Raw genomic sequence first — 60,948 nt, forward strand, 5'->3', positions numbered from 1 at the left:
ATGGTTATTTACACCTTGTTTGTGATCCTCGGCATCCCAGTCACAAATAGTAGGGCATAATCGAGATTAAACATGCCATTGAAAAGTTCAATGAATCTCAAAAGATCTAGGAGTTTCAATTCATTTAAAACTTAAACTTCCTTTCGTTTTTCATGGTGGAAATTGGTAAATCGTCATTTACCTACCTTCAGATATTCTGCAACTAGATTACGGCATCCCTCTTCTAGGTTGTAGAGTATTGTGTTGGATCCTAGCTTGATGTTTCATTTGGGTGTTACATCAAGAATTCTAATCAACTTAACTTGAATTTTCTCCCGTTTTGTAGATGTCTGAATCTTACAATGGTCTTCCCAAATCCTTTGGAACAAGCTTTCCAAATGAAGATGACGTTCCGAGATACGATCAAGGAAATGAGAGTCATGCTTCACTTCCTCCACCTCCTCCAATTATTCTCCCTGACCCACAAGTTCAAAGGCTTGAAAAGTTCAAGCTCACTCAAGCCCTTTTTGGCAAGTAAACACGAAGATGGGAAACCTGTGTGTGCACACGTCTTAGAGATGAAGTCATACATTGATAGGTTAAACATGTTGGGTGTCGAGATTTCAAGTGAGTTGGCTGTTGACTGGGTTCTTCAGTCACTTCCTGAATCATATAGTGAGTTCGTTAGAGAGTACTATATGATGGACCACGACGTGACCCTAATTGATCTCACCTATTTGCTTATAGCTGCTGAATCAGCAATGATTTGGCGTGCTGGTCAAGCAAATTTGTCTAGTGAATCAAACTCCCAAACTTTAATGGACACTGGCAACATTGGAAGTCCAGAAAGAACTAAGTCTGTGATTGTCCGATGTGTTGTGCCAAAGGAGTCTATTTGCTTTTATTGCCAAGAGAAGGGGCATTGGAGACGAAGCTGCCCTAATTACCTGAGAGATCTAAGAGATGGGAGAGTCAAGACGTATGGCTCTGCTTCAGGTAAAATCCATTAACTAACTCTTTTAAGTTCCTATTCTAGATTCTTAATACATGATGTGATAAGATTACATTTTGATGTTTTGAAGGATCGAGGAAAAGAGAGGAAGCTTGAGAAAAGAAGTGAGCTGAATCTAATCATGAAGAAATGGATGTCGATCGCATTACTTGAAGAATGGATTCTTGAGCTACTACTTGGAGTTAGAATAGATTGTTAAGAAAATGTAATAACATAGTTTTTCAATTGAATTACATTGTAAGGACAAATTTTTCCGCAATAAAATAAATTTTGATTTTGTCTTATTTATTTATCCTTACAATGAAATATATGAAAAATTGATGTTCATGTACTTCTATTATTAGCAAAATGGATTTGATTCTTAATTATGGAAATGTCAAAAGTGTACCAAATAGGGAGACTTTCTCATCGCCCAAGTTTTAATTGGACAGAAACTTGGAATCATGCAATGTGTATTGTATGATGAATGGAAAACTTTCACATTTGGGAAACTTAGACTAATTCTTTGGCAAAGTGTCAATTAAAGGACAAGGAGATCAAGTACACAAGGTTGTGTGTTGATCAAGTCCACCACGAGAGTGACAAAGATATTCGTCATGATTTACTAAAGCTTAGTAAATATGATTATACTTATAAGATTAAGTATAATTCTGAGTTGATTGAAAAGGTTTCAATGAATAGTAGAACGAATAAAGAAGAATCAAGTAGGCAGAAAGATAAAAGTTTCTCTATTCTAAGAAGAAGGGAGAGTACCTTTTATTGTGTTTTATGATAAGTCTTAATGATTAAGAACCATATCTCAATTGATCCTCTAAGTGAGTCTTAGTGCATTTGCATGTCTAAGAAGAGGTATCAAGTATTGTAGAAATGGATATATCAATAAGTCAATCATACTTCGTTCCAATATCAAGTCTTAGAGTCAAGATTGTGACATTGAGTGAAAAGTATTAAGTAGGTTTATAACACTCATCAAATGTGGAATTTGTAAAAGTTTTCTTATTCTTGCACATTTGAAATTGGTAAGTTGTGCTGTCTTGGATAAGACAAAGACCAACTAGGACCAATTGTGTGAAGTGTTTTGTCTTGATAAATGCTTCACTAACTCTTGAATATTTGTTTGTCAAGAAATGTTTCTTGACAAGAGAATCTTATATGTCAAGAAGTTAGTGGGAGTCTTAATGGTCTTAAAAAGTTTCAAGAACAAATCAAGAATAAACCTTATCGATCATCACCAGCACACGACTTGAGGTTTACAACCTATCGTGCTGACATTGTTTTGTTTTTGTGCCATTCCAATTGAGTTAATTGTGTATATGATTTCTATGAGTTCTCATTTGAATACACACTAAAGCCTTAGTCGATGGAAAGTAAATTGATATGTAAGGACAAGTTACTAAACTACTTGGAAGGCATGGTGGGCACTCGTGTTACCATAGGGCAAGAAATCAAGATTAAGAAAGTTCAGTCCATATGAGTTTAGATTTGTCGCAAACCTTGGTTTTGGAAAATTCACATGGATAGGAACTCATACACCATAAAATCTAAGTGTCATAAGATTCCCTCCTTCATGAAAATGACTGTGAGGAAATGCTTTCACTAAGAGAGATTTTAAGAAGATAGCAATTGTGAAAATTGCATTCTCAAATTCGATTATGGTTACGGCATCCCTTTCCATAGTTCGAATTGTGAGATTTGGCAATTAGTTTCAACATTTGGAACTTAGTAACATAAGTTATGAATTGTTTAAACACACATATGAGCTATCTAAGGCAAAGGTGTATAAGGTTAAGAAGCTTAGATAAAGGCTTATCGAAGCATCTGGTAGTAGAAATATGAATTTCAGAAGTTCAATAGGCATTGTTTTCTGGAAGTTCATTTGTTTTCTGAATACATGTCAAAGCTAGTGGGAGCATAAATGTTATGCTTATATGATAATCATCATGATAGTGGGAGCATAAGTGTTATGCTTGTATGATTGTTATGGCGAGTATTGCAAGTTAGCAATATTAATTATAGAAAAACAAAGATTCCATTTGCAAAGTTGCATGGGTTGAAAAGTTGTTTTGCTATAATTAAGGGAGAGAATATTATACTCCGTTTCAAAATCTAAAGCTTAGATTAAGAAATTTTAATATTTTCAGTCAAAGGATACATTGTGTGTTCTTAAAATTCGATTATGATTACGACATCCCTCTTCATAGTTTAAATTGTGAGAACATGACACATAAAATATTATGGCAAAAGATTGGTAAAGTATCATATCTTTATGTAAGACATTATGCATCGTGTCCCATACGCTTCGGGTATAGGATCGATTGTAAATGCTATAGTATTTTACCATTCTAAAATTTTCCAAATGTCTAGCGCATTAAGAGGGAAAAAGGAATAGAATTGGTTTTGACTGAAAGAATTTAACAACTATCAAAGGATGATCCAAAGTTCGTTGAGGATTGATCGCTTGTAAGTAGTTGGAAGTATGGTATTGGATGGACCATATCGACATTATTATGAATAGATAACATTCTATTAAGAATGAGTTGTCATATGGCAAATGTGGAAATGTTTCCATGTTGGGAGTTGGATATTGAGAGTCTATGCCTAGATTAGAAACTTTTATGCAAGAAGGATGTTCAAAGGAATGTACTTTGAATGTGAGACTTCACATCTATGGAATTGTCTTGTAACAATTTCTAAGAAAGTACTTTGTAATTTCATTAGCTACGTCTTGGTGACTTTTGTGCTATGATTTTGCAAAGGGATCGTTGCATAAAATGTTAGAATCTAGCATATTCTAGTAGTGGCAAGAACCTTGTGTTCTTACACTAATAATTAGGATTAAGGAATTGTGAAATGAGCATCATTGGAAAAGTTTTTAGGTGATCTATTTCACAAAGCATGGACCATAGGAAACAAAGTGTGCATGTTTAGAGCATGGGACAATTGTTGGTATAATTCAAGTAATGAGTTGATTATCCGAAACATTAAATGATAAATAATGAGTAATCAATATGGTGGATAAATAGAAGGGTTTTATTTACTCTCACAAGTTTGGGGCCATATAGGATTAAGTATTGTTGTTATGTTTCACTTTGCATGTTTTGACTTCCAGAATAACTAGGTTATTCAAACATCCACAGTCGGTTATACGTTGGGAGTAGGTATGAAGAAAGACTGTCATGAATGTGTCTGTAGATTGTCTGAAGTGTTTAGACATGGCACAAGTTTGCTGCAGAGTTCATGAGTGCTTTGATAAGATTAGAGTATTGGATTAAACCCATGCTCACTTGGATCACTTCATGGTTTTATCACGAGTGATTAGTGAGACGATAATATTGTATATTCTTGAAACCAAGACATGTGAGTTGTTATTTGTTGGTCAGTTGCACATTGATAATAAGTAAACGCACCAGTAACTTGGTGTTATAAAACTTATTGTTGTGTGTGATTCGATCAGTAAATGCAAGCGAGCATTTGAGTCGAAGTTTATCCATTCCTTTTACCCAAAGTGGGATAAAAGCGATATACGTGGGCCTCTCGATGATTTAGTGATGACACCTAAGCGCTTGGCCAAGCCGGGACTAAGTTGATGTGTTCAATTGTAGTCTGTTATCAGTCGTCATAAATCGGAAGTTGAGAAATAGTATAGAGAGAATGATTGAAATTCATGTCTTTTGTCTATACGATATCTTGAGAATGGAGGAATATATAATCTCTTATCTAGAGGACACGCTATCTGATAAGATCAGAGTTGACAGCGGCTTTTGAAAGCTACGATTGCTGATCAGGTTCTGAAGTCATACGGAAAATAGTTATTAGACTTATCCAAGTGGGAGACTGTTGGATTAGTGTCTAAGTCCATAACTGTTTTGGTATGTACTTAACCCGATTATGAGCATGGTCCTTTTGGGTTGCCTTCACCATAGCAATATATAGGATGATTTAAGAAGAGAAAGGTTTAAATATGATTTATTAATATATTATGAGAATAATATATTAAAGGAGAAATCATATTGTTTAATTAATATTGGTCAAGAATTAATTAAGAATTAATTTTGTGGCTAAAAGAGATTAATTAAACTTAGGGGACTGAAGTTGTAATTATAAGATAATTATAATTGGGCTATGGATCACCTAATAATATATAGGTTGAACGAATTCTATGGGAAGCCCATTAGAAATCGTCCAAGGGATATGTTTAAGGAGTCCATGGGCTGATTAGGGCCTAAGCAGTCAGATTAGGGTTTCCTAGTTGTAAACCCTAATAGCCTACATGTATAAAAGGGACCCTTAAGCCCCAAAAACGAGGACAACACTTCCATTAGGGTTTCCAGCTGTTTTTGGTGCCTCCTTTTCTTCTCCTCTTCATCCAAGTTGCATATGGTGTTTGTGACTCCATTAGAGGTACTACACTTGTGGTACTTGCTTTCAAGAGCTAAGGAAATTCAAGGAACTAGTTGTTATTGCTATATATGTATTCTAGTTTTATATATGAATTTCGAAAATTATAGTAGCATGCCAGGTTTCTTTTTGTGTTCATAAAGTTGTATAACTAATAGTGAAAACATAGATCCAATACTAGGGTTGCATGCACACATAGGATTGTTTGTATAAAACCCATCAATTAAAGCGTTGGTTATTGTAACATCCCGAAATTTAGGTCAAAGACTGTGAATAATCAAGTTCAAAGTAAATCTCTTTGTCATTTGACTCATTGAGTTTTAATGCATATTTTTTACAATAAATGAGTTCATTTCAACTTATATAAGATATCAGATTGTTTCTTACTTCCACATGTGTAAACTCGACAAACAAATCAAATAACTCAAACTGCAATCCAAGTAATGCGTCTGAAAAACTGAAAGTTTGTATTAGGCAGTAGTGAGCAAAGCAAATATTCTAGTCTCGTAGTACATGTTTCCATGTTTCCGAAAATATAAAAAACGTCCAAAACAGAGGACATATGCAAAGGAAACGACTATTGGAAGAATCCAAACTAGCATAATACTGTTTTTTTCTTAAAACTGCTAAAATCATTTCCATTCATTGAGGACTTGCACACCTCAGTTGGAAATTCCGAAAATGCTTTTGGACTCAGGTCATAGTCTAATATTTATTTTTATAATCAAAATATTTTTAATAAAATTATTTGCAAAAGTAAAAAAAAAAATCGGACATTCCGGCTCCAATTAAATGCGAATGTTAAACACGATTTTCCGGAGTTCTACATTTCAAAAAATTAATCCGTCTTGAGTTTTTGGAATCATTTTAACCGAGACCATTATTCTTCATTTTCAAAAAAAAAATAGTTGATATCAAGATCACACAAATCAAGAAAGTTAGAAAATATTCATAAAAGTACGAAAGAATTTGTTTCCTAAATGGTTTGAGACCTATATATGTTTGTATACATAACCTATTCAGGAAATCCCAAATAATAATAGTCAATTATGTAATCACAATGTATATAGGTTATGTAATTAAAATTATATAACAACACTAAATTTATACATATTTATATATTAGTCATATATCATTTCAAATACCAATTACTAGTATATATGATAATTTTGACACTTATTACATATAAATCTCTAATTCTTCGTATATCTAACAAACATACATAATAAACTTTTAATATGAGAGTGTATAAATATTGTGTATGCATTATTACCTTAAAATGTCTCAAACAAATACATACATACAATATTATTAAACCTAAAAGTGTATATTAAATCTATTAGAAATATACATCAATACACAGAAGTTAGATAGATATTGAACCAATACCATTTCTCAATAATATATTCACACAAATACAAAAATAATTAAATCAATACATTACACAAATATATGAACAATTAAACCAAATCACTTCTTGCAAGTCTACACAAAACATTGCTTGCAATTCTCCTTAGTTGGCTGACAAATTGAAGATTTCTTGCACTCCTTCTTCAACCAAACAACACTACAATGATAAAAATCAACACCCAAACACCTCCAATTTTCTTTTTCTGCCTGCTTCTTCGTTATCAGCCAAGAACAAACATCACAAACAAAATAAAATGTTGTTTCTTCTCTTCTTCTCCTTCTATTGCTGCCAAGAACAATCAAGAGGTCAACAGCCTCTCCCTCTTCCCTATATCTTTTTCCTGACACAAAAAAAAAAAAAAAAAAAAAAAAAAAAAAAAAAATCGAACAACCACCCTTTTAATGTATTTTTTCTGCCTGTTTCATCATACTTCGAATTGGCTGCCAAATCTCAAAGAAGAGGGTGCAAGGAGATTACCGGAGACCCTTTTCCTTCCTTCCTATCGACCCTCGCTGCGAAACCACCCTCACCGGAGCTGCTGTCGCTGATTGTTTCTCCCATCGCACCCCACACCTTCTCCGGTCAAGCAAAACCCACCGAAACCCCACCTGCGACGATGTTGCTGCTTATCGGACCTCTTTTGGCCTCACCCCTCGCTGTCTCTCTCTCTCACTGTCTCTCTCTCTCCTATCGAACAACGACCTCCGAAGGTCTCATCTTCGCTGATGTTGCTGCTCATGACGCGTGCCCGGACCAATTCTCCTCCTCCCTTCGCACCTCACAGTTGGACGAGAATGAGAGAAATCCCGCTGCTTCTTCCCTTCGTTTCTTCGGACGCGTTGACCCCGGAGACGCCTCCTGCTCGCGACCGATCTACCAAATCGTCGGATTAGCCGCCTGCGTCGAGCTCCTTCCTACCGCCTTCGTTTATCTGCCGACGCGTTCTATCTGCTTTCGTTCGTTCCTTGATCCCTCAAAACAGAAGACGGTACATAAAAAGCCCTAATTTCTATTAAGCTTTATGAAATGACCAAACTACCCCCTTATTAAAACATTTATTAGAAATCAGTCCCAAACCACCAAACATTGAATCCATTTTTCAAAATAGCCCCTCCTTTGGTTATTTTTAACAGAATAAATCCCAATCTTCAAACTTTTAATAAAAATAAGGTTTCCAACCCCTTCATCGGAAATTCTTAACCAAATCAGCCCAAATTTTCAAAAATTAATTCCATTTGAACCATTTCAGTCCCTTTCTTGATTTATTTTAACCAAATCAGTCCTACCTTTGTTAATTAAATTACCAAACATCACATATAGTTTAGTGAAGTTACAAAACAATCCCTATAGTGTAAATTCGTTTAAAAGCGATCTTGAAAGCACTTCAAAGTTCAAGAATCGTGGATTTGCGGTTTCTCACGTCAAGCACTTCAAACTTCAAATAACTAGAAAGCATATTAACGCTTATGATGCACCATATGTTAATTTTTACTATTTTAATGGTTAGTTTTTATAGTTTGTTATGATTAATTTCTAGGAATCGTTTGTTATTTCTTATATTGGTTAATTTATTTACCGTGTAATCATAAAATATTAAAATATTAAAATATCGGGTTGGCAAACTGGGAAGGGATAGGTTCTGAAATCTAATGAACCGATATAACAGATTGGCTCCTAATTCTACATATTAAAAATAACATCCTACTTTTACAAAAACTTAAAAATACAATTCTACTTTTAGCAATCATGTTTTATGCACACTTTTATTTAAAGACATCTCAATTTGTTCTAACTTATATTCAACACTTTTTCTCATAAAGTTTCATTGATCTGAATATACTTCCAAAAAAATCATTATAAACAATTCACAAATTGAGACGTACATACAAATCTCATCATGTAATGACTGTAGAATTTCATATTTTTTTGAAAACACAATTTGTGTGATGTTTCTCATTTTTATTTTAACTAGTTTAGTGAGACTATAGTTTGGTATTAGATTTTTCGTTTCAATTCCATTTAAGTACATCTTAATCTTAAATTACAATTTTGCTTTTTTTTCTTAAGTCATTATCCTTGGGATTTAATAGATTACAAGATGGCTATAAAGAATCTTGGACCAAAATTGTCTACTAAGCTCAAACAGGAAGATCTTGATGAACCTAAAAAAGAATTAAATTCATAATCGGACTCTAAGAGAGGGAATATGATTATGTTTTTGCAATATTAGGGTTCTGATTTGGATTACCTCAATGTTTCTTACTGAAATATTTTTGAGTTTTTTCTGAGTTAAGTGCTAGATCTAAACAAAGTATGCTGCTATTTTTTGAGTTCAATACAAGAAATGTTCAAATTGTGTTGCATTTTTGGAAAAGACTAATCCCCATATAATTAGTTGTTTTGTGAAAGTTTAGCATGGATTCTACTACATACACATGTTGATACAAATTCCAGGGGTATCTGTGACATCCCCATTTTCACGGCCAGAAAAGACCGATTTTGTTTATACTTTATAAAAATCAGAGTACATCTTTTAATAAAAATGTTGCGGAATTTGTTCTCAGTAAAACATGATAAATACATTATCAAAGCATCTATGAAGAAAAGTATTTTTATTCATTTTAAAACATTTGGGATGTCATCGTCAATATAGAAACATAAGCATAAATAGAACTTACATTCAGTATCACTAGTGATCTACATCTCGTTAATCTCTCAGTGTAATGTAACTTCATATCAACACCTGTGATATAAATAAACTGAGTGGGTTAGGTTGGGAAACCTGGTGAGTACATAGGGTTTTAACCGCACAATAATATAATTATTATGTTTAAACATCAAACAATCAACCCAATTACCCATCCCCATTATCTTCTTTACTCTTAAAGATCTACCCTAACATTCATCTATCCTGCATTTGTTCACTTCAAATTCCCTTGTTTCCAGGGTTTATAGGCAGGCACTAATTCAATAGCTGCCAATGCACTAAATCCATAGTTGTTAAAGTTCATTCATCAGGTACTAAATCCATAGCTACCAGTGTAGGTACTAAGTCCATAGCTACCAATGTTTATCTAACAGGCACTAAGTCCATAGCTACCAGGTACTAAGTCCATAGCTACCAACACCTAACCGGTACTAAGTCCATGGCTACCAGTGTTTGTCCAATAGGCACTAAGTCCATAGCTGTCGATGTTATTTATTAGGCACTAAGTCTATAACTGCCAATGTTTACTCACATCATCTTTTATCTCTCATTATTCATCTACCCATTTCATACGTGACATATTTGTAGATATAAAATACATATACAGTTTAAATCATTTTAGAACATGTATAAAATCATTCATCCAGCATAGACAACAAGTATTCAGATAATATGTACACATAGCACATAATTTATATAAAGTACTTCATATTTATGTGTAAGATGAAAGTAACTATGCACTCTCCTGAGAAGGTGGTGACTCAGCACTCGGACAGCACTTCGTTACTCTTAACACAATTTTCCTCAGACAAAACCTAATATCATTACCACTAGAGTTTAGTTTAATATTCACCTAGGCTAATTAATAGTCTAGCTATATTACTATTATATAAGCGTTAAACGATACTTATATAACCCATAATAATATCCCAAGTACTTATCATAAGGTCCTAATAATATTACTATATTGAAACATAAGCTATACTAAAGATAGGGTAGGCGTAGCTCACTTACAATGGGTTCCCTAGAAAACCGAGCTTCACTGGAGCACTGTTCCTGAGCCGAAAGGCTCTTTTCTTGGGACTCTGGGAGCCTCGAGGCTTCCTTCAGGTACTAGGGAGGTTCCCTAGGCTTTTTGGGGGGTTTGGGGCTTTACAGAGAGAAACTAGAGAGAGAAAGAAGGGTTTGAAGGTGTGAGGAAGTTGGGATGCCCGACACCTCTATGTATAGTGAAAATATTTGATGGACTCGCCGAGTCTTGACTCAGACTGGCCATGTTGGTGCATCTGGCAACCTTCTGGTGGTGCCACGTCACCCAATATCGCGTATCAGCCTTCAAACTTATAAAAATCATAACTCTCGCATACGAGCTCTATTTTCGATGTTCTTTTTTTCAATACGTAGGTAAAATCAAGATCTACAACTTTCATTTAGACTCCATCAGCTAATTTTCGACCAATCTCAAATTTAACAGTAGGAGACGTTTAGACTGTTAAATGACCGCGAAGAATTCAGAACTCCTTCATACGGACTCCGTTTCCGTCTAACTTTTTACCTTTGAGTTCCTATTACTGAGATCTTTAACCCTCATTTTGGTAGCGTAAGCCAAAAACCGCTCGAACTAAAATTCGAGTTTCGGGTCGTGTACTGCTAAGCCGAATCTTAGAAAAATCATAACTTCCTCATACGAAATCAGATTTGGGTGTTCTTTTTATGGATGTTCTCGGTTTAACATATACTACAGCTTTGGTTTAGATAAATAAGGCTAAAAAGTCCTCTATCGTAAATTCACTATCTACGTCTCATGGTGTTGTGCCGGTTTTGCCGTAAAACTTCGGCGGGCCATGATAAGTCTATTTTATGAATGTACTAAATTGTCACAAATCTGTTGAATTGATGTATAATTATCCAAGAATGACACTACTTTTATGAGTTGTTGGAATTCATATGTAGGTCAATATATTATACTAAAAGTGTGCGGAACCCGCAAGAAAAACAAGCAAACTAAAGTTAACAAGCGTGGGAGACGAATTGCTAAAGGAATGAAGAAAAATGGTGCTAAGAAATTTGACCACTCTTCAATGTTTTGATCATATCTCAAGATCTGGAGCTCCAATTGACATGAATGAAGAACTTCTGGAAACTAGACAAAATTTCCTACAACTTTCATGTTTTGCGTTTTTACTGATTCTACGTTTTTCATCACCAAAAAGGAGCGACAAAGATAAGGGACGTCCTAGAACGCATCTAAGACACCCCCTAGGACGCCTACCCATTTTAGGCTATTTTCAAGTGCAAATCAAGGACTTCAGAATGCATGTAAAACACCCTGAAGGATGCCTGGACGTCCTATGTGATGTCTAAGACGCCTACTAGGATGCCGACGCGGAAAACAGCTCCAAAAATCAGTTTTTCAACACCTATTTAAAGGAGATTTAACCCTAATCGACTTTGGACTCCTCCCCTGCTATTTTCACCGGTTTTGGAGGGTTCCAAACACTTCCAAACATTCTCCAAATGCATTTTTGATCATCAATTTCCGAATCCGATGCTACAAATCACCAAGTTATCATCATTCAACAATTGAACTCGTTCAACCGGTGGATCTTCATCAAACTCCAGATTTGGTTACTTCTTCTCCAATATTTCATCGTTTAATGATTGATTGATCATTAGATTTTATTAGTTTTATGATTTCAAGTTTGTTTATGAATTTTATTATGAATTACATTGTTTTTATTCAAGTTTTGTGTTTTGTGAATTCTATGGAAGGCTATCTAACTAGGTTACTTTCGGGGATGTTTAGGATGATTTAATGAATGTGTTTTGATTATTACTTCTATTCCAATCAACTTTGGTTATTATATGTTCTTAAATTTATGATTTCTATTAATGATAATTGAAGTTGAGTGTTATTCATGTGTTTGATTTTACAATTAAGATAGTTTATTGTCAAATCACTAATCGTGCCGAATTCATATAGTTTAGGAACTAAGACGATCGGTTAAATCAACATATACTATTCCAAACTTGTGATTTTAAATGCTAAACATTGTAATTGGTAATCATAAGACATAATATTGTCAAGCCACTCATTGTTACTAATCCATTTAGACATAGGGAGTAAGACAATTAGTAGGAATAACATATTGTGTGCCCAAAGTTATTTGTTGCATGTTAATTGACCTTAATTATGTCTAGGTAATTAAATTGGAATTTAAGGGAAGATAAACACGTGAGTCTTAATCATCCGACATTGAACCTGAAGTATCCTTGTTTTTCTCATTGGTAATCGTTTGCAATATAAAGTTTCTAGTTTTTTATTTAAATCTTAATTTAAATATTTTTCGTGACAACTGCAAATATTAGTTCTTTTTCATTGATTACTATAGCACAAAGTTTGACCACAAACTCCTCGTGGATTCGACCCTTACTTACCCTAGCTATCTAGTGGTTTTGAGGTTATTTTTGATTGAGACAACGACCTCGATCAAAATTTGGTGCCGTCGCCGGGGAGATGGTGCGCTTAAACTATTGTGTTGAAGTAGTCTTTAAGTCTTATTTTATTTTGTTTTATTTTTAGTTTAGAATCTTCACTATTTTATTTTGTTTTATTTTTAGTTTAGAATCTTCATATGATTGGTTCATTTGGAACACCCTGATATTATGTTACTTTTGAAACAATGAGTATTTTTGTAAACAATGGTGGTTCATGGTTGGTTTCAAAAAGATTTAAATTCCTTTGATTCTTGGAGTGTTACAGATGTGATCATCACATTTTGATGATACTAAAGGAGCTAAGAGAAAGAAGGAAGCTTGAGCAAGGTGAGCTAAATCTGATCATGAGAAATGGACTTTGGTCACATGGTTCGTAGATTAGAATTCGGAGCTACTACTAAGGAGTTAGGATAATTTAATAGACTGCTATTCTCTTAGGAGATTCCTAGAAACATAGTTTTTCATTTTATGCGTTTTAAGGACAAGTGCCAATTTTTTGTTTATTTTCAATAAAAATGAAATTTTGGTTTATCTGGTTTCTTTATTTTATATCTCCTGGCAATGACATTTATTAAAGCATTGGTTATTGTAACATCCCGAAATTTAGATCAAACACTGTGAATAATCAAGTTCAAAGTAAATCTCTTTGTCATTTGACTCATTGAGTTTTAATGCATATTTTTTACAATAAATGAGTTCATTTCAACTTATATAAACTATCAAATTGTTTCTTACTTCCACATGTGTAAACTCGACAAACAAATCAAATAACTCAAACTGCAATCCAAGTAATGCGTCTGAAAAACTGAAAGTTTGTATTAGGCAGTAGTGAGCAAAGCAAATATTCTAGTGTCGTAGTCCATGTTTACATGTTTCCGAAAATATAAAAAACGTCCAAAACAGAGGACATATGCAAAGGAAACGACTATTGGAAGAATCCAAACTAGCATAATACTGTTTTTTTCTTAAAACTGCTAAAATCATTTCCATTCATTGAGGACTTGCACACCTCAGTTGGAAATTCCGAAAATGCTTTTGGACTCAGGTCATAGTCTAATATTTATTTTTATAATCAAAATATTTTTAATAAAATTATTTGCAAAAGTCAAAAAAAATCGGACATTCCGGCTCCAATTAAATGCGAATATTAAACACGATTTTCCGGAGTTCTACATTTCAAAAAATTAATCCGTCTTGAGTTTTTGGAATCATTTTAACCGAGACCATTATTCTTCATTTTCAAAAAAAAAAATAGTTGATATCAAGATCACACAAATCGAGAAAGTTAGAAAATATTCATAAAAGTACGAAAGAATTTGTTTCCTAAATGGTTTGAGACCTATATATGTTTGTATACATAACCTATTCAGGAAATCCCAAATAATAATAGTCAATTATGTAATCACAATGTATATAGGTTATGTAATTAAAATTATATAACAACACTAAATTTATACATATTTATATATTAGTCATATATCATTTCAAATACCAATTACTAGTATATATGATAATTTTGACACTTATTACATATAAATCTCTAATTCTTGGTATATCTAACAAACATACATAATAAACTTTTAATATGAGAGTGTATAAATATTGTGTATGCATTATTACCTTAAAATGTCTCAAACAAATACATACATACAATATTATTAAACCTAAAAGTGTATATTAAATCAATATACATCAATACACAGAAGTTAGATAGATATTGAACCAATACCATTTTTCAATAATATATTCACACAAATACAAAAATAATTAAATCAATACATTACACAAATATATGAACAATTAAACCAAATCACTTCTTGCAAGTCTACACAAAACATTGCTTGCAATTCTCCTTAGTTGGCTGACAAATTGAAGATTTCTTGCACTCCTTCTTCAACCAAACAACACTACAATGATAAAAATCAACACCCAAACACCTCCAATTTTCTTTTTCTGCCTGCTTCTTCGTTATCAGCCAAGAACAAACATCACAAACAAAATAAAATGTTGTTTCTTCTCTTCTTCTCCTTCTATTGCTGCCAAGAACAATCAAGAGGTCAACAGCCTCTCCCTCTTCCCTATATCTTTTTCCTGACACAAAAAAAAAAAAAAAAAAAAAAAAAAAAAAAAAAAAAAAATCGAACAACCACCCATTTAATGTATTTTTTCTGCCTGTTTCATCATACTTCGAATTGGCTGCCAAATCACAAAGAAGAGGGTGCAAGGAGATTACCGGAGACCCTTTTCCTTCCTTCCTATCGACCCTCGCTGCGAAACCACCCTCACCGGAGCTGCTGTCGCTGATTGTTTCTCCCATCGCACCCCACACCTTCTCCGGTCAAGCAAAACCCACCGAAACCCCACCTGCGACGATGTTGCTGCTTATCGGACCTCTTTTGGCCTCACCCCTCGCTGTCTCTCTCTCTCCTATCGAACAACGACCTCCGAAGGTATCGTCTTCGCTGATGTTGCTGCTCATGACGCGTCCCCGGACCAATTCTCCTCCTCCCTTCGCACCTCACAGTTGGACGAGAATGAGAGAAATCCCGCTGCTTCTTCCCTTCGTTTCTTCGGCCGCGTTGACCCCGGAGACGCCTCCTGCTCGCGACCGATCTACCAAATCGTCGGATTAGCCGCTGCGTCGAGCTCCTTCCTACCGCCTTCGTTTATCTGCCGACGCGTTCTATCTGCTTTCGTTCGTTCCTTGATCCCTCAAAACAGAAGACGGTACATAAAAAGCCCTAATTTCTATTAAGCTTTATGAAATGACCAAACTACCCCCTTATTAAAACATTTATTAGAAATCAGTCCCAAACCACCAAACATTGAATCCATTTTTCAAAATAGCCCCTCCTTTGGTTATTTTTAACAGAATAAATCCCAATCTTCAAACTTTTAATAAAAATAAGGTTTCCAACCCCTTCATTGGAAATTCTTAACCAAATCAGCCCAAATTTTCAAAAATTAATTCCATTTGAACAATTTCAGCCCCTTTCTTGATTTATTTTAACCAAATCAGTCCTACTTTTGTTAATTAAATTACCAAACAGCACATATAGTTTAGTAAAGTTACAAAACAATCCCTATAGTGTAAATTCGTTTAAAAGCGATCTTGAAAGCACTTCAAAGTTCAAGAATCGTGGATTTGCGGTTTCTCACGTCAAGCACTTCAAACTTCAAATAACTAGAAAGCATATTAACGCTTATGATGCACCATATGTTAATTTTTACTATTTTAATGGTTAGTTTTTATAGTTTGTTATGATTAATTTCTAGGAATCGTTTGTTATTTCTTATATTGGTTAATTTATTTACCGTGTAATCATAAAATATTAAAATATTAAAATATCGGGTTGGCAAACTGGGAAGGGATAGGTTCTGAAATCTAATGAACCGATATAACAGATTGGCTCCTAATTCTACATATTAAAAATAACATCCTACTTTTACAAAAACTTAAAATACAATTCTACTTTTAGCAATCATGTTTTATGCACACTTTTATTTAAAGACATCTCAATTTGTTCTAACTTATATTCAATACTTTTTCTCATAAAGTTTCATTGATCTGAATATACTTCCAAAAAAAATCATTATACACAATTCACAAATTGAGACGTACATACAAATCTCATCATGTAATGACTGTAGAATTTCATATTTTTTTGAAAACACAATTTGTGTGATGTTTCTCATTTTTATTTTAACTAGTTTAGTGTGACTATAGTTTGGTATTAGATTTTTCGTTTCAATTCCATTTAAGTACATCTTAATCTTAAATTACAATTTTGCTTTTTTTTTCTTAAGTCATTATCCTTGGGATTTAATAGATTACAAGATGGCTATAAAGAATCTTGGACCAAAATTGTCTACTAAGCTCAAATAGGAAGATCTTGATGAACCTAAAAAAGAATTAAATTCATAATCGGACTCTAAGAGAGGGAATATGATTATGTTTTTGCAATATTAGGGTTCTGATTTGGATTACCTCAATGTTTCTTACTGAAATATTTTTGAGTTTTTTCTGAGTTAAGTGCTAGATCTAAACAAAGTATGCTGCTATTTTTTGAGTTCAATACAAGAAATGTTCAAATTGTGTTGCATTTTTGGAAAATACTAATCCCCATATAATTAGTTGTTTTGTGAAATTTTAGCATGGATTCTACTACATACACATGTTGATACAAATTCCAGGGGTATCTGTGACATCCCCATTTTCACGGCCAGAAAAGACTGATTTTGTTTATGCTTTATAAAAATCAGAGTACCTCTTTTAATAAAAATGTTGCGGAATTTGTTCTCAGTAAAACATGATAAATACGTTATCAAAGCATTTATGAAGAAAAGTATTTTTATTCATTTTAAAACATTTGGGATGTCATCGTCAATATAGAAACATAAGCATAAATAGAACTTACATTCAGTATCACTAGTGATCTACATCTCGTTAATCTCTCAGTGTAATGTAACTTCATATCAACACCTGTGATATAAATAAACTGAGTGGGTCAGGTTGGGAAACCTGGTGAGTACATAGGGTTTTAACCGCACAATAATATAATTATTATGTTTAAACATCAAACAATCAACCCAATTACCCATCCCCATTATCTTCTTTACTCTTAAGGATCTACCCTAAGATTCATCTATCCTGCATTTGTTCACTTCAAAGTCCCTTGTTTCCAAGGTTTATAGACAGGCACTAATTCCATAGCTGCCAATGCACTAAATCCATAGTTGTTAAAGTTCATTCATCAGGTACTAAATCCATAGCTACCAGTGTAGGTACTAAGTCCATAGCTACCAATGTTTATCTAACAGGCACTAAGTCCATAGCTACCAGGTACTAAGTCCATAGCTACCAACACCTAACCGGTACTAAGTCCATGGCTACCAGTGTTTGTCCAATAGGCACTAAGTCCATAGTTGTCGATGTTATTTATTAGGCACTAAGTCTATAACTGCCAATGTTTACTCACATCATCTTTTATCTCTCATTATTCATCTACCCATTTCATACGTGACATATTTGTAGATATAAAATACATATACAGTTTAAATCATTTTAGAACATGTATAAAATCATTCATCCAGCATAGACAACAAGTATTCAGATAATATGTACACATAGCACATAATTTATATAAAGTACTTCATATTTATGTGTAAGATGAAAGTAACTATGCACTCTCCTGAGAAGGTGGTGACTCGGCACTCGAACAGCACTTCGTTACTCTTAACACAATTTTCCTCAGATAAAACCTAGTATCATTACCACTAGAGTTTAGTTTAATATTCACCGAGGCTAATTAATAGTATAGCTATATTACTATTATATAAGCATTAAACGATACTTATATAACCCATAATAATAGCCCAAGTACTTATCATAAGGTCCTAATAATATTACTATATTGAAACATAAGCTATACTAAAGATAGGGTAGGCGTAGCTCACTTACAATAGGTTTCCTAGAAAACCGAGCTTCGCTGGAGTAGCGTTCCTGAGCCGAAAGGCTCTTTTGTCGGGACTCCGGGAGCCTCGAGGCTTCCTTCGGGTACTAGGGAGGTTCCCTAGGCTTTTTGGGGGGTTTGGGGCTTAGAGAGAGAAACTAGAGAGAGAAAGAAGGGTTTGAAGATGTGAGGAAGTTGGGATGCCCGACACCTCTATTTATAGTGAAAATATCTGATGGAATCGCCGAGTCTTGTCTCAAATTGGCCATGTTGGTGCATGTGGCAACCTTCTGGTGGTGCCACGTCACCCAATATCGCATATCAGCCTTCAAACTTATAAAAATCACAACTCTCGCATACGAGCTCTGTTTTCGATGTACTTTTTTTCCACACGTAGGTAAAATCAAGATCTACAACTTTCATTTAGACTCCGTCGGCTAATTCTCGACCAATCTCAAATTTAATAGTAGGAGGCGTTTAGACTGCTAAATGACCGCGAAGAATTCGTAACTCCTTCATACGGACTCCGTTTCCGTCTAGCTTTTTACCTTTGAGTTCCTATTAATGATATCTTCAACCCTCATTTTGGTCGCGTAAGCCAAAAACCGCTCGAACTAAAATTCGAGTTTCGGGTCGTGCACTGCTAAGCCGAATCTTAGAAAAATCATAACTTCCTCATACGAAATCAGATTTGGCTGTTCTTTTTATGGATGTTCTCGGTTTAACATATACTACAGCTTTGGTTTAGATAACTAAGGCTAAAAAGTCCTCTATCGTAAATTCACTATCTACGTCTCATGGTGTCGTGCCGGTTTTGCCGTAAAACTTCGGCGGGCCATGATAAGTCTATTTTATGAATGTATTAAATTGTCACAAATCTGTTGAATTTATGTATAATTATCCAAGAATGACACTACTTTTATGAGTTGTTGGAATTCATATGTAGGTCAATATATTATACTAAAAGTGTGCGGAACCCGCAAGAAAAACAAGCAAACTAAAGTTAACAAGCGTGGGAGACGAATTGCTAAAGGAATGAAGAAAAATGGTGCTAAGAAATTTGACCACTCTTCAATGTTTTGATCATATCTCAAGATCTGGAGCTCCAATTGACATGAATGAAGAACTTCTGGAAACTAGACAAAATTTCCTACAACTTTCATGTTTTGCGTTTTTACTGATTCTACGTTTTTCATCACCAAAAAGGAGCGACAAAGATAAGGGACGTCCTAGAACGCATCTAAGACACCCCCTAGGACGCCTACCCATTTTAGGCTATTTTCAAGTGCAAATCAAGGACTTCAGAATGCATGTAAAACACCCTGAAGGATGCCTGGACGTCCTATGTGATGTCTAAGACGCCTACTAGGATGCCGACGCAGAAAACAGCTCCAAAAATCAGTTTTTCAACACCTATTTAAAGGAGATTTAACCCTAATCGACTTTGGACTCCTCCCCTGCGATTTTCACCGGTTTTGGAGGGTTCCAAACACTTCCAAACATTCTCCAAATGCATTTTTGATCATCAATTTCCGAATCCGATGCTACAAATCACCAAGTTATCATCATTCAACAATTGAACTCGTTCAACCGGTGGATCTTCATCAAACTCCAGATTTGGTTACTTCTTCTCCAATATTTCATCGTTTAATGATTGATTGATCATTAGATTTTATTAGTTTTATGATTTCAAGTTTGTTTATGAATTTTATTATGAATTACATTGTTTTTATTCAAGTTTTGTGTTTTGTGAATTCTATGGAAGGCTATCTAACTAGGTTACTTTCGGGGATGTTTAGGATGATTTAATGAATGTGTTTTGATTATTACTTCTATTCCAATCAACTTTGGTTATTATATGTTCTTAAATTTATGATTTCTATTAATGATAATTGAAGTTGAGTGTTATTCATGTGTTTGATTTTACAATTAAGATAGTTTATTGTCAAATCACTAATCGTGCCGAATTCATATAGTTTAGGAACTAAGACGATCGGTTAAATCAACATATACTATTCCAAACTTGTGATTTTAAATGCTAAACATTGTAATTGGTAATCATAAGACATAATATTGTCAAGCCACTCATTGTTACTAATCCATTTAGACATAGGGAGTAAGACAATTAGTAGGAATAACATATTGTGTGCCCAAAGTTATTTGTTGCATGTTAATTGACCTTAATTATGTCTAGGTAATTAAATTGGAATTTAAGGGAAGATAAACACGTGAGTCTTAATCATCCGACATTGAACCTGAAGTATCCTTGTTTTTCTCATTGGTAATCGTTTGCAATATAAAGTTTCTAGTTTTTTATTTAAATCTTAATTTAAATATTTTTCGTGACAACTGCAAATATTAGTTCTTTTTCATTGATTACTATAGCACAAAGTTTGACCACAAACTCCTCGTGGATTCGACCCTTACTTACCCTAGCTATCTAGTGGTTTTGAGGTTATTTTTGATTGAGACAACGACCTCGATCAAAATTTGGTGCCGTCGCCGGGGAGATGGTGCGCTTAAACTATTGTGTTGAAGTAGTCTTTAAGTCTTATTTTATTTTGTTTTATTTTTAGTTTAGAATCTTCACTATTTTATTTTGTTTTATTTTTAGTTTAGAATCTTCATATGATTGGTTCATTTGGAACACCCTGATATTATGTTACTTTTGAAACAATGAGTATTTTTGTAAACAATGGTGGTTCATGGTTGGTTTCAAAAAGATTTAAATTCCTTTGATTCTTGGAGTGTTACAGATGTGATCATCACATTTTGATGATACTAAAGGAGCTAAGAGAAAGAAGGAAGCTTGAGCAAGGTGAGCTAAATCTGATCATGTGAAATGGACTTTGGTCACATGGTTCGTAGATTAGAATTCGGAGCTACTACTAAGGAGTTAGGATAATTTAATAGACTGCTATTCTCTTAGGAGATTCCTAGAAACATAGTTTTTCATTTTATGCGTTTTAAGGACAAGTGCCAATTTTTTGTTTATTTTCAATAAAAATGAAATTTTGGTTTATCTGGTTTCTTTATTTTATATCTCCTTGCAATGACATTTATTAAAGCGTTGGTTATTGTAACATCCCGAAATTTAGGTCAAAGACTGTGAATAATCAAGTTCAAAGTAAATCTCTTTGTCACTTGACTCATTGAGTTTTAATGCATATTTTTTACAATAAATGAGTTCATTTCAACTTATACAAGATATCAGATTGTTTCTTACTTCCACATGTGTAAACTCGACAAACAAATCAAATAACTCAAACTGCAATCCAAGTAATGCGTCTGAAAAACTGAAAGTTTGTATTAGGCAGTAGTGAGCAAAGCAAATATTCTAGTCTCGTAGTACATGTTTCCATGTTTCCGAAAATATAAAAAACGTCCAAAACAGAGGACATATGCAAAGGAAACGACTATTGGAAGAATCCAAACTAGCATAATACTGTTTTTTCTTAAAACTGCTAAAATCATTTCCATTCATTGAGGACTTGCACACCTCAGTTGGAAATTCCGAAAATGCTTTTGGACTCAGGTCATAGTCTAATATTTATTTTTATAATCAAAATATTTTTAATAAAATTATTTGAAAAAGTCAAAAAAAAATCGGACATTCCAGCCCCAATTAAATGCGAATATTAAACACGATTTTCCGGAGTTCTACAATTCAAAAAATTAATCCGTCTTGAGTTTTTGGAATCATTTTAACCGAGACCATTATTCTTCATTTTCAAAAAAAAAATAGTTGATATCAAGATCACACAAATCGAGAAAGTTAGAAAATATTCATAAAAGTACGAAAGAATTTGTTTCGTAAATGGTTTGAGACCTATATATGTTTGTATACATAACCTATTCAGGAAATCCCAAATAATAATAGTCAATTATGTAATCACAATGTATATAGGTTATGTAATTAAAATTATATAACAACACTAAATTTATACATATTTATATATTAGTCATATATCATTTCAAATACCAATTACTAGTATATATGATAATTTTGACACTTATTACATATAAATCTCTAATTCTTCGTATATCTAACAAACATACATAATAAACTTTTAATATGAGAGTGTATAAATATTGTGTATGCATTATTACCTTAAAATGTCTCAAACAAATACATACATACAATATTATTAAACCTAAAAGTGTATATTAAATCAATATACATCAATACACAGAAGTTAGATAGATATTGAACCAATACCATTTCTCAATAATATATTCACACAAATACAAAAATAATTAAATCAATACATTACACAAATATATGAACAATTAAACCAAATCACTTCTTGCAAGTCTACACAAAACATTGCTTGCAATTCTCCTTAGTTGGCTGACAAATTGAAGATTTCTTGCACTCCTTCTTCAACCAAACAACACTACAATGATAAAAATCAACACCCAAACACCTCCAATTTTCTTTTTCTGCCTGCTTCTTCGTTATCAGCCAAGAACAAACATCACAAACAAAATAAAATGTTGTTTCTTCTCTTCTTCTCCTTCTATTGCTGCCAAGAACAATCAAGAGGTCAACAGCCTCTCCCTCTTCCCTATATCTTTTTCCTGACACAAAAAAAAAAAAAAAAAAAATCGAACAACCACCCATTTAATGTATTTTTTCTGCCTGTTTCATCATACTTCGAATTGGCTGCCAAATCACAAAGAAGAGGGTGCAAGGAGATTACCGGAGACCCTTTTCCTTCCTTCCTATCGACCCTCGCTGCGAAACCACCCTCACCGGAGCTGCTGTCGCTGATTGTTTCTCCCATCGCACCCCACACCTTCTCCGGTCAAGCAAAACCCACCGAAACCCCACCTGCGACGATGTTGCTGCTTATCGGACCTCTTTTGGCCTCACCCCTCGCTGTCTCTCTCTCTCCTATCGAACAACGACCTCCGAAGGTATCGTCTTCGCTGATGTTGCTGCTCATGACGCGTCCCCGGACCAATTCTCCTCCTCCCTTCGCACCTCACAGTTGGACGAGAATGAGAGAAATCCCGCTGCTTCTTCCCTTCGTTTCTTCGGCCGCGTTGACCCCGGAGACGCCTCCTGCTCGCGACCGATCTACCAAATCGTCGGATTAGCCGCTGCGTCGAGCTCCTTCCTACCGCCTTCGTTTATCTGCCGACGCGTTCTATCTGCTTTCGTTCGTTCCTTGATCCCTCAAAACAGAAGACGGTACATAAAAAGCCCTAATTTCTATTAAGCTTTATGAAATGACCAAACTACCCCCTTATTAAAACATTTATTAGAAATCAGTCCCAAACCACCAAACATTGAATCCATTTTTCAAAATAGCCCCTCCTTTGGTTATTTTTAACAGAATAAATCCCAATCTTCAAACTTTTAATAAAAATAAGGTTTCCAACCCCTTCATTGGAAATTCTTAACCAAATCAGCCCAAATTTTCAAAAATTAATTCCATTTGAACAATTTCAGCCCCTTTCTTGATTTATTTTAACCAAATCAGTCCTACTTTTGTTAATTAAATTACCAAACAGCACATATAGTTTAGTAAAGTTACAAAACAATCCCTATAGTGTAAATTCGTTTAAAAGCGATCTTGAAAGCACTTCAAAGTTCAAGAATCGTGGATTTGCGGTTTCTCACGTCAAGCACTTCAAACTTCAAATAACTAGAAAGCATATTAACGCTTATGATGCACCATATGTTAATTTTTACTATTTTAATGGTTAGTTTTTATAGTTTGTTATGATTAATTTCTAGGAATCGTTTGTTATTTCTTATATTGGTTAATTTATTTACCGTGTAATCATAAAATATTAAAATATTAAAATATCGGGTTGGCAAACTGGGAAGGGATAGGTTCTGAAATCTAATGAACCGATATAACAGATTGGCTCCTAATTCTACATATTAAAAATAACATCCTACTTTTACAAAAACTTAAAATACAATTCTACTTTTAGCAATCATGTTTTATGCACACTTTTATTTAAAGACATCTCAATTTGTTCTAACTTATATTCAATACTTTTTCTCATAAAGTTTCATTGATCTGAATATACTTCCAAAAAAAATCATTATACACAATTCACAAATTGAGACGTACATACAAATCTCATCATGTAATGACTGTAGAATTTCATATTTTTTTGAAAACACAATTTGTGTGATGTTTCTCATTTTTATTTTAACTAGTTTAGTGTGACTATAGTTTGGTATTAGATTTTTCGTTTCAATTCCATTTAAGTACATCTTAATCTTAAATTACAATTTTGCTTTTTTTTTCTTAAGTCATTATCCTTGGGATTTAATAGATTACAAGATGGCTATAAAGAATCTTGGACCAAAATTGTCTACTAAGCTCAAATAGGAAGATCTTGATGAACCTAAAAAAGAATTAAATTCATAATCGGACTCTAAGAGAGGGAATATGATTATGTTTTTGCAATATTAGGGTTCTGATTTGGATTACCTCAATGTTTCTTACTGAAATATTTTTGAGTTTTTTCTGAGTTAAGTGCTAGATCTAAACAAAGTATGCTGCTATTTTTTGAGTTCAATACAAGAAATGTTCAAATTGTGTTGCATTTTTGGAAAATACTAATCCCCATATAATTAGTTGTTTTGTGAAATTTTAGCATGGATTCTACTACATACACATGTTGATACAAATTCCAGGGGTATCTGTGACATCCCCATTTTCACGGCCAGAAAAGACTGATTTTGTTTATGCTTTATAAAAATCAGAGTACCTCTTTTAATAAAAATGTTGCGGAATTTGTTCTCAGTAAAACATGATAAATACGTTATCAAAGCATTTATGAAGAAAAGTATTTTTATTCATTTTAAAACATTTGGGATGTCATCGTCAATATAGAAACATAAGCATAAATAGAACTTACATTCAGTATCACTAGTGATCTACATCTCGTTAATCTCTCAGTGTAATGTAACTTCATATCAACACCTGTGATATAAATAAACTGAGTGGGTCAGGTTGGGAAACCTGGTGAGTACATAGGGTTTTAACCGCACAATAATATAATTATTATGTTTAAACATCAAACAATCAACCCAATTACCCATCCCCATTATCTTCTTTACTCTTAAGGATCTACCCTAAGATTCATCTATCCTGCATTTGTTCACTTCAAAGTCCCTTGTTTCCAAGGTTTATAGACAGGCACTAATTCCATAGCTGCCAATGCACTAAATCCATAGTTGTTAAAGTTCATTCATCAGGTACTAAATCCATAGCTACCAGTGTAGGTACTAAGTCCATAGCTACCAATGTTTATCTAACAGGCACTAAGTCCATAGCTACCAGGTACTAAGTCCATAGCTACCAACACCTAACCGGTACTAAGTCCATGGCTACCAGTGTTTGTCCAATAGGCACTAAGTCCATAGTTGTCGATGTTATTTATTAGGCACTAAGTCTATAACTGCCAATGTTTACTCACATCATCTTTTATCTCTCATTATTCATCTACCCATTTCATACGTGACATATTTGTAGATATAAAATACATATACAGTTTAAATCATTTTAGAACATGTATAAAATCATTCATCCAGCATAGACAACAAGTATTCAGATAATATGTACACATAGCACATAATTTATATAAAGTACTTCATATTTATGTGTAAGATGAAAGTAACTATGCACTCTCCTGAGAAGGTGGTGACTCGGCACTCGAACAGCACTTCGTTACTCTTAACACAATTTTCCTCAGACAAAACCTAGTATCATTACCACTAGAGTTTAGTTTAATATTCACCGAGGCTAATTAATAGTATAGCTATATTACTATTATATAAGCATTAAACGATACTTATATAACCCATAATAATAGCCCAAGTACTTATCATAAGGTCCTAATAATATTATTATATTGAAACATAAGCTATACTAAAGATAGGGTAGGCGTAGCTCACTTACAATAGGTTTCCTAGAAAACCGAGCTTCGCTGGAGTAGCGTTCCTGAGCCGAAAGGCTCTTTTGTCGGGACTCCGGGAGCCTCGAGGCTTCCTTCGGGTACTAGGGAGGTTCCCTAGGCTTTTTGGGGGGTTTGGGGCTTAGAGAGAGAAACTAGAGAGAGAAAGAAGGGTTTGAAGATGTGAGGAAGTTGGGATGCCCGACACCTCTATTTATAGTGAAAATATCTGATGGAATCGCCGAGTCTTGACTCAAACTGGCCATGTTGGTGCATGTGGCAACCTTCTGGTGGTGCCACGTCACCCAATATCGCGTATCAGCCTTCAAACTTATAAAAACCACAACTCTCGCATACGAGCTCTGTTTTCGATGTTCTTTTTTTCCACACGTAGGTAAAATCAAGATCTACAACTTTCATTTAGACTCCGTCGGCTAATTCTCGACCAATCTCAAATTTAACAGTAGGAGGCGTTTAGACTGTTAAATGACCGCGAAGAATTCGTAACTCCTTCATACGGACTCCGTTTCCGTCTAGCTTTTTACCTTTGAGTTCCTATTAATGATATCTTCAACCCTCATTTTGGTCGCGTAAGCCAAAAACCGCTCGAACTAAAATTCGAGTTTCGGGTCGTGCACTGCTAAGCCGAATCTTAGAAAAATCATAACTTCCTCATACGAAATCAGATTTGGCTGTTCTTTTTATGGATGTTCTCGGTTTAACATATACTACAGCTTTGGTTTAGATAACTAAGGCTAAAAAGTCCTCTATCGTAAATTCACTATCTACGTCTCATGGTGCCGTGCCGGTTTTGCCGTAAAACTTCGGCGGGCCATGATAAGTCTATTTTATGAATGTATTAAATTGTCACAAATCTGTTGAATTTATGTATAATTATCCAAGAATGACACTACTTTTATGAGTTGTTGGAATTCATATGTAGGTCAATATATTATACTAAAAGTGTGCGGAACCCGCAAGAAAAACAAGCAAACTAAAGTTAACAAGCGTGGGAGACGAATTGCTAAAGGAATGAAGAAAAATGGTGCTAAGAAATTTAACCACTCTTCAATGTTTTGATCATATCTCAAGATCTGGAGCTCCAATTGATATGAATGAAGAACTTCTGGAAACTAGACAAAATTTCCTACAACTTTCATGTTTTGCGTTTTTACTGATTCTACGTTTTTCATTACCAAAAAGGAGCGACAAAGATAAGGGACGTCCTAGAACGCGTCTAAGACACCCCCTAGGACGCTTACCCATTTTAGGCTATTTTCAAGTGCAAATCAAGGACTTCAGAATGCATGTAAAACACCCCGAAGGATGCCTGGACGTCCTATGTGATGTCTAAGACGCCTACTAGGATGCCGACGCGGAAAACAGCTCCAAAAATCAGTTTTTCAACACCTATTTAAAGGAAATTTAACCCTAATCGACTTTGGACTCCTCCCCTGCTATTTTCACCGGTTTTGGAGGGTTCCAAACACTTCCAAACATTCTCCAAATGCATTTTTGATCATCAATTTCCGAATCCGATGCTACAAATCACCAAGTTCATCATCATTCAACAATTGAACTCGTTCAACCGGTGGATCTTCATCAAACTCCAGATTTGGTTACTTCTTCTCCAATATTTCATCGTTTAATGATTGATTGATCATTAGATTTTATTAGTTTTATGATTTCAAGTTGGTTTATGAATTTTATTATGAATTACATTGTTTTTATTCAAGTTTTGTGTTTTGTGAATTCTATGGAAGGCTATCTAACTAGGTTACTTTCGGGGATGTTTAGGATGATTTAATGAATGTGTTTTGATTATTACTTCTATTCCAATCAACTTTGGTTATTATATGTTCTTAAATTTATGATTTCTATTAATGATAATTGAAGTTCAGTGTTATTCATGTGTTTGATTTTACAATTAAGATAGTTTATTGTCAAATCACTAATCGTGCCGAATTCATATAGTTTAGGAACTAAGACGATCGGTTAAATCAACATATACTATTCCAAACTTGTGATTTTAAATGCTAAACATTATAATTGGTAATCATAAGACACAATATTGTCAAGCCAGTCATTGTTACTAATCCATTTAGACATAGGGAGTAAGACAATTAGTAGGAATAACATATTGTGTGCCCAAAGTTATTTATTGCATGTTAATTGACCTTAATTATGTCTAGGTAATTAAATTGGAATTTAAGGGAAGATAAACACGTGAGTCTTAATCATCCGATATTGAACCTGAAGTATCCTTGTTTTTCTCATTGGTAATCGTTTGCAATATAAAGTTTCTAGTTTTTTATTTAAATCTTAATTTAAATATTTTTCGTGACAACTGCATATATTAGTTCTTTTTCATTGATTACCATAGCACAAAGTTTGACCACAAACTTCTCGTGGATTCGACCCTTACTTACCCTAGCTATCTAGTGGTTTTGAGGTTATTTTTGATTGAGACAACGACCTCGATCAAAATTTGGTGCCGTCGCCGGGGAGATGGTGCGCTTAAACTATTGTGTTGAAGTAGTCGTTAAGTCTTATTTTATTTTGTTTTATTTTTAGTTTAGAATCTTCACTATTTTACTGTTTTTGTGTAGGTACACCGGTGTTTGCAAACAAAGCACAACATATATATTCTTGGTGATACTCGATCGTGAATGGAGGAATATAATTACATCAATCAAGACATGTGGTGGGAAAACGAAAATCTAGGCCAATATCATTACTATAATTATGATCCATATGATGATGATTGTTGGTGGACTGGCGATTCGTCTCAAAACCAACACTATGAATCACCTTGTTTCCCGGAAGACCAAGAATCAAATGAATCTTCATTCAACAAAAAGTTGGATCAAATGATAAAGATATTGAATGAAACCTTCAACAAAGAAGAAGACAACTCCAAATCAATTTCGGTGATTGAAGATCAACTAGAATGAATAACGAAGGAGTTAAAGCAACAACCATCGGGAAAACCTGCGGACACTACCCAAGTAAATGAGGTTAGTTTTATATGCAATGATAACATTGTGCATAATCCTACACCACCTGAACTTGAGATTGTGGTGGAGGATCATACACCTTTAATGGATAATGATACCTAAAGGATGTTTGAAATCAAAGAAGTTGTAATTGAATTGGAAAAGTATAATAAAGTGTTTCATGATTTAGAAGTGTCCAAAGTTGGATAGGGGTTTGTGGAGGTTAATACCACCCACTACCCAACAACTTTTAACAAAACCGACCCACAAATTCTTTTGATGGATTCTAAAATATTGGCGAAATACAAACAACCAAGTATAATCATTGATCATCCTTTTTTGAAAACTATATATGCTCATATGAGTTGTCATGAAGGTGCGATAAATGTGACCTTTGTAAGCCATAAATTGAGACTCATATTATTTGGACCTACTAATGATGCTCCAATTAGTGGTGAAATGTTTGCAATCAATACTATTGATGATTATGTTTATGAGCATACCGCAAATATGCTCTATGGCACCACCCACAATTTGGAGAAAATTATATCATGTAACAGGTCAAAAGCATCAGATGATTGCATGAGTCAACACAAGAAAAGAAGACTAGGGAATACGAAGCATGATTATACACACTCTCAAAAATCAAAAATGAAAGTGTTACATGATATCAAGCATCAATTAAAGAAGTTTACTAGATGGAAAGATGCATGGCTCTTCAAAACAAGGTTTAAGCATCATCGTGGAAGGATTAAACACAAAATAGTTGATTTACACAAGGACAAAAAAGGCATGCCAAATGATCCGGTTCCTCAAAGTAAGGTGAGCGACCTCATTGTTGGCTTTCAAGGAAGTCAACTAACATATGATCCTCCATAGACATTGGTTGAGGTAACATGTCCCGCTAATGACGTTAAACTTGGCAATTTTGGAACTTTGTGGGTGTGTTCACTGCAAACCCTCACGAGACTTCACTCGTCCACTAGGGGTAACCTAGGGGTTTAAAAGGCTTGTTGCACGTGCCAAGTGCAATCGTGGACCCCGACGAAATTGAGGGCTAGTTACTGTAATTTATTTTTATTTGATTTGATTTGTGTGCTTGTAGTTTTTTATTATTATTATTATTTTAGGAATTTGTCTTTGGATGTATCGAGGACGATGCAATACTCAAAGTTAGGGAGGGGTGTACACAATAAGAAAAATGAAGATTGAAGAAAAAGTGACAATTTTTTTTAAAAAAAAAAAATCATAATTTTTTTCGATTTTCGTTCGGGCATAATGGAACATTATGAAAATGCCTCAAGTTAGTGAAGCTTTTCAAGAAACCAAAACCTATTCTACCACCGGTACCATCAGGTGTGTCGTCCTCCTCATTTGTATTATTTATATTAGTTTTGATGATTTTCATTAGGTAATCATTTTGGGATCAATGAATGTTATCTTAATTTTTTTATTATCTTATTTTCTCGAGTTGGTCACCATGAAATATGTGATGAGTTAGTAGCTTCTTTATATCTTGAATGTAACTCATCAAGATGGAAAATGATAAGAGCTTCGTACATCGAGTCATAATATCTATTTAATATTGATTTTGTGGGTTACTCAGCCGGTTTGGGAATACTTATATTTGTTTAAAAATTGTTATGTGAAATACCCAAGTGTTTGAAAAATGAAGGTTTTTGGCTCGAGCCTACGATCTTTCAATTGAGGACCCAACCGAACAATATGTGTCATCACGCTCTGAGTACCTGGTCTTACTTACTCCTGCGCCTTTGGGGTTGGGAGGGGACTATTATTGTTTTCACTCAACCAAAAAGCATCAAAAGATATTGAAGAACTTCAAAGTAAATATAATCAAGCTCAAGTCAAATACAAAGATGATCAAATCCGATGAAGTCATTAAAGAACTTGAAGAATGCTCAATCAATACAAATATGAAGAAAAGTTCAAGTTGAAGACATTGTGTGAAACAATATGTGACCCCTCGATAGCGGGAGTGTTTGGGTTGGTCCATTAAGTGTTACCGACCACGCTAACTATGTTAGTGAACCTTGAAAAGGGGACTTTGGCAATGAGTTCAACTGATTACTCATGAGGTTGATTATTGGAAAGGGTTCAAAAAGTGAAGAGTTTCAAACAACAAAGTAAAATAAGCATAACATGTGTTTTGAGTTTAAAAGTCTGGAAAGGAAAATAATAATCCCAAAATCAATATACTGTGTTATTGGAAATGTTGTGATAAAAAGTACGAAATCCGTGATTCTATTGAGTTTTTCTTAGGATAAGAGAGTAAGACTACACTGATTATTTCAGGCCAATCTCGGGACAAGTTTGGAATAAAGTTGGGGAGGTTTGATAAGTCTATTTTATGAATGTACTAAATTGTCACAAATCTGTTGAATTGATGTATAATTGTCCAAGAATGACACTACTTTTATGAGTTGTTGGAATTCATATGTAGGTCAATATATTGTACTAAAAGTGTGTGGAACCCGCAAGAAAAACGAGCAAACTGAAGTTAACAAGAGTGGGAGACGAATTGCTAAAGGAATGAAGAAAAATGGTGCTGAGAAATTTGACCACTCTTCAATGTTTTGATCATATCTCAAGATCTGGAGATCCAATTGACATGAACGAAGAATTTCTGGAAACTAGACAAAATTTCCTACAACTTTCATGTTTTGAGTTTTTACTAATTCTACGGTTTTCATCACCAAAAATGAGCGACAAAGATGAGGGACGTCCTAGAACGCGTAAAAGACGCCCCCTAGGACGCCTACCCGTTTTAGGCCATTTTCAACTGCAAATCAAGGAGGGCAGAAGGCATGTAAAACGCCCCACAGGACGCCTGGACATCTTATATGACGTCCAAGACGCCTACTAGGACGCCGATGCGGAAAACAGCTCCAAAAATCAGTTTTTCAACACCTATTTAAAGGAAATTTAACCCTAATCGACTTTGGACTCCTCCCCTACGATTTTCACCAGTTTTGGAGGATTCCAAACACTTCCAGACATTCTCCAAATGCGTTTTTGATCATCAATTTCCGAATCCGAGGCTACAAATCACCAAGTTCATCATCATTTAACAATTGAACTCGTTCAACCGGTAGATCTTCATCAAACTCCAGATTTGGTTACTTCTTCTCCAAGATTTCATCGTTTAATGATTGATTGATCATTAGATTTTATTAGTTTTATGATTTCAAGTTGGTTTATGAATTTTATTATGAATTACATTGTTTTTATTCAAGTTTTGTGTTTTGTGAATTCTATGGAAGGCTATCTAACTAGGTTGCTTTCGGGGATGTTTAGGATGATTTAATGAATGTGTTTTGATTATTACTTCTATTCCAATCAACTTTGGTTATTATATGTTCTTAAATTTATGATTTCTATTAATGATAATTGAAGTTGAGTGTTATTCATGTGTTTGATTTTACAATTAAGATAGTTTATTGTCAAATCACTAATCGTGCCGAATTCATATAGTTTAGGAACTAAGACGATCGGTTAAATCAACATATACTATTCCAAACTTGTGATTTTAAATGCTAAACATTATAATTGGTAATCATAAGACACAATATTGTCAAGCCACTCATTGTTACTAATCCATTTAGACATAGGGAGTAAGACAATTAGTAGGAATAACATATTGTGTGCCCAAAGTTATTTATTGCATGTTAATTGACCTTAATTATGTCTAGGTAATTAAATTGGAATTTAAGGGAAGATAAACACGTGAGTCTTAATCATCCGACTTTGAACCTGAAGTATCCTTGTTTTTCTCATTGGTAATCGTTTGCAATATAAAGTTTCTAGTTTTTTATTTAAATCTTAATTTAAATATTTTTCGTGACAACTGCAAATATTAGTTCTTTTTCATTGATTACCATAGCACAAAGTTTGACCACAAACTTCTCGTGGATTCGACCCTTACTTACCCTAGCTATCTAGTGGTTTTGAGGTTATTTTTGATTGAGACAACGACCTCAATCATGCCAGAACTTCTTCGTTATAACTCGGATTTCGACGTTCTTTATATGTACGGAACCCTTGAGACATACTGTACAACATGGTTAAGATTATTTATTGTAAATAATCTTTTATCAAAAAGTCGTTTTCGACCCTATTATCTCTAAATTGACTAGCCCGGATCTACGAGCGTTACAGTATCCAAATGAAAGTAATCAACAATTAATGTTTATCTTGATTCCTAAATCTGGTTATGTGTATTGTATGTTTCTATATTCCACATAAAATTAATTCCCTGCTACTTCAAGTAGAATGTCAGAACAAATTTTTACTTTAGCATTTTGTGGAACTTATTGGTTTGCAGAAGGGACGACAAGTTTTTAACTTTTATGATTTTGTTGAACTTAATGGTTTTTCATATATTGTGATGTTTATATAGAACTTATTGGAAATATGGAATAGTATTTATAACAACCTACTACTTGAAGTGATCTACAAAAATATAGCAATTTATTTATTTATCTATAACTGCAAAGTACTATCATTTTTCTAACATAAAATGGAAACATATTTATAATTTTTTAAACCCCAAAGCAAAGTACTTATATAACCTATATCAGTTTGTTATAATCTATATAACCCCAAAGCAAATTACTTATATCAGTTTGTTATAATCTATATAACCTATATCAGTTTGTTATAATCTATATAACCCCAAAGCAAATTACTTGTTATAATCTATATAACCTACTTCATATAACAAGTAAACTTTTAGTTATGTATACTTTTTTAATTTGTTCAGATTCAATTATTAGATTCTAAACATACATCGGAGCAAATGTTAAACATAATTATGTACATATATTATAGATAGATTAACGGAAAATCATATTTTTCTATATGTTCTGTTGTTTGAAATATGATATTTTGTGAAAACGAACTATTTTTTGTTGGCTCCTATATAATTATATATGTCCACTGCTTAATGAAAATAATATTTTTTGATGTGTTACATGTAATTTTCGGTATGACATGTTTTCTCAAATAACTATAAAAAAAATTTCTTAAAAAATTAATTTCTAAAAGGAAACATGTTAAATATGACATTATGTTTTAACATTACACAATTGCAAAAATCTAACTAAAGTCAATGCTTCCCTAAGTAATTTGGTTTTACTATATTTGGTTCTTGAATTAGATCCTGGAAAGAATTTACTAATTCGAAAGAAAATGACTTGTCGAACGAAAAACAAATATGGACCAATCATTTAATTGAAATTTCCCTAATTATATAAAAATTAATCAATTAATCAATTTCCCAAAAAAAATAACTTTTAATAAATTATATGATTTAGGTCAATGTTATGAAGTATTGTTGGGTTTTACATCAATTATAGCCTTATATTTTCATTTTTTTCCATACAACGAAATTATGTTGTTTGTTTCTTTTCGTTTAAATCCAAAAAAAAAATTTAAAACTTAAGTGAAAATGAAAATTAACAAATAATTCAATTAAAAAGACAACTTATATGACAAGAAAGATTGTCCAACTAATAAAACAAAAAATGTTGTCTTCAAATAGATTCTTAAACGATTATAGATATGCATGCATTTCATTGTATTTTTAGACATTTCAATATATAATCATTAGTGCGAACTCTCTTTATGTTACTTTATCATTTTTTATTTATTTATTATGTCAACTTTTTATAATTTTATATATAACTTTTTATACGTTCTCCATCATTTTACGCGAATTATAATCTAATTTAGTATTAAGTGTAGATTTATTATCGTTTTGCATTGTTTTTAAAAATTTTAATTTTATAGAAACAGAAAATAAGTGACTCAGCATTTCTAATTTGAAGCATTTTGATGTACATAGAATTGCATCAATTTATTAAACGTTTTGCAAAACAACAATAAGTCGTTTTCTCTAATTTTCAAAATAAATGTCATTATATTTGGTTACCAATATAACTTTACACCTTATAAATATACAACGTTCATATCAATTTAATACACAACATTGAATGTCTACAGTCTATACCATGTCACTCTCAATTTAATAGAAATAGTCTTTAATACACACATGGTATATAAGGCAAAGGCCATGCTCAACACGCTTAATATTATCATGTATTATGTAAAAATATAAAGTTTAGATAAAGTCGTCAACTTGTCATTGTTGTTAACCTTTAAATAAAAAAAATTAAAAAAAAAAATGTGTTGTATTATGGTATTTGTTTTTACTATTTTTGTTTGTTGGAAGATTAGTAACATAACAAAGTAATTGAAGAAGATTCTTTGTTTCAGCACAATTAAGCAAGGGTAAAATAGTAATTTCACTCATATAAATAATTTCGAGATATATATGAAAATAGTCAAACATAAGTTAAGTTTCTCAATCCATAAATCCAAAAGGACTTTTCAAGATGCTGAAGAAGGTGTTTATCGTCTCAATTCACGCTGGAAAAAAAAAAAAAAAAAAGAGAATTAATTAGTTGAATAATTTAGAATTTACAAATATATAATTATTGATGATATTATTTAAAAATAAAAAAGTTACCCTTGGTCCACGATCAGCTGGTTGGGGTCGTCTGTGTTCGGGTCTATCTGATGATTCTTGGATCAAGTCCGGATTCCCAAGTTTGTAAAATGTCTCAAGCCCTCCAGTTACAAATGGTCTTATTACATTTACTTCCATTGCAGATAAATTCAACTACAAAATAATAATAATAATACCAAAAATTACAAATCATATATTAATTATATTATATGCAATTATGCATATTCAAATCTATAAAGCGTACCTTCATAGCATATGTTCGAGATGAGAGCTTCTCTAAACCAGTGCCTATTTTGTGAAACCTTACATCTTTTATGTCTTCAATTAGAGATCTTACCTGTCATCACATGTATGTTTAATAAAATAAATATAATATGAGAGATTTTTGAAGTTTTGATTTGAAATATTCTAATGTGTAGATGTGTAGATTGACTGACCATATATACATCAGGAATGTCATCACGTGCACTGCAACATAAACAAAAAAACAAAAAAAAAAAAAAAAAAAAAAAAGATTTTTTTTATCAGAAAGATTTTGAAGTTGATAGATATGTGATTGTGAGGCGAGTTGACTCACTCATCAAAAAGAAGCCTTGAGATCTCAACATAATGAAATGGGAGTGCTTCAAAAGAACTTGCTGAGTCACGCTCTGCTTCCAATACTTGAGTCAACTTTTCTAGTTGGGAAGAAAGAATCATTGGTTAGTAATTAGGAAAATAGATATATGGTTATCAAGGAAAAAGAAAAAAACCAACATAAACAAAGATTGACATTGTAAGACTGAAAAAGCATAATTATTTTAGAATTCTAGCACTTAATCACAGTAAAGGTGCTGAAAGCACACTTAGCTTAGATGTGAACAACATTCTGGGGTTGACATATGATGATAGAAAGAAAGTTCATTTGAAAGGTAATGAATTGGTGGTTGAAGAGTGCAGATACAATTTGGCGAAAATGAAGTTTAGAACCATTTTGTGTAAATAGTTAACCCTAATTATACATCAGATAATTCAATAGATTGTTATGAATTTATATAACTGTTTAAGTTTCGTAGAGTGAAAACTTACCAACAGACATCCAATCTGGAGGTCGAATTGTGCACTTTCCTCGCTTCTTCAAAGCGACAGCTAACCAAATTGGAACTTGAGTAGCTATTTGGGGCCGAAATGGTCCAAAATCACCCTGCCAATTATATCAAACAATCATTAATGTCAACAATACATTAAAAGTATATGAGTGCTCAATGTGCAACAACAAATTTTACTAGATAATATCATATGAGTATGAACAAGGGAAAGAAGAATACGCAGATCAAACTGAGGCGCTCCATTCTTAAGTTCGGAACAATCTCTATTGTTTCATCCTCCGCTAAAAACTCCAACTGAAAGATTCGATCCAAAACTTGTAAGTCGCTACAGATCAATGAAATTGACTAATAATCAACACTGTTTATAATGATATCAGTTACCTCAGCGGCTGAAAATGTTGAACCTCGAGGGTCGGATTGGCCGGACATGTCTTCCAGATAAACTTCAACAGATCTAGGGTTGTTTGCGGTGTAGATCCAGTGGATTTGCAAGACTCCGATGGGAACGATGAGATGTGGCAAAGGATTCGTGTGAATTTGGGCGCAGTGGCGGGAAAATTGGATTGAGTGGGAGTTTCAAGTCTGGTCTGTGTTCACACGAAAACTGAAGCTACAGCACAAAGGTCCATCTGGGGACAACCGACAACATATCGACTTTTCGAGACTAGAAAATAAGAACTCGGTTCTGGGCCGGAATACGTTGGGCCACGGCCCACTATAACAAAACGATAAATTTTCATCGAGTTAAGGATTCACAAACTACAAATCAATTTTCTCTAGGTGAAAACATGTTTTGTTAGGTCTTTGAATAACTGTATTCGATGACCTTATAAATTATTTGTGTTGTTTGGTTTGATTAGGTTGTTTTATGATTGTAAAAAACACACAATATTTTTCCATCTTACAATGCAACCCAACTAACCCATCCTGTTAACTCGTAACCCCATTAATTCAAACTCGACTAACATGTATCTTAATAGGGTTGGGGTTCAAATGAACTTTTTATTTTCAAAAAGTTCGACTAACTAATGATATCGGAATAACCTGATTAACAATCCTAATAAAGTTATACATATGGTTAATGACTTGTGAAGGTAATAAACGTATCACTTGTATATATTTAATCACTTATGTTATACACATATGTCAATTAAACTTGTTTATGTTAACATAATTTCATTATGACCGATTGTTGTATATTTGTCTATTTCTAATGCACTTAGCAGCTCCCACAAGACTCCAGTTATCTGATGGGTCTCCGGCCAAAATGATTTTTTCTAACAAGTTTTTGGCACATGAATAGTAAGATACAAATAAAATAATAATAATAATAAAACTCAAATGACTAAATATGTATAGGGAACTTATAAGCGAAGATCTCTAACAAAAACTATAAAACATTTTGCCTTTATCTTGAACTTTTTATAATTTCTAACAAAAATTATAAAACTTCTTGCCATTCTATTGATCTTGAACTTTTTATAATTTTACATGTTCAAAAAAAATATTTAATATCAAATAAAACAGGAGTTCACTCTAAAATCACTGAGAAGAGACAGACGTATCGAGACGTCGAGGCGCCCACGAGAAAATTCATCATCTCCGAAGTAATCAAGTAAATCGAACCCGAGGCTGCCAAGCGTGGTTGTTTTCATTTGACTAAAGCCTGAGAGGGGATCAGAGAAAAGCTGTAAAAGATGAAGAAGAACAAAAATTTCCGAAAACGAAGTATAGCAGACGAAGAAGATGAACAAACAGGAGTTACAGAAGACGGCAATGAGATGCGGTGCGTTGTGTTCTTCACTCTTTCTCTTTACGAGCTGGGTTTCTTCTCCAATTTCAGTTTTACTTTTGGGTTTTAGTGATTCAGGTGTTCTGCTAGGGTTTCTATATTTTCTTGGTATAAATTGAAGCTAATGATTCAAATCAACAAAGCTTATGAGTTCAATGTTCTAATTCATGGCTAACCTGTGGTCTAACAACGATTGATGAACACAGATTAGCTTTAGAAGAGATCAAATTTCTTCAAAAACTGAGGGAGAGGAAGTCAGGAGTCCCAGCGATTGTTAAAACAGGGCAAGCTGCTGCAGCTAGCGGCGTCAACAATGCTGGTGGGTTGGTTCCCAAAAGTGGTGATAAGGGTGAAGCGGATGGAGAAAAAGACGATTTAGTTTTACAGGATACGTTTGCTCAAGAAACTGCTGTAATGGATGAAGATCCACATATGTATGTACCCTTATCATCTCTCTTTATCAGCATTTTAACAGATTTATGTTGGTTTTCAACCTTTTTCAATTTGCATACAAGAGGCATTATGAACTATGAAGTAATCAATTAGATTGATACTGTCACTTGGGGTGGGTTTTACATATAAAAGAGTGTTGTTGTTAAGATTAATGATTGCAAGAATCTAGAGTACATCTTTGTTACTCTTCAATCTCCATAAATTGGGCATAATTGGGCTACATTTGATTTGTGTTATTTGAGCTAAAATTAGTAAAACTTGTGATATTATACTCTTACTTATGTTAATTACACAGGTTAAAATATGTTGAGCAAGAGTTGGCTAAGAAAAAAGGGAAAAACATAGATGAGGCAGATCAAGTTGAGAATGATATAAAACGAGCAGAGGATGAATTATACAAAATTCCAGAGCATCTTAAGGTAATTAGAATTTGGTATTATGGTAATTTGTTATAATTAAATTACTTAATTACTTCTGTTAACAATCTTATCCCCCATGTGTTGACTTAGGTCAAACGAAGGAACTCAGAGGAAAGCTCTACTCAGTGGACCACTGGAATTGCTGAAATCCAGCTTCCCATCGAGTATGCCTCATCATCATCTTATTCTTTCTGTGTGTGTGTGTGTGTGTGTGTTTTATAAATATAGAGAAGTGTTAAAATATATATATATATATATATATGTTTGTTATGGGGTTGAAATAAAAACAATGTTTGCAGATTTAAGCTGAAAAATATAGAGGAAACAGAAGCTGCGAAAAAGCTTTTGCAGGAGAAGAGGCTAATGGGCCGGGCTAAAACGGACTCCACCATACCTTCAAGCTATAGTGCTGATTATTTCCAACGTGGCAAAGACTATGCTGAAAAACTTAGAAGAGGTATGTAATCTAATAAATAACTGTATTTGATTTACATCTGACATGTTGACTGACAGTGTGTATCTGATTTACATCTGACATAATCTGACATGTTGACTGACAGTGTGGGTCAGCTCAAGGGTTGTTGAAAGAATATGAATTTTTATATGTTTTAATTTGTGTTAATTGAATTGATGGATGATTTGCAGACCATCCTGAGCTTTATAAGGACAAAGGAGGAGCAAATAACAATGGGGAGGCTAGAGCCGGTGATTCTGCCGCCACGGTAGATGGAGGAGCAGGTGGAGGAGGTGGTGGTGGTGGTGGTGGAAGACAGGCGGCAACGGATGAATTTATGCTTGAGAGGTTTAGAAAAAGAGAACGCCACCGTGGGACCAGGAGATGATTAATGGATGACAAAAAAAACAAGTTTTTGGTGTCTTGTACTTTTTAAATCCTTGATACACGTCTCCTGTCGTATTTGTACCTTTTATGATATTAGAAAAAATTTCGCTTTAATTAATTTATTTATGTGGCTATTATTCATTCACATCCATCTCTCCGTTTTTGAATGGAAAATGAAAATGAGTCATTTGTTTTGTCTAAAACGAAATTTGAATTATGTTTATACTAGTTGAAATAAGAATCCATTGAATTCATAAACAACATGTTAAGTACCCTTTTGCAATATATCTAACAACACAACTAACCACAAAACAATGAAAGCTAAAAAGAGTTCAAATAAAGAAATTACACATGTTCAGTACCCTTTTATGTTTGATCTTTATTTTCATTTCTTAAAAAGAAAAAACCAAACCATGATCAAAACTCAAAAAAAAAAAATAATAATAATCTCCTAAAACATAACAAGCAATCAAAATTCAAAGCTACTTCCTCCTCTTAAGTGGGCCGGTTTTAAACCCACTCTTAGTGGGTTTCCCCCACGGGGTCTTGGAAACACCGCCTCTACAACCGCTACTCTTGCTCTTCCCTTCACCACCACCATGCGGATGGTCCACGGGATTCATAGCAACACCTCGAACCACCGGCCGCCGCCCAAGCCAGCGGCTCTGCCCCGCCTTCCTGAGCTTCTTGGTTGCATGTTCGGGGTTGGACACCACCCCGATTGTGGCCCTACACCGGGAATCAATCAACTTTTCAACACCAGATGGGAGTCTGATTAAACAAAGCTTAGTGGCAGATGGTTCTTTCAAGATCTTTGCTGATGTGCCTGCAGCACGGACTAACTTTCCTCCTTGACCCGGGTTCATTTCAATGTTGTGGATTATGGTTCCGATCCGCATCATGGATATGGGCATACAGCTTCCAATTTGGGAACTTATGTCCAAGGAGAACATTGGGTTGTTATTCATCATTTTGTCATGGGAATGTGTTCCTTGTGCTAAAGAAATAAAAATACAAAAAAAGAGTCAAATAGGTTGTTTTTTAAGCGTGGGTCGGGTCGGGTTTTTTTTTTTTTTTTTTGTCTATTTGACCCATTATAAACATACTTGAAGAAGAGCTAAAAGCGCGATGGATTGGATTTTGGAAGGCCAACTTCCCAAACAAATTTGAAGAAACAACACGGGCTCTCGATAACATTGCCATTTTAGTTGACACCTGTGCGTAAAAACAGACGGACACCTATAAGTATAAATAAAAAAAATTCCACCAAAATCACATTTTTTGCTAACTTTTTATAATAAGATCATTTATTTACTGTCATCAATATACAAAGACATGATAACAAAGCGTACAATAACTATAAGCCAGTTGATTGTTTATGGCTATTGTATCTTGTAGTATTGGTTTTGTTAGTAATTAGGTATCACTTTCATTTTGCTTTATCTAAACATAAAGAAATTATGAAAATGAGTAAGAATATGGAATACAAATGTCAATCAAACATATTCATTAAGATCTGACCTTAACTTAACCATATTCTCCTAATTTCAAACATTGATTAAAAAGGCATGCTTAGAAAACTAACAATTTGACGTGTATGACCAAATCAAGGTTTTGTGTAGAAGAGATTACCTTGTTAATCTGGACACCTCCTTGTTAATCGGTTGATATTAATGGTCTCAAACTCTCAATAAGGAACCTGCAAAAAATATTATAAGATTGTTTGATACGTGAAAGAAGTGGTTGAAAATAGGGTTTACCAGAATTTGAAAGGAGACTAAAAAAACTAAATCTTGAATGTGGATACACTGGTGATACATATATAGGGAATCTATGATTTACTTTTGAAAACCCCCTGTAGTGGGATACACTACCCTGAAGCCCAGCTCAACTAGACACCTACTACACAATACACAATCAAAAACATACAGTCATGGAATGCCTAGTGTGGCTCCGATTAAGGCTGAAGTCAGGGTTGATTGGCTTTAGTCTAAGTCTCTAAGTCTGAACAGTAGACAATCAAAGACATACACAATCAAATGAAATCACAACTGTGACTCCGATTAAGTTTCAGTCACGGAAAAACAAATAGCAATCAAGCTGATTATGGCTTCGATTTGGCGATTATGTCATGGAATGCCGAATGTGGGACTCGAATTCTCGATCCTGGAAGTAACCCCAAGACGAAAAACTGAAAAACTACGAGTAATAATAAACCTGAGATGGTGGGTGTCTGGGTGGCGCCGGTGATGGTGTTCGGTGGGGCGTCGGCTGTCGCTGACTCGATGTCGCTATCGGAGTCGCTGTCGTGGATATCGTTTAGCGAGTTAGCGGATTGCGGAGGGCGGAGGGCGGAGCAGAAAATAGAGATTGCGTCTCTACCGACTATCGGCAGTATACCCTAAGGTGAGTTCGGTCATTCTCAATTTCTTGAGAAAACTGCAAAATAAGTCCTTGTGGTTTGTAGTTTTTTATGGCATAGGTCTAAAAAAAGAATGCTTTTGCAAAAATGATATTTATTTGAGGTTTTATAATGGATTTGACCTTTAGTTCTAACAATTGTTAACCAACCTCCGTTTTCTCACCAACATGCCACACACTAGTAGGCTTACACATAAAACTGGTACAGGATCCGAACCGGTAAACCGGTTCATCATGAACCGGTCCACTAAGAACCGAACCGATTTAAGAAATGAACTGCCGGTTTGTATCCGTTCGAGATTTTAGACATTGAAATCGGTTTAGAACCGATAGTCAAACCGATCAAACCGGTTTAGAACCGATGTAACCGATTTAGATAGGTTCGAGTTTTTTCTATGACGGAACTGGTTTAAGGTTGAACCGATTTTACTATTCACGAATCGGAACCGAACCGATTTTGTGAACCGGTTCGGTTTGAAAAAAAAAACGGTTTGCTCACCTCTACAGTAGAGACACAAGTGTCTTTTTAAAAGTCTATTGAGAAAAATTACAATATAATCTTTTTATGAACAAGAACCATATTGTAATCTTTTTAAGATCATGAACAAAAATTACAGCACATTGTTATTTTAAGTTTAATAATTTTATATCAATATGTATATTATTTTTATGTGGTGTTGGTCAGCTCCACCTTTCTTATACGATTTATTTCTAGTTGAGTAAATAATCTGTCATTAATATAGTTCGTACTTCATCATTTGTGTCCCCTTTGAGTTTGTTTTAGTAACTCAAATAATTATCAAGAATATGACTTCATATTTGATTGAGATTTGTTTTAGTAACTCAAATAATTATCAAGAAAATGACTTAGGATATTTGATATAATTATCAAGAAAATGACTTAGGATATTTGATTGAGATTGATGGACATAAAAAAATTCATAAGATCTAATAATATTTGTCTTTTTTTAACAGTTAGATGTTAAAAAATTAAAAAATAAAAAAAATTACACTAGCAAATAGCTAGAAGAAAAAACAATTACAAAGAATCATTCATTAGGGAATTTTTCACCCATTGGAACCAAGAAATTTTACATCTACTACTCCTATCAAAAAACTAGCATGAATGATAATACTTTAAAAAAATATGACTCTTGAGTATCTTGAACGTTTGAAACACAACATTGGTGTGATATTGTCGTAGCACCTATATAGCTGTGAAACAAATAACCCCTACCACTTTCTTCTTTTTCTTCTTTATTCTCAACGACTTGATCCAAACAAACAACTCCAACACATCATTAAACAACGGAAACGAAAGATCCAACCACTTAAGAACTTTACCCTAAAATATGAGTAGCTACTTCACACTTCAGAAACACTAGTACATAGGACATAACATAGATACCAATACCTTTTATCACCAAATTTTCTCTAGTCGGAATCCTATCACAAAGGACTCACTAAAGAAGCATTAAGCTTTATAGGAACCGATCTACATCATCTAGTTTGGACAATATCTTCCAGCAAAATATTACATTCAATATGTTTTTCGGTGTTGCTAACTTCAAAACTCCCATCTGTTCCAATAACACGTTCCCATTTATCTGGACGATTAATAAAATTCACTTGATTCAATAAATCCGTAAGAGTTGCCAATTGAGAAGTTGTACCTTCACTTTCACGAAAAAGACCATGCCAATAAAAAGTCTACCTCCTACCAACCCACTTATCTGCAACACAACAATCCTTATTCAAATCCAAGACATAAATCCTAGGAAACCTAACCCACCAACATATATTCCCTCAACCACATATCATTCCAAAACTTAGTAGAATCTCCATTACCAATATGTTTTTGAAGGAAAGAAAAGGGAATAACTTGCATATCATTCATTTTATGAAATAACTTAACCATAGAAGCCCACACTCCACCACCACCTTTCTGTATAATATATTTTGAGCCCATCCCACCATGCACTCCATGAATACTTTGGATCACTTTCACCCAAGTCGCATCAGGTTCAATAAAAAAACGTCACTTCCATATTATGAGAATAGCAATTCTAAAAGCTTTTAAACTACGAATACCCATCCCTCCTTTATCTTTATCGATTCAATTTCTCCCCAACGGGTAAGTCAAGATAATGAAAAGGAACCGAGGAAACTATACACCCAGGACCCACAATCATAACCTCCACATGAGCATCAATAACACCAATACCATATAAATTAGACTTTTGTAAATTAAGTCTAATCCCCGAGAGCATATAAAATCATTTTAAAATCATAACCAAAATTACAATGCTTTGATGATCCAACTCAAATTTACACTGTTTTGATGATCCAACTCCCCCATAAACAAAACATCATCTGCATAAAACAAATGAGATAGAGAAAAACCATCTTCTCCCACCTTAGCACCACGAAACAAATTAACCCTAGTTAACTGCATCCTTAATCACCAAGTGCCTTCCATAACAATAATCAATAAGAAAGGGGATAACATATCAATTTGTCGAAGGCCTCTACATAAAAAAAATTCCTACATAGGGCTTCCATTAACAAGGATAGAAGCACAAGAAGACATCAAACATGCATTAATCGAGCCAATCCACTACTGATCAAAACCCATAAACTCCATAATCTGCAACAAATAACCCCAACATACCGAGTCGTACGCTTTATCAAAATCAACCTTCATAATCATTACCTTTCTTTTTTTCTTTTTATACCAACTAATAATCTCATTTACCATCAAAGTGTCGTCTAAGATTTGTTTACCTTTAACAAACTCAGATTGTTCCGAACTAACAATATCATTGATAACTAACGCCAAACAATTAGCTAATAACTTGGCACTAATTTTATATTGAGCTCTAATTAGACTAATCGACTTATAATCCTTAACAATGGTAGGATTACCAATTTTCAAGATCAAGGTACTAAAGGAGGAGTTACAACCATTCAGAATGATACCATGACACATGAATCGAAGAATTCATTTACAAAGTTATAGATGTCTTCTTTCAAGAGATCCCAAAACTTTTTGACAAACCGGAATGAAAAGTCACTAGGATGTAATGTCCTAGGGCTCGATCACTACCACATGAAAAAATAGCATTTCAAACTGCATCCATAGTGAATCTCAAACTCATGAAGTCTCTCTAAGCCGAATCCATAACCTTGAGCAAGGAACTAGGATTAGATAAAGTAGCACCCGAAAAACCTTTGAATTTCTCTTTAAAAGAAAGAAAAAAAATGAATATTAACTTAACTAGGATCACCCGTCAAAATACTGTCTACCATAATACTTGAGATAACAAGTTTCCTTTTCTTTTTCTTGATCATAGCATGGAAAAACTTAGAGTTCTCGTCGCCATCTACTCCTCCAATTTATTTTCATTTTATTAGTTGCATCCAAACCTTTAATCTTTTCGAGATCAACAAGTGGTTTAAGAACATCAATCATAGCCAAGTAGTCTCCATCTCTATTTCCACCATTTAAAATCACATCAATGTCATCAAGCTTACTCAAGAGCACCCTCTTAGCCCCTCGGTTAGACAAACACACACCCTTATGCCATTCTTTCAATCTCAATTTGACACCTTTAAGTTTATTTTTAAAATAATAAACTTATTGGTTTGAACCCTGTAATCCATATTCGATCAAGCATCAATCACAATATTATCAAACCCTTCTAGCAATAACCACAAATGAAACAACTTAAATGGGGTAGGACTATAATCAATGTTATCATTTTTTAGAATAACCGGAATGTGATCAGACCATAACCTAGGAAGCACCAATCCAACTAGATTCAAAAACCACTTTAAAACCCATTAGGGTTTCATTAGAAACCAAAACTCTATTAAGTTTTGCCATTTTTAGAGCACAAACGATCAACTCTAGTATATTTTCTCATTCTCATCAGCTAATCCACTAGCTCCATATCAATAATAAAGTTATTAAAACCATTTGCCTCAGCTTGGCAAAAAAAAAAAGCATGTCTCTCATTAGTATAGTTTCTCATTCTCATCGGCAAATCCACTAGCTTCATATCAATAATAAAGTTATTAAAACCATTTGCCTCAGCTTGGCAAAAAAAAAAAGCATGTCTCTCATTAGCATCCCTACCAACACTAAAATCACCGAATATAATGTACTCTCCCACGTTACTTCTCATAAAGTTTGAAATATAATAAGTTTTTTTATCGCATCTATCTTGTTGAGCATATTGTATATTAACAACAAAACATTTAGCCCTGAAACAATCACCTCCCCTAGAATAATCAAAACATTTTCCATAGACTAAACTCTTAACTTTTTTAAAAATAGAAGGATCCCACACAGTCAAAATACCACCTGATCTCCCTTGAGCACTATTACTAGCCACATCAAACTTTTAATTCCCCCATAAAGAACGAACCGAAAACAAATCTAGTCTGGTTGCCTTGTCTCACACCTCGAGATGTATTGAATTCTTTTGTTGGAGTGTCGTTAACTAAGACTGATGTTCTTGAAGATCTAAGGCAACCATATATCGAAAATCGCCATTTGTGTGGAAAATGCATTTCCAACAAGAGAAGTTGGAAAATCCTTGTTCAATTTGATGTTAGAACCAACAATTGTAGTACTAATGGAGATATTAAGTAGTGGAGTCTGATCTCAAATGCGAAGCTTCAAGAGCGAGGGTATGGACAATGTCAAGAGCAAGGAAGAACTTCGTAAAAACTAATTTGTAAAAGAACGAAGTTGTAAAAAATTGTAAAAAAAATAATTTTGTAAAAATGAAGTTATAACAAAATTTGTAGAAATTGTTAAGTTTTCTATAAAAAAAAAGGTGACTGTAAAAAGCTAATTTAAAAGAAACATATAAAAATATATTCTTTATGCCGAAATTTCCCCAAATGTTGTACTTTGTTCTTAACATTGAAGACACAAGAACATCTACAAAAAATGGCACATCTTTATATGATTATATCTATCTCATCATTGTTTACAAATAATTTTCAAAATATGTTTAATATCATAGTAATCCCTAAATCATGAAGAAAAAAAACATGAGGAGGTGCACGATCACGTCTTCGCCTTCCCGCGATCCTCTGAGGTACCTGAAAAATAATCTAAAACTGCAAGCTCAAAGCTTAGTAGGTTCCCCCAAAATACCAAACACAAACAAATAGCACAATTATAATAACAGCACGCAATGAGTCCACAACTAATAGACTGGATTATCCGAGAGCCCACAATATAAGTCTGGCTTGTCCCTTGGACCCACAGCTTATATTTGGCTTGCTCCCCGGCCCGATCAGTTCTCAGACTGAATACCACTAAGCCCTCAGTATGATTCTGGCATGCCCTTCCTTACCCTCATCTCGTATATGGAATGCTTATGAGTCCTCAGTATGAGTCTGGGATGCCCTCCTCGACCCTCAGCTCATATCTAGCTTGCTATAAGGTTTGTTGGCTACAACACGGAGCAGTACAATCTCAACCCAACCCACACAATATGTCGACATATAACAGACAATATCATATACAGATAAACAGACAATATCACAGGTAATCCTATAGATCTACCAAACTAGCATATCAAAACTAGAATGCATATCTATTCCATACTCAACATATCAACAATATCAGGTTATCAAACCAATGGGCCGACCTTGGTGCCTTCAATCCGAAAGTACAATGAGGAAAGCTCACTCACAGTTGAACAAAACTAATAAGGCTTGACTCCGAATCTCATCTCTTTACTCAATGCCTACATCCACCAAGTGACCAATTCCATCAAAAATCCCAAAAATACCTAAAATACCCTAAATAGTCAAACATGGTCAAAATCCATAAATCCACTGAGTCAACCCAACCAAGTTAACTCAAAATTGGTTGTTACATGCAAGTACGTGGGGTCTACTCCGAAGGTACGCTCAGCGTACACAAGCCTCACATTGACTAATTACGGGGGAGCTGGCCGAGTACGTGAGGCGTACTCCCTTCTACGCGGGGCGTAACCTCACAACTCTATTTTTCTTTATTTAGTGCTTAATGGCTTCAGTACTTAAGCTCCCATGTAGCACCTGGTTTCCGGTATGTGAATTTTATTTGAGCATTGCCCTATTTTAGCCTTGGACTCGGCGAGTCATAAGGTCCGACTCGCCGAGTAGGAACGAGACTCAGGACACGTTTAAGTGGGCGACTCGGCGAGTCACCGCTGCTGAATGAAACCCTAAGTTTCAAGGGTTTGCACCCTATTTAAACCCTCATTCCGCCCCAACTCGTCCCCATTCACCCCCAGAACTCCCCCAACATCGTTTTCCCTTATTTCCTTGAGAGATTGAAGTGTTCTTGGTGTGTTCTTGAAGGTTTTGAGGAGAAAGAGGAGTAGATCAAGAAGAGGAGAAGGAGATCAGCCATCGTTGTGTCATTTCAACATTTTCCTTGAGGTATATCTCGTTTTTCCCCTATTTCTATGCTTAAGATTTCATTTGAGACACTCTTGAGCAATTCCCCAAGCTTGTTTGTGCTTAATGTTTCGTAATAAGTGGATTGACCTTTAGATCTAGGCAAGATTGAGCTCCAGGAGCTCAGATCTGTTAGCTTTATGGCCCCATGTGGCTTGTTCATCCTAGATCTACCCTTTTGAGGCATTTTGCACCCTAAAACCCACATTAGTGAATATCCACACGTAAAGTTGGAAACTTTACGTGTGATTTATGTCCTAGAAGTCCAGATCTATGAATGGCATGGACTGAAATCGAGTAAATCGGTGTATTTGGTGGATGCATGGCGGCGACTCGGCGAGTCGTATTGGCGACTCGGCGAGTCTGGTCGCGAGTCACCGATTTGGTCCCTTCATGATGTATCGAGTTGAGCCGTGAGTCACAGGGGGTGACTCGGTGAGTTGGGAGCTGAACTCATCCATGTTAGGACTCGGCGAGTCAATGCCCTGACTCGGCGAGTCCAAGGCAATCTTCATAGATCAAGAACAGACTCGGCGAGTTGTTCATACAACTCGGCGAGTCTTAGCACAAAGTGTTCTTCGGATGAAGATGAACTCGACGAGTTGTTCATACAACTCGGCGAGTAGGATGAAGGAGTTGAATGACAGTTAGAAGATGAACTCGTCGAGTCATAGCCCAACTCGACGAGTAGAACCAGGGACCCAGGACAATAGTTTGCTAGGGACTCGGCGAGTGGAGATCCACTCGGCGAGTCGGGTCAACTGAAAGTTGACTCTAGCATTGGCCTAGAGCTAGACCGGGGGTAAAATGGTCTTTTTACCCAAAGGACAGTTAGCAGTGTATGACTAAGTATATTGTGGGAATTACAGCCGAGGAGTTTCCGGAGCAGCAGCAGCAGTAGTAGGTGATCAGTTCCCACACAGACCAGCAGCTATTTCGAGGTGAGTTTCCCTTCAATAGCAACGGGTCTAAGGCACTAAGGCCGTCCCGTATAGATGGGACGTTAGTATTATAGTGTGGGCCGAGCCCATATCTATTAGTCGAGTTGATTGTGATATATATACCAGTATGATAGAACTGTTTATACTTGTTGTCTGCATGATACTTGTATGATCTGTGTGGACGGTTGGGTGTGGGCGAGGCCCGTATCCCTCCGAGAATGGAGTGTGGGCTAGGCCCGTATCTCCTAGGTAGCGAAGTGTGGGCGGGGCCCGTATCTTCACGAGTGTGGGCGGGGCCCGTATCTCTCAGAAAGTGAGGTGTGGGCGGGCCCCGTATCCTCACGAGTGTGGGCGGGGCCCGTATCTCCTAATTGCATGTTATTTGTTATATGTTGTATGGTATGGGGTATTACGGGGGAGCTCACTAAGCTTCGTGCTTACGGTTTCAGTTTTGGTTTCAGGTACCTCCTCAGCTAGGGGAAAGGAGCCGGCACGGTAGCAGCATGTCACACACACACTCTTCGGTTTCCGCATTTACGAGATTCACTGGGATTGTACTCTGATATTTGATGGATTGTATGGTTTGAATATTAAAACATGGTTTGCAATGTGTTATGGCGTGATTAAACAATGCTTTTATTTATTAATGCTTACTAAAAGTAATATTTTAAAATGAAAATTTTTGGACATGAAAATTGGGTCGTTACAAGTTGGTATCAGAGCCCTGGTTTGAGGGATTCGGACACGCCTTCGGGAGTGTCTGGACTCAAATCGAGGGATTGAAAGATTTTCCAAAAGAAATTGTTCTTTAAAACCCGGAAAAGAGTCATAAGAAAGAGCGAAGTGTGTGACGTGCGCGACCGGCCGAGCTCAAGTAAGTATTCCCCATAGTACCCATACAAGTTTATGTTATGTTTATCAGCTTACGTAGAACTGCATGCTAGAATAGGGCTAAGGATCTAGGAGTGATGCCTTATGTGCCTGCTTATGTGTTACAACTTTATGAATATTGCATGCTAGAATTGAGTAGACAGCAGTAGGATAGCCTGTTTAGGTTATGCTTGATAGTATGAGCTTAGCATCCTATGTTAAGTGTCGTTTCTTGTTATAAGAAAAGTTTTGGCTTGAGTTTGTTTTTCCCTTATCCGAATGCTGCTTGCTTCGTGCTTGGTGGGGTTCTGAGTAATAGGAGTTAGCCACTAGGTAAACACGTCACACCACATGTAATCAGGGTTGAATAATCCCAAAGTATTGGAACTGGCCCTATTGCGCAGCTCTTGTTTGAGTCCAACCGTTGTAGGAACGGATCTTTTACTTGAAGGATTATCTAATCCTCATCACATGTGATGGTGTTTGGGTGGTGGCTAACTGGCACTATGAGGAGACCTACAGCAGCTGAGGACGAGTCGTGCTGAACTTGAGTTTTCCCTAGGGCAAGCCTAGGATGAGAATAACAGAGGGTAGCAGTAGTAAAGGGGAGCTGGTGGAGTCGAGGAATTCCTCGGAGAAGGTACGGATAGATGTGGAAGGTAGTATGGGCCCGTACTACTGAAAGCAGAGGATCCGTACCCGAGCCGAGGAAGGCCAAGACGAGACCAAGGAACCTGTAAGTAGTAGAGATCCCTCAGAAAGTAGCAGTATCACTAATGATTATTATGATGTTGTGCAGAATGGTGGTACTTCGACCGAGACCGACAGATGGCGGGTCAGGAGAGGGGTCAGGTTCGGGATCAGGCACCGAGCCGATTGACGAGAGGCTACGTGAGTTCATCACGTCGGAGATTACCAGGGGCATCCTTGAGTCGACCCCCATCCTCTTTGGGTCGATCAAGGAAGGGATCATAGAGTTGATGGAGGATCGCCTACGGGCATTCAGGAGCGACTTGGCCTCTAGCCAGTCGGGATCTCGCACACTGTCCTTCAAGGACTTCAGGGGCAGTGGTGCGCCGGATTTCCATGGGGTGAAGGACCCCATTGTCGCCAGGCGGTGGATTGCGGATATTGAGTCCGCCCAGTTGACCAGCTTCTGCCCCGAGGGGTCGAAGGTGAGGTACGCAGCAGGGTGTTTACGGGACCGAGCCCGGGATTGGTGGGAGTCAGTGGGTGACTCGTTGGGAGCCTCGGCTATCGAGGCAATGACCTGGTCGGACTTTGTGGCTAGGTTCAGGGCAGAGTTTGCACCAGCGGTCAAGCTTCAGCAGCTGGCCAGGGAGTTTCTAGACATGAGGCAGACGACAGAGACCGTGGCGGAGATCACCGCCAAGTTTCGGGAGAGGGCTTTATTGGTGCCCCAGTATGCCGGTGACGAGGATATGAGGAGGACTCGTTACCATGATATGCTACGAGATGACATTCGGGAGCATGTTAGCTTTTCGGCTTGCCCTACCCTGGACTCCATGATTGCCAGGGCTAGGGAGAGAGAGATAGATTTGGAGCACATCTGGAAACAGAAACTTGAGGACGGTCAGGCAGCAGGGGCTTCGGGGAAGAAGCCTAAGGGATCAGATGGGAGGCCGAAAGGCCAGTCAGGACCGAGCCGCTGCAGGAGGTGCGGCAGGCCGCACGAGGGGGCGTGCAGGATGGGATCGTCAGGCTGCTACAAGTGCGGCAAGTTTGGGCATATCAGCAGGGATTGCACTGCTCCTGCGGCAGTTATTCAGACATCGGAGTTGTTGTGTTTACATTGCAACCAGAGGGGCCACAAGAAGGCCAATTGCCCCATGTTGACAGTTTCAGCGCCAGTGAAGGCGCCAGCTCCAGCGACCCTGCGGATCACGGATGGCCGTCAGGGAAAGGCAGAGGCTCCAGTGGTGAGGAGTCGGGCATTTCAGTTGACTGCCGAGGAGGCACGCGCCGCGCCCGATGTGGTGACGGGTATGATTCCTTCCTTCTATCTTTTATTTTATGTTGTTATGATATTGATATGTGCTCCGTGTGTATACATGTGTATTAGGATCGTTCCATGTGAACGGCATCCCGGTTCAGGTATTGTTCGACTCGGGTGCATCCCGATCGTTCGTTTCTCTTGCTCTTAGCAAGAGATTTCATGAGACTTCAGGCGAGTTAGATTGCCCGTTAGAGGTAGAGATTGCTGACGATCGATCGGTGCGAGCATCGATGGTGTTTCAAGATTGTGTTCTGCGACTGTTTGAGGAGCGTTACCTGGTAGACTTGGTTCCCATCCCATTGCGTGGGAACAAGGTGATTATTGGTATGGATTGGTTGAGCCCTAATGGGGCAGTGATAGATTGCGCGCAGCAGCTAGTGCGAGTCAGGACCCCAAGCGGGGGAGAGTTAGTGATTCATGGAGAGCGACCGCAGTGTGGACCCGCTGTATGTTCAGCAGCGAGGGCTAGGCGCTACCTTCAGTAGGGATGCGCGGGTTATGTCGCGTATGTGATGGATACCCGGGAGGCGGGTAAGGCGACCGTGAGCGAGGTCCCGGTGGTTCGAGATTTTGCTGATGTTTTCCCGGAGGAACTACCTGGGATACCTCCGGAGTGACAGGTGGAGTTCAGGATTGACCTCATTCCCGGTGCGGCTCCGATAGCCAAAGCACCATATCGGTTGGCTCCTCCCGAGATGCAGGAGTTGTCTGCGTAGCTACAGGAGCTGCTGGACAAGGGATTTATTCGGCCGAGCAGTTCACCCTGGGGAGCCCCGATTCTGTTTGTAAGAAAGAAGGACGGGTCGCATCGGATGTGTATAGATTATCGAGAGCTGAACAAGGTAACGGTGAAGAACCGATACCCGCTTCCGAGGATTGACGACCTATTTGACCAGCTTCAGGGAGCATCTTGGTTCTCCAAGATTGACTTGCGTTCAGGCTATCATCAGATGAGGGTCAGGGAGGAGGATATGCAGAAGACTGCGTTTCGGACGCGCTATGGTCATTACGAGTTCGTGGTGATGCCGTTTGGGCTCACCAATGCTCCTGCCGCGTTCATGGACCTCATGAACCGCGTGTGTAGACCGATGCTGGATTGGTCTGTGATAGTCTTTATCGATGATATCTTGGTCTATTCCAAGACTCGGGAGGAACACTAGGAGCATCTGAGGGAGGTATTGGAGACCCTGAGGAGGGAGAGCTTGTATGCCAAGTTCTCCAAGTGTGAGTTTTGGTTGCGCGAGGTGCAATTCCTTGGGCACCTAGTCAACCAGAACGGGATTCTGGTTGATCCGGCCAAGGTCGATGTAACAGCCCAAAAATCTCAAGTATTGTTTAATTGCATTTTGGGGTGTTTTAAAGGGGAGACTCGGCGAGTTGGAGCCAGACTCGCCGAGTAGGGTCGCAGTTGTGGTCGCGGGTTCGCGGCTGGACTCGACGAGTCCAGGTATGGACTCGGCGAGTCGATGCTGTTCAGCGGAAAACCCTAGCCGTTCAGCTTGGGACGTATATAAGGGATCTTATGCCGTCATTGCTCGTCTTTTGGCCGATTGAAGAGAACCCTAAACGACTGAGGCGTCTAGAGCAAGCTTGAAGGCCATGGGTGACCTTGAAGGAATTGTTGTGCAAGGAGGAGAAGGGTTTTAGTTAAAGGAATTGCAGGGAGTGCGAGTTCTGAAGTTTGGGGACATGGAAGGTACATCATTCAGGTAATAACTCGGATTACATTCTCCTGTGATTGATGTGTATATAGATTTAGGGTTTATAGAACCCATTTGGAGATTAGATGGATTGTTGTGTTGTTATTCAACGTTTATAACCTTGTATTAGGACCCTTAGAGGTCCAGAAGATTCCATGGTTGTATGTTCGGGAAAATATGTATCTCAGGAAGCAGTTCGATCAACTGCATGGCGTGGACTCGCCGAGTCGGATGATCAGACTCGGCGAGTAGCTTGAAGATTCACTGGGACTCGCCGAGTTGTTCTTCAGACTCGGCGAGTGGAGTCGGGGTGGCCCCGCGATTCTTCCAGGAGTAACTCGTCGAGTCAAAGGGGATACTCGACGAGTAGAAGGGGAATTTTAGAGGATTGAAGAACGACCAGACTCGCCGAGTCGCCAGGGAACTCGCCGAGTCCCGTCGAGTTGACAGTGGACTGTTGACCAGAGTTGACCGGTGTGATTTCTTAGGGTCAGTTAACGTGGAAGGTAGAAGTATTAATAAGAGAGATATGATGTTACAGGGAGCTTGTAGCTCGGAGGATCAAGTGCAAGGGATTTCAGGAGTTGCTATCTTCCAGTGTCCGCGAGGTGAGTCTTCTCACTATACTGTACCCGGAAGGGTTTGATTGTGTAACCGAAAGGTCGAACATGTTATGCGTTATGTATCCATACTGTAAATGGAAGTTAGTAGCTACGCGTGATATGCATGTTATATGGGCCGGAAGGCAAAGTATTATGTGACAGAAAGGTCAGGTATGATATGTGATATATGTGCTTTATGTGTTAGAGTATGTTTCGGGCCGGAAGGCAGGTTGATATATGATATATGTGCTTTATGTGTTAGAGTAATTGTATTATGTGTTATATATGTGTATGGGCCGGAAGGCAATTATTTTATGGGCCGGAAGGCAATTATCTTATGGGCCGGAAGGCAATTATCTTATGGGCCGGAAGGCAATTATCTTATGGGCCGGAAGGCAAATATCTTATGGGCCGGAAGGCGATTATCTCATGGGCCGGAAGGCATTGTGCAGTGGACCGGAAGGTCAGGGCCCGGAAAGGCGTACGTGCGTAAGGTGTATATTGGGGAACTCACTAAGCTTCGTGCTTACGTTGTTTATGTTATGTTGTTTCAGGTTCTTACAGTAACGCGGGATGGCAACGGTTCGATTGTACACACCGAAGAAAGAGTTATATTTTGGAGGATCCTGGTCTTCTATTATAATGAAAATGAAACTATGTTTTGTAATTCGAATGTGAATAAGATTTTAAACAAGTGTTTTTAATATTAAATTGATTATTTAAATGAAAAATTTTGTCTTGAAAATCACGGTGTTACAATTGGTATCAGAGCCTTGGTTTGAGGGATTCGGACGCGCCTACGGGTGAATCTGGACTCAAACTGAGGAAGTAAGAAAAAGTTTTCAAATAAAGAGTTTTCTAAAAGTGAATAAGAGTTCAAAGAGAAAGCAAGAAAGAGCAGTGTGTACAATCAGCCAGAGCCAAACGGTGATTTCCCAAAATACCCTTACTTTTGTATAATGAAATATCTATTATGCACTTTATGAGATATTATTGCATGCTAGAGACAGGCTAGGTATTTCATATCTTAGGACTAGAGTGGCCTGATTTGTGATGCCTTAGCCTAGGGTTTGTTGTTATATGTGCGTTATGCTTTTGTGTGTATGTGATGAGTGAGGGTATCTAGTTAGAACGCACGAGGGGTAGAGCTACAGAGTACAGTGGTACTTCCGAGGATGAGCCGAGAAGGTGGAGCTATCACAGATAGGGAGTCCTATGTATGCTTCGATGCTCGAATTCTGCTTGCTTCGTGCTTTGTGGAGTTCTCGATGATGGGAGTCAGCTACTAAGTGAGTATGACGATACTCAGGAGGTAGATGGCTGGCATCATTAGGAACTCTTCAGCAGCTGATAGCAAAGAAGTGGGGGGACGGCGGAAGGGACTAGGGAGTAAACCTAGCCAGATGAGTGCGCTGGTAGAGTAGAGGATTTCGCTGGAGAGCGAGCACGTGCGAGGGGATTGGTGAGAGAGTAGCTCGATCAGCTACTTAGGAACTCTGGGATGGTCCGTGTGGAAAGTATGGGTAGATGTGGCAGGTAGTATGGGCCCGTACTACTGAAAGCAGAGGACCCATACTTGATACAGGGAGCATTCTGAAGGTCCTAAGGAACGGAATGAGGAGTGATGTCATGGTTCGAGTACCATACATCGGAGCAGATTGCGGGGTGATGTTATGGTCCGGGCACCATACATCGGAACAGATTGAAATAGATGTTGTGGTTCGAGTGCCATACGTTGGAGCAGATGGAGGGTGATGCTATGGTTCAGGTACCATACACCGGCGTAAATTGAGAAGGCATGTCATGGGATGAGTACCATGGTTCGTAGTGGATGATGCTGGTGACTATTTTGTTATCCGGTTATGATCGATGAGGTAGAGATCGGACGCTATGGGTTTTAGGCCTGTGGACCATGATTGAGGATGGAGAGGCGTTCCTTGGGAGGAGGAAAGGCGAGTACCTATCAGAGTATTGTGGTAGGGAGTTAAAGGGAGAGGGAAATTTCGGTCTGAATCGAGAAATCAGTCGATAGAGGAGAGGACACCTTCTAGGTGGGTAGTGCCATTTATGTTCGTGTGCAAGACACGAGGGGTCTGGTGTTTCAGTTCTGGATTTGGGAGTACACCCTGCAGGTAGTTTTCGATAATGGCTTCCCTCAGAGCATCAGGTAGCGGGTGTGCCGCGAGACAGTGATTTACCGTGAGCAGACAGTCAGTTGGGACTGAGGTAGTCGAGAACCACACCACACCTAATTGAGAATGATAGGTTGTGTTATAGTGGTAGCAGTGAAGAGTTCAGACGAGTTTTTGCAGTACAGAGAGTTTCGTCTAGGTTGAGAGTGAGTTCCTGTCCTTGGGGACAAATCCGGCGTTGGATATAGGTTGATGAATTGAGATGAGAGGAACGATGATTTTGCGGTGCAGTCTACGAGTCAAAGATGTTATCGAGCAGTGCAGGTGCTTAGTATTAGATTGGTATGGGATTTGGAACGATTAGAGGCAGCCGTGATGAGAAGTTCTTGGAGAGTTAACCAGAGGTTCAGAGTATAGAGGGTTGATTGACTTCATAAGGGGAGGGGCTATTGGGCGTTGCATAGCACTTTCCTGGAGCAGGTACGATTTCGCTGGTGAAAGATAGTCGTGGGTTGATGGTATGCTAACTAGTGACGGTTCGAACCCTAGTGGGGGAGAACCGGGTACAGTACATAGAAAACAAAGAATTGCCAAGAGTAGTTATAAGTGGAGTATAGAGATGCAGTAGGAAATCAGGAGACCAGAGGTGTCGATGATCGAGTAAAGGGGTCAGAGTGAGTAATGCGGGAAGTACTTGAGGAGGAGAACGAACGTATTCATGACAGGTGATTGGTGTTGTTGCAAGAAGATAGAGGATGATTGGGCAGTCAACTTCCGGAGTCGGTATGCGTATCCTTGTTGGGATTTTGAGTGTCGGGAAAAAGGGATTTGGAGAAGTATCAGCGCATTTCGTACGTCAACGTTATCTCGCATTCCAATCGAGAAATTAGATGCACCAAGGTTGTAAGGCGGGGAAAGTATAGATTTAATTATGGGGTGCAGGAGATCAGTGGTGGTGGTAGTATTCTGGGATATTCGGGTATGATATCCTTATTTTGGAGTTATTCGGGAATCCCGAATTGAATCGACGTGTGGCATATCAGGTATCTGCGGATTTAGTAGGAGTCTTCGGGTATGGGCATTCAGGGAGATTATTTGAGAGGGTGGATTTTCGCAAGATGGGCGTTCGTTATGTTGATTGCCTCCATAGTCTGTGGTGGATGTTCGAGTCGCAGTACTCACTAGTCAGAGGGTGTTGTGATACTGCGTGGAGTTGCAGTACTCACTGGGTGACAAGAGAATTTTTATGTTGGAATATTTTCGAGCAGCGTATGAGGTGGAAGAGTTTCGAGTTTGGGTAGCCCTGGTATTGAGTCTTTGGAGCTTGGATGTTGAGTCGGGGGCGAGACGGGGGTCTTCGTCTCTGTCGGGAGATGCGGGGCGATACGCAAGGAAGAGGCACAGCAGAAACCAGAGATTAGAGTTGAGACGATCCTCGGTGGGATTGTATTTTCTCTCACGAGGAAAAGAAGATTTTGTGACTTACGTGTCACTGGGTCGGGATAGTGGTCACGGGGAGAAAAGTCAGTGGAATATTTGGATCGCGATATGGGTGACCGTTGGGGGCTCAGAGGTGGAGCCAAAAGTTGATCTGGTACTTAGTCTTGAAGAGGAATATGGGAAAGGAGCTTATCATGATGACATCTGAGGACACTTTAGAGAGGGCGAACGATGCGGACGTTCGAAGACATGTTTCGGGCATGTGTATTAGCTGTCGGAGGAAGCCGCGGTACGTAATTACCATTGGTTGAGTTGTTCCATATTAACAGCCATCATTAGTGCATTAGTATGCCGCCCTTTGAGCTGTTGCATGGGAGGTGATGTCGGAACCTCGTTCGTTGAGGAAAGGTAATGCATGGACCCGAGAGTCCTTGCGAGCAGATCCAGTGCATGTGTGATACAGGGAGTAGTGGCAAGGTTGTTAAGCGGATTTCACTAGGTGGGGGAAGGGAAAGGTATGTTGGGGCGAGTGCAGCATGTGTATGCGATTGCAAGAGGTGAACTCGTGAGAGTTGCCCTGAGAACTGAGAATAGGTCCCTCAGTTGTTCCGATATGGATAAAGTGGGCTTAGGATCGGGGAACCGGTGATTCAGAGTTTCATAACCCTTATGGGTCGTGTGATCATCGAGATTTAGAGCAGAGTCGCGTCTTGGGTAATTCTCGGTTGCAGGAAGTGGTGGACAGTACAGCGATCGTGTTTTGGTCGACAGAGCAGATGCAACAGGTTAATCAGAGGTTAAAGATCGTTTAGAGTTGACAGGAAGGCTATGCAGACAGACGCCGTTACGAGCATGTGTTCCAGGTCGGCGACTTCGTATTCCTGACGGTCTCTCCCTGGGAAGGGGTGTTTCGATCCAGGAAGAGGGGTAAGTGGGGGCCCCGGTATGTTTGGTCTTTGCGTGAAGGTGCGAAGGTAGGAAAGGTGGCCTACCGGTTGGAGCTGCCAACAGAATTGGGATGGATCCATGACACTTTTAGGTGTCGCAATTGAAGAGGTGTATAGCAGATGAGTCAGCAGTGGTTCTACTAGAGAACGATTAGGTGGATGCGAGCCTGTGTTACGCCGAGAGGCCAGTGGCCATCAGGGATCGGAAGATCAAGTTTCTGAGGAACAAGGAGGTACCTCTGGTATTGATTCAGTGGCAACCTCGGAAGAGATCGGAAGTGTCTAGGGAAGCCGAAACGTGTGATGCGGGAGCAGCATCCAGAACTATTTTCAGAGTGAGACTTCGAGGGCGAAGTCTAATTCTAGTGGGGGAGAATTGTAACAGCCCAAAAATCTCAAGTATTGTTTAATTGCATTTTGGGGTGTTTTAAAGGGGAGACTCGGCGAGTTGGAGCCAGACTCGCCGAGTAGGGTCGCAGTTGTGGTCGCGGGTTCGCGGCTGGACTCGACGAGTCCAGGTATGGACTCGGCGAGTCGACGCTGTTCAGCGGAAAACCCTAGCCGTTCAGCTTGGGACGTATATAAGGGATCTTATGCCGTCATTGCTCGTCTTTTGGCCGATTGAAGAGAACCCTAAACGACTGAGGCGTCTAGAGCAAGCTTGAAGGCCATGGGTGACCTTGAAGGAATTGTTGTGCAAGGAGGAGAAGGGTTTTAGTTAAAGGAACTGCAGGGAGTGCGAGTTCTGAAGTTTGGGGACATGGAAGGTACATCATTCAGGTAATAACTCGGATTACATTCTCCTGTGATTGATGTGTATATAGATTTAGGGTTTATAGAACCCATTTGGAGATTAGATGGATTGTTGTGTTGTTATTCAATGTTTATAA

The 60,948-nt window shown here is 36.9% G+C and overlaps 3 protein-coding genes across 8 annotated transcripts; 1 reads left to right on the forward strand and 2 right to left on the reverse strand.

The window, feature by feature from the left end:
* Positions 1–35,679: 35,679 nt before the first annotated feature.
* On the reverse strand, positions 35,680–37,667 carry PSF2. Its single transcript, XM_078958712.1, has 8 exons — positions 37,397–37,667; positions 37,235–37,309; positions 36,996–37,110; positions 36,505–36,604; positions 36,365–36,395; positions 36,172–36,264; positions 35,928–36,080; positions 35,680–35,827 (listed from the first exon to the last, which is right to left on the reverse strand). Exons 1-8 carry the CDS (start codon positions 37,442–37,444, stop codon positions 35,810–35,812), a joined length of 633 nt encoding a protein of 210 aa, XP_078814838.1. The 5' UTR covers positions 37,445–37,667; the 3' UTR covers positions 35,680–35,809.
* Positions 37,668–38,541: 874 nt separating this feature from the next.
* Positions 38,542–40,665, forward strand: LOC145039825 (integrator complex subunit-like protein). Its single transcript, XM_078987834.1, has 6 exons — positions 38,542–38,801; positions 39,014–39,241; positions 39,556–39,679; positions 39,770–39,843; positions 39,979–40,136; positions 40,325–40,665. The coding sequence occupies exons 1-6, from the start codon at positions 38,713–38,715 to the stop codon at positions 40,519–40,521; spliced, it is 870 nt and encodes a 289-aa protein (XP_078843960.1). The 5' UTR covers positions 38,542–38,712; the 3' UTR covers positions 40,522–40,665.
* A 156-nt stretch (positions 40,666–40,821) lies between these two features.
* LOC145039832 (Ribosomal protein L2 family) lies at positions 40,822–42,932 on the reverse strand. 6 transcript variants are annotated; one of them, XM_078987859.1, is made up of 5 exons: positions 42,738–42,932; positions 42,363–42,419; positions 42,153–42,219; positions 41,627–41,735; positions 40,822–41,517 (listed from the first exon to the last, which is right to left on the reverse strand). In XM_078987859.1, the coding sequence occupies exons 4-5, from the start codon at positions 41,721–41,723 to the stop codon at positions 41,003–41,005; spliced, it is 612 nt and encodes a 203-aa protein (XP_078843985.1). In that variant the 5' UTR covers positions 41,724–41,735; positions 42,153–42,219; positions 42,363–42,419; positions 42,738–42,932; the 3' UTR covers positions 40,822–41,002. The 6 variants fall into 6 exon arrangements, with proteins under 6 accessions (XP_078843985.1, XP_078843976.1, XP_078843981.1 ...); XM_078987850.1 differs by having other exon boundaries at positions 42,281–42,419; XM_078987855.1 differs by having other exon boundaries at positions 42,363–42,422.
* Between the last annotated feature and the right edge of the window lie 18,016 nt (positions 42,933–60,948).

Source organism: Lactuca saligna, chromosome 1 (assembly GCF_052625555.1).
Source record: "Lactuca saligna cultivar CGN05327 chromosome 1, ASM5262555v1, whole genome shotgun sequence".
NCBI lineage: Eukaryota > Viridiplantae > Streptophyta > Magnoliopsida > Asterales > Asteraceae > Lactuca > Lactuca saligna.

Excerpts from the sequence above, each read along its gene's own strand:
- PSF2 (XM_078958712.1), bottom strand. The coding sequence starts at position 37,444 with ATGTCCGGCCAATCCGACCCTCGAGGTTCAACATTTTCAGCCGCTGAG. Across the intron at positions 37,310-37,396 it reads CAACATTTTCAGCCGCTGAG|TTGGAGTTTTTAGCGGAGGA; the intron begins GTAACTGATATC and ends CGAATCTTTCAG. Across the intron at positions 36,081-36,171 it reads CTCGAACATATGCTATGAAG|TTGAATTTATCTGCAATGGA; the intron begins GTACGCTTTATA and ends ATTATTTTGTAG.
- LOC145039825 (XM_078987834.1), top strand. The coding sequence starts at position 38,713 with ATGAAGAAGAACAAAAATTTCCGAAAACGAAGTATAGCAGACGAAGAA. Across the intron at positions 39,680-39,769 it reads AAATTCCAGAGCATCTTAAG|GTCAAACGAAGGAACTCAGA; the intron begins GTAATTAGAATT and ends GTGTTGACTTAG. Across the intron at positions 39,844-39,978 it reads GAAATCCAGCTTCCCATCGA|ATTTAAGCTGAAAAATATAG; the intron begins GTATGCCTCATC and ends CAATGTTTGCAG.
- LOC145039832 (XM_078987840.1), bottom strand. The coding sequence starts at position 41,723 with ATGGCAATGTTATCGAGAGCCCGTGTTGTTTCTTCAAATTTGTTTGGG. Across the intron at positions 41,518-41,626 it reads CGCTTTTAGCTCTTCTTCAA|CACAAGGAACACATTCCCAT; the intron begins GTATGTTTATAA and ends TTATTTCTTTAG.